Here is a 66,147-nt window from a genome sequence, read left to right on the forward strand (position 1 = left end):
AGAAGATATGCAACAATTCTCAGCTACTTCATATTAGTGTAATGCACTGGGGACCTCAAATAAGGTTGCATTGCCCACCAAATTTCCACGGATGCCATTAGTATTCAACTGACAGGTATTTTGGATACAGTTTGCATAGCATAAACAATCTGAATATCAACCCTGTGTCAGATACTGTGCTTAGCACAGTTCTGCAACTGAAAATAAACAGCTACCTGCCCTTCAGGTGGTAAGCCCAGTGAAGGGGGAAGAAGCATCAATTTCAGCAGGCTGTCATAAGTACTAATGTATGTGCTCATAGAAAGAATGCTTAACTCAGTCTCTAAAATCGTGAAAGCCTTCCTGGATGAGGCAGCACCTAAGCTGGGATTGGAAGGTAACTTGAATTAAAGAAGTTGAAGGTGGTAAGTGATAGATGTTGGCAAAGAAGCAGCAGGAATGGAAACCCGGAAGCAGAAAGGAGCAGGATACCCTGAAGGAATCAGGTGTGGAGGTGAGGAGGAAGTCGGACTGGGAGGAAGAGAGTGGTAAGCACTAAATGGGCAAGGACCTCTTGAGTCACTCCAAGGAGCTGCCATTTTATCTTGAGAGCACAGAAAACAATTAAGAGTTTTTTACACTGGAGGAGTGACATGAAAGCCCATTCTCGTTGCTGTTTAGAGGGCACAATAGTCTGAAGATGGCTGGCATGGATATATCACATCCGGTTACACCAGTGAGGGCGAGGGAAGGATGGAAGCTAATACCCAACACTTCTGGCTCATGCATATAGAAAGATCTGGCACAAATCGCAGACATGTGAGCAGTTGGTTAGGCTGCGGGCAGTAGGCAGCCGCTGGTCCTGGCTCGGGCATGTTGAGTTGGAGGCATCAGTAAGATATGCAGGTGAGCACAGTCAGTGGACAGACGTGAAGTCAGATCAGGCAAGGGCTCTGGAATGCAAACATGGGGATGTTTACATCCTTCAAGTAGCTGAAGCCCTGGGGACGAAGGCGGGGAGAAGGGGATAGGTAATAACCATGGTAGAAATTCAGGCACAAGATTACGCCAATGTCGCAGTCTGAAAGATCATAGCTGTGGGGGTGAGACGGTGTGGGCGCACTTTAGGAAATGTTATAGAGGTGATTCCGGATTTTCCATTGGTGAAGCTTCAGGGTGTCTGTAATTATTAGACATGCTTGCTTGACCCACGTGCTTTAGAATGCAATCTTCTTGAGGCACCTGGGTGGCTCAGTTGGTTGAGCCACTGACTCTTGGTTGCAGCTCAGGTCATGATCTCATGGTTTGTGGATTCGAGACCCATGTTAGGCTCTGCGCTGATGGCACAGATCCCACTTGGGATTCACTGTCTCCCTCTCTCTCTCTCTGCCCCTTGCATGCTCTCCTCTCTCTCTCAAAAATAAATAAATAAGCGCACACACACACACACACACACACACACACACAAGAAAAAGTCATTGTTGTGTTGTATCCTTAGGGTATGATGAAGCCAGTTTGGAGATCCCAAAACAGAAGACCCCCCGCCCCAACCAGTGACTAGCAGAATTCACAGCCACCATGATACAAGGGAATTTTCTGCCACATTCAGTCATCTAGAATCTGAGGCTAAAATCATATAATACAAGCAAGTCTTGAAGGTATGAGCTGCCAACAGATGGACCATTTTATAGCAAAAACGAATATTCACTGACCTCCAGTGAATCTTAGTAATTAAGTAATTAGCTCTTCTTCATTGTCCTCCAGTTGGCCCAAAGTCTGGTTCTTTCAGTCAGTTTCTCAGGGAAAGCCTCTGCCTTTTTTTTTTTAATTTTTTTTTATGGTTTTTATTTATTTTTGAGAGACAGAGACAGTGTGAGCAGGGGAGGGTCAGAGATAGAGGGAGACACAGAATCTGAAGCAGGCTCCAGGCTCTGAGCTGTCAGCACAAAGCCTGATGCAGGGCTCGAACCCACAAACCGTGAGATCATGATCTGAGCCAGAGCCGGCTGCCTAACCGACTGAGCCACCCAGGCACCCCCCCTCTGCCTTTTGGAAAACCAAAATATACTCTCCATTTTTTAGGAAAGACACCATCCACATAGCTTACTAAAATCCAGCGTACCGAATGTCTGTCCTCCACGGAGTGCACCCAGTACCTCTTTAGCAATTATCCCTTTTCTTGATTCTTGTCTCAGTCTGGAGGAAAGGCAGTTTCCCACTCTCCAGTCTGAACTGGCCTGTCTCTGGTCAGTAATGTGTCTCTAGAACCTCCTGTCTCTGCTTGAACTCATTCGCCTTGGTCTTCTGCCCACAGGCCTTCTTCAACCAGCTCCCTGTACTCTCCAGCCCTGCCTCCACTCTTAACTACTAACTCACTCACAGCCCTGGAGCACCTGGGTGGCTCAGTCAATTGAGCCTTTCACTTGGATCAGGTCATGATCTCAAGGTTCATAAGTTCGAGCCCCACGTTGGGCTCTGTGATGACAGTTCAGAGCCTGGAACCTGCTTCAGATTCTGTGTCTCCTTCTCTCTCTGCACCTCCCCACTCATGTGCTCACTCTCTCTCTCAAATATAAATAAAAAAATCTAACTTGCTCACAACTCCAAAAAAGGCTATAAATTCAAGTATCAGCATTTTAAAACTTTGTCTCCTCTTTTGATAGTTGCTTGGGTTAGGAGAGTTCTTAGTTTTCACATCCATCAAAAGGGGATAATACATGTCCCGACAGAGCCTGACACGTGCCAACAGCTCAGTAAACCTTAGCTCTTGTTCTCTTCCTTGCTGGAGTGAAAGTCCCAGCTCCACGTTCTGTAGCTGTGAAATAGAAGGCAGGGCACTAACTCTCTGAGCCTCAGTGTTCCCATTTGGAAATGGGGATTATAATGCCTGCCTGTCTCCTAGCAGTAAGAGATTCTAGCTGGAGACCATAAACGAAGTACCTTGCATCTTACAGAGATTTATGGAAATGTTACTTTGTCACCGTTTTCTTTGAATATGCTTCCTTACCTAGGTATTATCACCAAAAGACCAATAATCAGTGCATGGAATGTTTGCTGAGGCTATAGAAGATGTGAGAAGTGGGAAACTTGACTTTAATTTTGTCACCCACCTGCCTTGGATACCTGATCTTTGAAGGGTACTCAAAGATCATCTAACTTTTATTTCAGGCTAAACTCTCGAAAAGCTACATACTTGAACCATGATTACTTAGCTCTCACTAACATGCCTTCTCTGAAGTATTTAGTAACACGAGCCTATTGCAGTTAAGGGGAAATCTCAGAAATGACCACGGGAAGCATGTTCTGTCTCATTTATAGAGGTCCCACGGAAAAAAAAAAAAACCATGGCCATTCTTCTGCTGGGCATTTTAAGGAGTCACACATCCACACAGCAAATGCCAGCGAAAAAAAAGAAAGAAAGAAAAAGAAAAACACAAAAGACACAAAAAACAAAAGCATCTCTAGGACTACATTCATTTCCTCTTTACGTACAGTTAGGTTTCTACCTATGATGCAATGGACGCTGTGTAACACATTCTCCCTCTCTCCCTTACCTTTTACTTTGGCTTGTTAAAAAGATGACACAAGGGGCGCCTAGGTGGCCTAATCAGTTGAGCATCCAGCTTTGGCTCAGGTCATGATCTTGCATTTGTGGGTTCGAGCCCCACATCAGGCTCTGTGCTGACAGCTCAGAGCCTGGAGCCTGCCTCGGATTCTGTGTCTCCCTCTCTCTCTGACCCTCTCCTTCTCACGGTCTCTCACGGTCTCTCACGGTCTCTCACGGTCTCTCTCTCTCTCTCTCTCTCTCTCTCTCTCTCTTTCAAAAAATAAATCAATACACTAAAAAAATAAAAAAAGAAAAGAAAAGATTACACATGGTCTGGAACGGGCCAGCTGACAGGAACTTACATCGAGTAGACATGAGCTTCTCATTTTTCCCTCTTGTAGAATGTCTCCTTCTCTGCCTGGCATATCACTCCCTCCCCGCTTGTGCTCCCTCCTTGTAACTGTACCTCATGACCTTGTTTCAGATTCAACTCCCATCACTGACCAGACAAATTCTTTCCTTTCCTTCAGTTCAGTTTCCAGAGGGAAGGGATGTGACGACCTCACCAAGCATTTTGCACATCTGTTGGGCACAGCCTCTGGCCAGGCCACCGGGTCTGCTGGCGGACTGGAGAGGGGCCCGCTGGAGTGGGGGACCGTGCCCAGCTAGGCCAGGCCAGGCCTGCAGAGGCAGAACGTGGTGTCCAGGCAACTCCCCTTCCTGGCATGTGCTCTTTTGCCTTGTACTACTGTTGGTCTGTCTTTCTATTGTACATAGAAGGCTTATGCTATCAACCTCTAAGCCTTTTCCAGCACAGCCATTTAAAAAAATTTTTTTTATGTTTTTTATTTATTTTTGAGAGACAGAAAGAGACAGCATGAGCAGGGGAGGGTCAGAGAGAGAGGGTGACACAGAATCTGAAGACAGGCTCCAGGCTCTGAGCTAGCTGTCAGCACTGAGCCCGATGCGGGGCCTGAATGCATGAACCGCAAGATCATGACCTGAACCGAAGCCAGACACTCAACCGACTGAGCCAGCCAGGTGCCCTAAGAGCAGCCATTTTTTTAAACAATGAATTAATACATTGATTTAGGAACCGTTTTGAGTAAACACTAAATCAGACTTATAAACTGTTCTTCTTTATAAAAAAATTAAAATAAAATCTAGTCAACTGAAAAGTTTTCTTAAGAAGCCTGATGAATGGCAGTTTTATTATGATAAAAGGTCTCTCCAGCATCATCCACAAGTGATGTTCGTGGTACAAAGTGTTCATGGGACTGTGTGGCTTCCAGTTTCCCAAGCGAGATGTTATAAGTCCTGAGTGACAAGGCGGAAGTGCGTAGACAGGAGTCAGCTTGGGTTGGTTCTCATGAGCTGATTGTTAAACTTTCATGCATTTTGTTAATTTGGCTTCTTCTATGTGGATGTTATTTAGGTCAACTCATAACTACATAACTTATATTAAAACAAAGGTGGGGTGCCTGGATTGGTCAGTCATTTAAGCATCTAACTCTTGATTTCTGCTCAGGTCATGATCTCATGGTTTATGGGTTTGAGCCCCTCATTGGGCTCTGTGCGGACAGCAGGGAGCCTGCTTCAGATTCTCTCTCTGCCCTTCCTCTGCTTATGCTCAGTCTCTCTCTCAAAATAAATACATAAACTTAAAAAAAAAGATAATAAATATTCAAAATCACTGTTTTTAGTTTATGACATTTTACCCCATCTCTGCTTCTGAGGTTGCTGATATGCATTGTGTCCGTGTGGTTTAAATCCTCCTGCACATTGCTTCCCACGTCCATGTTCAGTGACATCCTGAAATCCCAGACAGCAGAAGTATTTACGTCTTGGAAATAGATACATGCCACAAGTCAGCCCTTCTCCCACTGATGCCCCCTTCCTGGAGAGCAATTGTTAAACATTTAGCAACACCTCACTGGGCATCTGCTTTATGAATTAAAAGTAAACCTTTCTATTTTGCAATTATTTTGGAGTTATATAAAAAATACTTCAGGGGCACCTGGGTGGTTCAGTTGCTTACGCACCTGACTCTTGATTTTGGCTCAGGTCATGACCTCATGGTTTATGAGATTTAGTCCCACTAGTACAGAGCCTGCTTGGGATTCTATTTCCTTCTCTCTCTCTCTGTCCTCCCCACTGTCAAATAAGTAAACTTTAAAAATATGACAAAAATACATTAAAAAGAGAACATTGTTCTAACCATGGGTTTCTTATCAATCCTTTAAATTTATTCACCAGTAAACACCAACATCTTTGTAGATCACCTCCTCCATTGAAAAGTCCTACCATCAAACCATCTCAGAATGCATTATCTTAGGGAAGAGGAGGTTGCTAAAGGTCTCTGAAGCTTATTCACATAAACCCATATGCAGACACCTGTACAAAGTGTCCAACCAAGTATAGCGGAACACTCGCCCAATGATGGAATTTAAACTTCTTGAAACAATTATAACTTATGTTCAAATCCAGGTGTTTTACTGTCTCCACTTCTACACATACTCATGAATACCAATGAAAAGGTATACTATTTACTCCACAGTTTTGATTCATGATGACCTCCTTAGCTACCAAACAAATTAATCCAAATTATAACCTTTTGAAGCGTTACTACATTAATGGGATGTGGAAAATGATTACTCATTGAATCTCTTGTTCATGTATCTCGTCACTAAAGAGATTGTCAGAGTGGTTGGATGTTTCAAATGTTCTTATAAAACATATGGACAGAGTGACAGCAGATAGAAAATACATGTAACCTAATCGCACTTGGAAAATATATGTAGTGGGGGGGGACGAGCAAGGAACTTTGTGAACCTGGCAAACAGGCAAGGTGGGTCTGCCGTAAGTCGATTTGTATGATGAGCTCAGGAGCTTCCCAGGAAGGTCTCATCTGAATGGAAAAGAGAACCAAGCCCAAACTCAGTCGCGAAAGGAGCCAGGGAGAGGTGATTATGAATACATCAGAGCATCTGTCACTTGGACAAGCTCCTGGCCTCGTCCTCCACCGCTATGTCTGAGTCCTGAGGTGAGCTGGGATCCTGTAAGTAAAACTGGTAGAGCCACTCAGGAGATCCATTCTGAGACTTTAGAGCACATCCGTTCTTGCTTTGGGAGCCCTCTAGTGCAACAGAAGGCTAAAGAGAAGAAAAGCGTGCCTCACCCCCCCCCCTTTCACAACAGGATTCTGAACAGCTGTGGTATCTCCTGGGTCCTTGGCCACTGGTGGTTCAGGAGCAGTGGGCGCAGGACTTTGCCAGAGAAGCAGCCGGGCCCAGCAGAGGCTGCCATCCCTCTAGAAAGACGACTGGGCTGGGCAGACGCATCGATATCTAGTGGAAGAGGTAGAGGTAGACACAGGACGCGGTCCACACACCACAGGACACAGGGCGCGGTATCAGAAAGGCAGAAACGAAGATGATGCCTGGTAACTAACTTGACTTTTTCTTTGGATTTGCCGGCTGTGCTAGGGAAGGGTTTCTGAGAAATCTGGGGGAAGGGGAAGAGCTGGCAGAGGCCTACAGTCTTGCATTGGTGGGTGGTGATGAGAACTTAGAAAAAAGAGTTGCATCTTTTCCTGTCGAAAGATTCCCGGTGTTGATGTGACTCATAAAGAGCCAAGGGCACGCTCTCACCTCGGCTGCCAACGCCGGCCGGCCTCTGCCATGGAGGTGGGCACTGCAAGCCCCAGGCTGTGCGGGTTATTGGGTTACTGCCCCAAACAAGAGGAAAGCCACTTGCTAACTCCAGGGGAGGCATGTGAAAATGCTCCCCATTCGACTTGCGGTGCCCTGAGAATGCCCACGCTCGGCCTAGAGGTAACAGCAAGAGGGTCATTTCCCCGGAGCATTTGGAAGCCACCTTGAGTACTGAAGCGTGAGCCGCCTGGGCGCCTTTTGTGATAAGCTCTATGAAGAGAGACACAGGGCTGGTCTGTGCTCTCTCTGTGAAGCACAGAGACTGTTGGAAGGGCCGAGACGATGAAAAATCGAGGCTGGCTCCCAGAGGACGTAATTAGGATGGAGAAATGAGCCCCTCCCACCAACACCTGTCAGGGCCGCACAAACAGCGTCTTTGTGCAAGTTAGAAAAAAAGCAGCCTCTCTGGGTGGCCGAGTGGCGAGGACACACGCCTTTCTCCTGCGGACAAGCCCTCGTGGGGGCGCCGCCTGGCAAACAGGGAACAGGCCCCCAGTCCCGCAGGCGCCATGTGCAAAGGCGCTACCATCTGGGGCAGCCCACCGAACGTAACGTGCCAGGAGAGGGGGGTTTGCAGAAGGCACCCCATGTTAAGAACCAGGAGTAAACCTGGAGGATGTGCACTTGGAGCTATGAGCTGGAGGCTTTGGTTGACCCGAAACATGAAGACTGCGTGGCTGGCGGAGCAGCCCGGGGAACTGGCCGCTCCCTCTGGCCAGGCGGTAAGTGCAGAGCGCTGCTCCTCAGCCCCACACAGCTGCCTGTCACAAAGGACAGAAAAGGCCAGGAAAATTACATCTTAAAAACCAGAAAGTGCCAAAGCTGTACCTGGAAAAAATCACTGAGGGCCCGAATGGATCCTGGAACTGATGGAGGTTCATCTTCTCACAAGAGAGGCCAAGAAGTCCACCAGCGTCCTGGCTGCTCCCTGTGCCCGGGGACCCTGGGGAGGGCGGCCTCGTGCATCGCTGAGCCCTCCTGCAACAGGGACCCTGGATGGTGAGGTCCAAAGGAGAAGGAGACTTTGACGGAGAGGACATGGACACGTAGGGAGGTGGCAAATTGAGAGAGCATTACGTCCACCAATCGGGGGCTCCGCCACGTCTGGGCAGATGGAGAAATGAGAAAGAAGAGCCTACCATGCTCCTATTTGCATGACTCCGAAGACCAAGATGTACTTAGGGGAACAGAGAGCTCGACCCCAAGCACGCTGCTCGTTAAAGGGGAGGAATCCTTTTGAGAACAGCATAGTGATTCCCACTGCATTTTGTCTCCTGGTTAGAACCCCATGGGCTTGTGCCTGAGTCCAAAGGTGGGGAAGGGTAGGGAGTGGGGGGAAGGGAAGTTGGAGGCACTATTGAATAGAACCAGGACTGCCACTGAGCTGTGAGACAGTGGTCACAAGTAGCCACATGTTTCAGACCCTATACATAGGACGGTGGCACAAAAAAGGGGGCAAGCTTCCCTACTCTAGAAATCCCTTGTGGTTTGGGCAGGGTTTCAGTGTCTCCTGAAGGCGCTGGTGCTCTCCCAAAGCAGTGAAGGAAGCCACACCCTGCAGAGGGGACCCCAGGCCTGGAGACTTGCGGGGTCAGCAGATGGACAGCGCCCTTGGAACCAACATGACTAAAATAGAAGGATGTTCGTGGAGCCACATGTATGAGCATATGCAACCCGCCCCTTGGGACCTAAAGGTGACTGGAGGGAAACGTGGGGACCTCATAGAGGCCTGGGGTCCAGCATTCACAGACCACCAAAGGGCTGGTAGCACATGACTGCTTGGAGAGTCTCTCTTCTGAGGACGCACGGCTATTCTGACAGTTGGGAGAAGAGGTAAGAGCCGAGATTAGATCCATAATCAAAGATGATTTCAGTATCCTAAAAGTGCTTTCTGCCTTCCTGAACCCAAACTGTGAAATGTAAAAATATTCAGACGGCTCACCCGCAAGTGCATTGCCGGTCGCCTGTGACTCCCGGGCCTCAGTCCTCACCAGCCTTGTCTGTCCCCGGAACACGCCAAGCCTGGCCTCACCCAAGGGCCCTTGCATTTGCTTTTCCCTCTCTCTGGAATATTCTCCCTCCAAGCTGTGCGGAGTGGGCTCCTTCTTGTCATTCACATCTCAGCCTAAATGCCATTTCCTCGGAGAGGCTTTTCTCTGACTGTACGATTTTTTAGCCCATCTTTCCACCCACAGCTACTCCCGCACATTATGGAGTTTTATGGTTTTAATGACACTTATCATTAACTGAAATTATCTTGTTTGATTTTTTTTTTTAAGTTTCTTATCTATCGCCTGTCTGTCTCCAACAAAATGTTAAGTACCAAAAAAGCCAGGGCATTTGTCTGTCATTCCCAGCTGTATTCCCTGGCACATTCCTGCCTGGCACGTACAATGTGCTCTTTAAGAATTAGTTGAATCAATTAATTTTAAACATCCAGTTTCAATTTCCCTGCAGTTGGAGGAAATGCTCCGCATGGGTCCACATTTTAAAAAAAAGGTGTCTCTAGACCCTCCTCATCCATTTTCCAGGTAAAGAGAACAAGAACCTCTCCCTTAAATTTAGCCTGGGCTTGTGATTTGTTTATGTGTGTGGACAGATCGCTTTCAAATTCACATCTCTGACATCTTTGCATACTCACCCTCTGTACACATCAATACGTTAACATTCATTTTGCTAGAACATCAGGTGTCTCCACTGTTCTGACCGTGCCTTCTCTAACCCAGTGCCGCTAAAACAACACGTCGCTAATGAGAATTTGTAACCTATCAGCAACGTGTAGGACAACCTTTTACCCCATTAGCAATGCTAACATGGTGTGCACACTTTGTGGCAATTCTGATCCTCAGAATTGTGCCTGCTTTAAAAATATCTGTAGCTGGAGATTGCCTTTGAAAGAGAATTCAGGGGCACCTGGGTGGCTCATTTGGTTAAGCATCCAACTTCGGCTCAGGTCATGATCTCACAGTTTGTGGGTTCGAGCCCCACATCGGGCTCTGTGCTGACAGCTAGCTCAGAGCCTGGAGCCTGCTTCGGATTCTGTGTCTCCCTTTCTCTCTGACCCTCCCTTGCTCACACTGTCTCTCTCTGTCTCTCAAAAATTTAAAAAAATCAAAGAAAAGAAAAAGATTTCGGGTCCCTCCCTGTGTTCTAGTAACTTTGCATACCCACTGGGATTAGTTCTAATGTTCTCCAAGGCCTTTCAGGTGACTGGTTTGGCACCAAGGGAGCTTCTGAGACGCACTGCTGAATCATCTTCATTGGGAAGTTTTAAGAATAGAATAGGTAACTGCCTATGCTAGATGAGATGTCACAGCACTCAGACGCCAGGGATAGAAACCAATTCACCCCTTGAGATTTGCTGTAGGAAGGTGATTTTGCTACCTTTGGATCATAATTAGTCCTCTAAAACTGTCGAGCTTTTTTAAAGTTTATTTATTATTTTTTTTAATGCTTATTTATTTTTGAGGGGGGGGGAGAGAACAAGTAGGGGAGGGACAGAGAAAGGGAGACACAGCAGCTGAAACAGGCTCCAGGCTCTGAGCTGTCAGCACAGTGCCCAATGAGAGGCTCAAACTTAGGAGCCATGAGATCATGTCCTGAGCCGAAATCAAGAGTTGGACACTTAACTGACTGAGCCACCCAGGTGCCCCTAAAATTGTCAAGTTTTACTCTTAACAAACAAAATTATCTTCCAAAAAACTTAGGAGTGGATATATATTATGTATGTATATATTATATGTTATATGTGTATTTTATATGTGTATATATTATATACATGATATATATTATATGTAATATACATTTACATTTCTATATAATGTGCATTATATACATTTTCATTTATATATGTTTTCTACCAGTTAGGAACACCAGCAGAATTTTGAAAGGATGGTGTTTTTTTTAATGGATGTTTAAGACCAAAAAAGACCAGTGACTTTTGGGGATATTTCCTGATGTGTTTGGCATTTTTATTGTTTTTCTTTTTTCATGTAAATCATCCCCTAGTAACTAGTGTGCAGAATTTCTGAAATTCATTTACTGCCATTGTGCTGTATTGTCCCACAGATTGTTTCTAGAACCTTTTGACGTGTGGCAGCTGTGTTTCAACAAGTCCAAGTGTCCCATATGAAAGTGACCAAAGACCCTGACACGCTTGTGTCTGCAGGTCCTTCCTGGGCGTGGTGTGCGGCTCTGGCAAAGTCTTTCGTAAAGTAATTTTCCTTTCTCCTTCGCATGCTGATGTCTTCTCGAAGTAGATGTAGAACCGTCACGTTTGTGTTTGTGGATCCCTGTCTTCACGGACGCAGCCCTCCACAGAGGGCAAGCGTACCAAAATCTGCACTCCAGTGCCATTTTTACAGAGCATAGAACACCTAACACACTAATCCATGCAAAGTGATCTCTCAGATTCCCAAAGGAGGAAGTAGTTAAAGTTTAGCATTTTCTCTGATAGCGTGGACTCTGGGTAGTGTAGTAATAGCTAATGGCCTAATGTCCCAATGCACGTGGTTACTGGGAATGGCTCACAAACAGTATTTTATTATAGTAAGATTGCACTGTGCTTACAGCAAATACCCCTGGGTCCCCTCCAAAGCCAAAAGAATGTAGTTAGGTAACCAAATCTCCTTCAGCAATTGTGTCGTGAAAAATGAGGAATTTGGGGGGGGAAGTTCTTTGTTTATCATAAAAGGTGTAGAGAGGGAGAGTAACCTGAAAAAACTACACTTTCAGAGTCCCATTTGTCAGTAAAATGATGTGTTGTACAATCTCGAAAGAAGGTATAAAAACTCACACATTGTATTACCTCCCTGCCTGTCAAGTCACGTACGTCTTGCAAGCTGGGTGTCCAAGGATGCAGCTTAAAAAGGAAGACACATGGTGTCCTTGGTCATATTTCAAGATTTAAGTCCAAGCTTTCCACACATCCAAGTTTACAACACTTTTGAGAGAGACCTTTATCAAAAAATGTAAATTTTTTCGTGTCCTGGCTATGGATTCCGTATTTCGGCGGACATACGTGTTATAGATGAAGTATAGATCTGGAGAGAGATTTAGAGAGAATGCCTAGGACCACATTTCACTGTCCCAACTTTGCTTTCCTTACTAGAGGAAGTATGCTTTCCAAAGACACTTTACATAAGAGTTCTAGGACTCTGGTAGAAGCCAAGGGCCTGCATTTGTCTGACATTCCATTTCTCCCCAAAGCCCACTACTGACAAAGCCTGGGCCTTGAGGAACTTTCACTCTTAATTAAAATAGTGACACCAAAAGCTTTTAATGATTCCCCAGATGCTATTATAAAGTACAGGGTGAATGTTAGAGCTGGGGCCCATCTTTGGGGAACGACTACAATTTGGAAGTAATATTTTCCACACTGTTTTGTCCATTGCCTTCCTTTGGCCTTCCCACAGGAGTTCACCAGGCACCGAGCCACATCGAACCTCAGCTCCTTGCTGAAGGAACCTCTTTGTAGCATCAAACACCGGAACGGGACATTTTCCCAAACAGAAAGAAAAAAGTGTTAAAATGTTCAACACTGTCTTTCCAATTTCTGGCTTTCTTCTGAACTCCATTGTCTTACTTTAGATAAGGAAATTGTCCCCTGCCCCAGAGCACCTTGAAAAACTTACACATTATCAGTCCTCAGTGAAGTCTGGATTTATGGAGTACTTACTGCTGGAAAATGATGATACTGAAACCTTCTTTTTAATCTGGGCTTGGTCCTTGTCATTCTAGTTGTGCATGAATGTGGTTAGTAGATCGACATGGATCATGTCTGTTGAATTTTTTTAATGTTTTATTTATTTTTGAGACAGAGAGATTCAGAGCATGAGCAGGGAGGGACAGAGAGAGAGGGAGACACAGAATCTGAAGCAGGCTCCAGGCTCTGAGCTGTCAGCACAGAGCCCGATGCGGGGCTCAAACCCACGAACATGAGATCATGACCTGGGCCAAAGTCAGAGGCTTAACCAACTGAGCCACCCAGGCGCTCCATGGATCATGTCTATTGAGAGACAAACAGATGTTGCTTTGAGAAGGAAGAGTTAAGGATTATCCTGCAATACAGAACCCTTGCTATCTACCTCTTATTTCTGAACCTAAACCTTGCCTGTTTTTCTCAGGCAAAGAAAATTAGAAACAGTTTCTGAAAAATTGCCATTTGGATCAGCTACTTTCATTTACCCCACAAATTCTTTTGATGATACTTAGAATGTGCAAGGTGCTGTGCTGTACAAGAGAGATGCACAGAACACAGAATCAAGCACGCTTTCCTCCCAGAGCTCACTACCCTGTGGGAGGCTGGGTGTGCTAGGGAAGGGCCTCCAGCTGGCAGAGCAGCCGAGTGTGGGCCCTGAGGGGGCACCTCTAAGGGGGAACTTGTATAGCGTGCTTGGAAATGAAGATGTTGACTGATTTGGCTGAAGATTAATCTGCAGGGAGGAATAAAGAGAGAGAGGAGCAGGGCTAGGAATAGAGGTGAGGCTCTAGGGCTTGGAACATCAGGCTTAAGGTCTGGGTATTGCATCCTAAGCAATGGGGGGGTTACTGGGGGCTTTGCGAGGACAGTGACCATTGTGATAAAATATCTCTCTTTTATGTCTACTGCTGAAGAGGTCTTCAGTTTAGAAACTCAGGAAGTATTCGGGAGACTTTTAACAGCATCCCCAGTATCACCTAAATCTTGTGAGGACACGGAGCTTTTAAAACTAACAAAATCACAGCAGAGGGGGCAGAAATTACACTGAAAACCTGCATTTTCCACAACAAGGGGCCATGCGCTGGGGCACCTGGGTGGCTCCGCCAGTTAAACACCCAACTCTCAATCTCAGCTCAGGTCTTGATCTCACGGCCAAGGGTTCAAGCCCTGCATTGGGCTCTGTGCTGGGTGAGAAGCCTACTTAAAAAAGAAGGAGAAGAAAGAGAAGGAGAAGAAGGAAGAGGAAGAGGAGGGAGAGGGGGAAGCGAAAGGCGAGGGGGAGGAGGAAAGGAGGAGAAAAGGAAGGAGAAGGAGGAGGAGAAAGAAGTTACGTGCGTAGTCATGGTTCTGTTTAGCACAATCACAGTGTAGAAGAGGTTTGTGTTAGTGTGTCCCCCCCACCCGCAATTCCACAGCCCCCCTCACCCCTGCATCTCTTCATCTCCCAGCCCAGCCTCCCCTGGGAAAAGACGAGCTCTCCACCCTCACCTAGCCAATAGCTAGCATACGTAAGGCTGTAACGGAGGTGAAGTGGCACAGTATTCTATAAAATTAATGTCGGAATAAGTGGAAGGCTTCTTCAGGTGTGATTCATGAAGGACGGATTATAATCTTCTTGCCCTTTCCTCGCCCCCCACCCCCCGCAAACTCCACCTGATTGTTTATCCATGAAATTCCTGGGAACCAAAAATCTTTTAGTGGCCACAGTTGGGCTTAAGATCATGAATAGCCAAGGAAGGAAGAAAACCTTGAACTACACTTATAGTAAGATGTAATGACCCATATGTAGAATAGTGTATCCATCAGGTTCAGGAAGGAAATGGATGGCATGCTCAAATTAGGATCCTTCCATGAGAACTTAATAAATTTAGGAAAGAGACTGTTTACAGAATTGTAGGCAAGCCAGAGGGTTAGCACCGCACCCTGACCCTGACATCCTAAAAGCACAGCTGTTCCCATTTCTAGGCCCAAGTGAGGGGGGGTGGGAGCAGGTACTGAAACCTAAATGAGAGAGTCCTGCAGAGAGGGGTGTCAAGAGAGAGGCTCAGACCTTCAGACAAGGGACACCGCTGGTTCAAGGCAACTGCAGAGACGAAGTCAAGGAAATAAACATGGTGATGTCACTTCTGTCACTCCCTTCACTCTTTCTCCAGGGCTCCCCGTTGGCTGAACTCAACGAGAAATGCAAGAGCAAGGGCGTCTATTGATGAAGTTGTTGTAAGTCAGCTTTTCTGTGCAGAGGCACGGAGAAAGGAGTGCCGAGCAGATTTGGAGGGGTGAATGGCAGACCCAGCACTAGAGGGAGGAAGAAAGCGAAAACAGAGCCAGCAAGCTCGGCGAAGGGGTGGGAGATGTTGGAGAAGGACTAAAATGTACCATTCCAGAGAGTCGACCTTGTTGTTGACTACACACACACACACACACACACACACACACACACCTTTTGAAAAGAAACACAGTGTTGGGACTTCCTTGTTCTAAAGTTGAAGGGAAACCTTTTTAGATGTCCCTGACTCCACACGATGGCCACCCTCTTTCCGTGAGGAAAACAAGCTCATGGAAATCCAGACTCTACTGGGATCTTAGAGCATGCAAGCGGTTCACTGGGAGGTATGGTGACAGTTTTATTTTATTAGCCATCTGAGTGTCCTTGAGGAGCAGCCAATAGAGCAAAGCATTTCTTCTCTCTTCCCGTAGGATTACCTTTCAGGATACAGAGTCAGCCTCAGATGGAAACCCAGGTGTTTCTGGAGTGTCTCCAACATTTCCTTTTCCCTTTTCTACTCCTTTGTCCTTCCTCCAGCCAAGGCTCCTCCTCTCTAGGGCAAAACTTTAGAAATCCTCATTCCTGGGTTTATCCTGGGAAGATACTATAAAACTCCTCTTCTGTGCCTCTTTGATTTTCACCAGGAGTAAGATCCATATGCCTGAAGCATCCACAGGAGAAACTTCGTCTTGCTAACAAATAGGCAACATGGAGGCATGAATGTGCGGTAAGAGCCTCTTCCCACCTGCACACATCTGCCCCTACTTCTTCCCCCGAAATATGAAACTTGGTTTTGTAACACTGACTTTAGGGAATTATTTTTTTCTGATTTTTATTGGACAATGGGCTTGTTTGATTAGGTTGGCTTCCCAAAATATGTTCATATCTCTTGTTTTTAACTAAATTGTATTTTGTTTTTTAAGCTTTTATTTGGTTATCTATAGCTGCATAAAACTATGCCGACATGTGGTGGCTTGAAAAAAAAAACACCGTATTAACTTTCACAAGTGTGTGGGTTGTCTGGGTGCTTCTCGTTTAGGCTCCATTGGGCTGGTCATTCAAGATAACACTCACATGGCTCTTGGCTGAAAGGAGCTGAGTCCCACGTGTCTGTGGCATCTCTGTGTGGCTTCCATTTCTCACGACACAGCAGCAAGGTTCTGAGAGGGAGTTTTTCAGAATGAGCCTTCCAAGAGAGCCAGGGTAGAGGTGCCAACTTCTTATAACCTAATGTGAGAAGTCCCACCTTAAACTTGCCCCCAAGATCACCCAGATCCAAGAGGAAAGGAATTAGACTCTACCACCCACATGAGATGAGGAGCAATCTGCACCAACAAAGAGGCGAGGAACTGATGATGGCCACATCTGGAATCCAGCACAAAATTTCATCTCTTCCTTTGTGTTTTCCTAATGAAATCATGATCACTCATTTGTGCTATCATTATTCAACAGTCCGCTCAATATAGTGGAAAGAGCACTGAATTCAGAGTAAGAAGGCCACGCCAACAGCCGCAACCAGAGTCAAAACGTATCCAAGGCAGCAGCTGGACTCTGAGGTGCCTGTGCTTCCTGGGTGGCTCTTGGACTTGGGGGTATTTCTGTGTCTTCTAATCCTACTCCAGTGAGTGCAGAGTTATGAAGAACGAATCTGCAGTTGTCTTGTCTTCTCCCATCCCCTGACAGGTTTGGGGAGGGAACTGAGCAGGCAGATTCACCTCAAGCATTCAGAGTAAATGGAATAGGACCAAACAAAAATGGCCCCAAGCAAAGATGACCTCTCTTCAAGCATGGAAGAGGGAGGATAAGTTGGTCTCTGGATGGCAGATTGCTTCCCCTCTCCTTTCTGAAGGTCGTCGTCTGTAGTGTGCCGACAGATCCGTTTATGCTCATCCCGAGTGGTCAGGTACCGCCTCTGTGATCTTGGGTTAGTCACCTTCTAATTTTCTTTTCTCATTTCCTTTTTTTAGTTAACAGGAAATTCCTATTGGACTTTAATTAAGAGATTAGGGGAGAAGCTGCCTATCGGTATGCTTCCATTATTTCCATCTTGACTCCATTCCATCTTTAACTCTGTCCCTGTACACTTTGGATTTTATTTTCCTTGATTTTGCTTTATTTTATTTTTTAATTGAGGTATAGTTGACATGCAATGTTCTATTAAATTCAGGCGTACAGCATAGTGTGTCATTCTGTACAATTTACATACTATATGTCACTGTATATTAGTACACTATGATTGACTCTATCCTCTATGCTGTGTTTTTCATCCCTGTGACTTATTTATTTTATAACGGGAAGTTTGTACCTCTTAATATACTTCATTCATTTTGCCCAATCCCTCCCAAGCCCCTCCTAACCCTAACCCCTCTGGCAACCACCAATTTGTTCTCTGTATTTATGATTCTGTTTCTGCTTGTTTGTTCATTGGTTTTATTTTTTACATTCTGATTATTAGTGAAATCATACGGTATATGTCTTTCTCTAATTTTCTCATCTGTAAAATGAGAGAATAGGCATTTCCAAGGTGCTAGAGGACCAAGATAAAAAAGATACATAAAAGTGTTGTGAACAGTAAAGCCCTAGGTACAGTGTGAAGTATTTTCAAGAATGTTGCCTAAATCAGACAAAGTTTCTCAATAAGAGGCCAGTTTGTTAATCTTTTCAGCTCAGTGGACCACACAGTCTCTGTCGCAACTACTCAGCTCCACTCTTGGGGAGCATGAGTGTGAAACCAGCCTGAGACAAAAAATAGTGACAAACAGGTGTGGCCGGATCTGGCCATCTCACCTTAGTTTGCTGACCTCTGGGAAAAGAATGGGGAGAAACGTCAGAACAAGTAACCTTTTAATAATATCTTTCATTTATACTTACTATGGTTCAGACACTGGGCAAAGTGAGTTAGAAATGCTAACTTCTAATACTGTTTGATACTACCAGTAGATGCCAGATTTCCCTCCTGGAAAGAGAAGAGTAAGAGAAAATGTCCTGACAATGGAGAACATGGGACTTTGGGGTGGGGAGTTCTGGTATAGCTGAGAGAGGAGGAATAATTTTCTATTCATTCCAGATAGGAACTAAAATGAGGGGGAAAGCCTAAAAGATTCTCAGTGGATCCCTATCCCCCATGAGCCTCCATTCTCCTCCAAGGGCTATTTAACTCATAAAATGTTTAGAGTGAGTGGTTGGTTGGTTGGTTGGTTGGTCTGTTCTAAAAACCAGTGAAGAGACTGAGACCTCCTACTTACTTCATTCAGAGCAGATCCTTAGTCTCATTCTAGGATCTTGGCATGCTGGTGCAAAGAAAAGCATAAAAGAGTAAGTCCTAGATTCATCTGGAAATCACAGGGAGACCTCTGGGCTGCCATAAGCCATAGAAATGGGGGTGCAGAGGCATTTAACCAGATGTCCAGAGGGCCCCAGCTGGAGTCTCTGACAGAAGTGTTGAGTATATCATGATGAAAATAACAATGATTATAGCACCCTTATAAAATATATGAAAAACTTCCTATTAAAATGGTAATTCAAGTTTTTTAAAGGTCACCAACTATCCCATTCCATTGATCAGGACAGTAATCCATGTAAGTGACTGGTAATTTTACATGGTTTTTAATGGAGATTTATCCAAATTCTACCTTTCTGGGATGAAACTTTTTTTAAGTGAACATTTCTTTTTGTAAAGAGGTTTCTTGTACTTCATATTCTCTGCAATCACATTTCCAAATGGCCCATTGCCAATTTTGGTTTGAAAAAGAAAATTAGGAGTTAGCAATTAACACTGGGCACTTGAAGAAAGAACGTTCATAATAATAAGAGACTCCAGATAACCCTTCCATAGAAAAGTAACACGTAAATGTGTGCATTCTCTTCTCGGGGAAGGAATGGTGCTAAAAATGTCATGGTCGGCTATACGCTCACATATTCTGCCATGTTCTTGGCACACTGCGTTTGATTCTTGACTGTAAGACTGGAGTGAGCCTCTGCTAATGATGGCTGCGGAAAACATTTCAGAATGTCTTTATTTTATAGGCAAGCCACTGTGACTGAGAAGAAAAATTCTAACCAAGAAATGGGTGAATCGAATTTGAGCTTGAAATCTGCTACTTCTCAACTCTATATGAAGTTACTTCTAGAGATCTAAGAGCATCCGTATCATCTGCAAACGGTAATCGTACTAACCCTTCATACACTGCCTGACTGTTGTGAGAATCAAGGAAGAGAAGTAGGCAGGAAACCCTTTGCAAATTGACATAGAAATAGAAGTTCTTTTATGCTGATGTTTGAGATGATATTGCAACTAACTGTTAGGTATTTAAAATATATTTTTGGGTTTCACTTAGTAAGATTCAAGCATGAATTTACTTAGAATATGTATGTTAGCAATATATCCCCAGTAGAGTTAACTCTTGAACAATTTGAGTTTGAACTCTGGGGGCCCACTTATACACAGATATTTTTTTTGATAAATACAATACCATAAATGTATTCTCTCTTCCTTATGAGTTTCTTAATAACATTCTATTTTCTCTCCCTTGCTTTATTGTAAGAATACAGTATATAATACATATAACACAAAATATATGTATTAATTTGTGACTGATGTTATCATTAAGGCTTCCAGACAATAGCAGGCTATTAGTAATAAACTTTTTTGGGAAGTCAAAAAGTTACATAGGAATTTTTTTAAGTGTTTGTTTATTTTGAGAAAGAGGGAAAGAGTGTGAAAGGTAGCGAGAGATGGAGAGAGAGAAATCTTAAGCAGGGTCCTTGCTGTTAGCACAGAGGCCAGTGTGGGGCTCAGTCTCTCTAACTGTGAAATCATGACCTGAACCAAAATCATAGTCAGTTTCTTAACCGACTGAGCCATCCAGGTGCCCTTCCCCGTGGGTTTTTGACCTGGGGTGGGGGGGCCACGTCAGTGCCCCTGACCTGTATCTTGTCCTAATGCAACTGTATATGTTAAGTAAAATATTGTCTTTGCCTCCACTTTCTTCTCCCAATGTCACCACTGTTGGCAAATTGATAGTGAATAGGATGAAGGTCATTGGCCACGTTGTGCATCATATGGTCAACACTATTGGTGACCTCCCTAAGAGCCATCTACTCCTTTTCCTTTCACTGTTAACAGAGTCCAGGTTTTATTCATATATCTGGATAGAGATCCACATTTTTAGCCCCCATTTCGAGAATAAATACTAAGTTTCAAAGCCCATCATAGTAACCCCTTTCCCTTTGCCAGTAGCTGATTAAGGGATGGACATGTAGCCCAATTAGGTTTCTTGAATGCATGGTAACAGACACTTACTGAATGCTTACTATATGCTAGGCACTTTTCCCAGTGCCTTATGTATATTAATACTAATCCTTATACCAACCCTATGAGGTAGGTTGTATGACTAAGTTTTGCAGCTGAGGAAAGTCGAGCAAAAGAGACTAAAAATACTTGTCCTAGGAAGTGTGTGACTAGAACCAGATTACAGACCCGGGCTGTGTAGCTGATTGTCTACACTCATTGCCACTATGCAGCTGTAAGGTGGAAGTCTCCTGAGGGCTTTTGGAAAAGGTTTCCTCGCTAACAAAAAAGAGTCCAACAGGATATGGTCTATTTCTTCTGATGATTGTGTGTGATGCCTGGAATAATGGCAGCCATCTTGTGACAAGGAGGGGTGCTAAAGCTAATACACCGAGGACAGTGTAGTGAAAAGCTTGAGAATCCTGGGTCTTTGACATTGTGTTGAAACACTATGTTCACAATTTATGAAACTTACCCACTTCAGCACTTCACTATATTTTCGTCTTTCTTTAAACAATTTTGGAGTCATCTAATATTTGCAGCTAAACATACCCCAGCTGGACTAACACAGACATGCTGTTAAGGATGGTATGTCCAACCAAAGTAATTGGTTTCCTTCTGAAGGAGCAATTTACTATCCCTGGAAATAGGTTAAGGATGCTAAAAGGGCATTACAATTTCGGGAGAGTATGTTAGACCAAATGATCCAAAATGCCTTCTAATTCTAGGTTACTGATTTCAGTGAAATGATGGTTTTCTCTATCAAATAGGATCACTAAGATGGAAGGTGTTAAAATACAATCGAATGGTCTTCTGGAGAAAAAACAAATATTGGGAAGATAAAGGAAGAAAAGACAAATGAGCAGAAACATAGGCAGGTCCTGTGGTTCAGTCAAGCAACTGAAACCAAAAATAACTTGAAAACCCAGGATAAATGAAACTTAATGTGGGGACTTAATTCCTCAGTCCTGTCCTTAAACATTAACCCAGCAAAACTCTTAGCCTCGACACACTACCTACATCTCTTTTTCCTTTATTTCCAGTTTCTAGGTGATTATAAGGCTTTCTTCTAATGTCTCTCAAAATTGGTTACTTGGCTTCTATTCCACAACTGATCAGGGACTCCTCAAGCAGTGGCTACTCGCTTCTCCTCTTGCAAGTCCTACAGCATGTTCAGTGCTTGACCTGCCCAATCTCCTCATGGTGTTTAGCCTCAACTTTCAGCTCTTGCTTTCCCTTTCATTATCCATCTCTGAATAACCACACTGTCTCCCACTTAGGCATGTCCAGTTCTATTTCACCAGCCCAGAGCGATCTCCCAACTTCTAGACCCCTGTTGACAGCTCTATCCTGGATGGCTTCTCTATACTCTAGGGAAACAGAAGTCATCTTTGCTCCCCTGTCTCTCTCTGCCTCTACCTCCCTTGCATCTCTTGTCAGTTCAAACCCCAAAACATGTTTTTCATCAGTCCCTGATCCATTTCCATTGTCCAGCTCCCGATCTTCATCTCTCCCCTCGGCTCCCAAGTGACCCACCCTCAAATTCCATGCTGACCACCAGCGTGCAAGTCAGATGATGCTTTTTCACTTTTTTACCTTGGATGATTCCTCGTTGGTTTCAATTGTGATTGCCTTCAGAATAACACCCAATTTTCTTCAGCCATTTCTCCACTGGCCCCATCCTACCTGCCAGCCTCAGCTCCCACCACTTCCTCCACGCACCCTATGGTTTTCCTATGTGAAGATGCCTCCTTTCCTATCTCTGGGCTGTGAATGCGGGCTGGTTCTTTGATTGAATTGTTCCCATCTACCATTGCACGGCCTGGCAAACTCATCATCTATCAAGGCACAGCTCACATTGTGCCTTTTCCCTTTATCTTGCCCACCACCAGGCAGACTTTTAGCTCCCCATCTGTTTCTATAAGCATGCCTCCATTCAAGCATGCATTGGGAAAGCAGGAACTGTCTGAATAAGGCTATGTATCACTACCCCCAGCTCCACAGAAATGCCCCAAGTCCTGAGGATCTGACCACAGCTGAGCTAATGTGTCCCTTTCAGGACATCTTTTGGTTTGAGACCAGAGAGAACTGGCACTGAATCTCTCTGACATCCAGCCAGGGAGGAAAACTGTTTTCTTGCCTAAGAACAAACTCAGTCCTAACCTCAGACTTCTGTAAAGGGGAGAATCAATGGAGCAACTGTTTAAAGGTTTTTGTAAGAAGAAGTTGTAACCCAATAGTTTTAACCCAAGCAGTTTTTGTGTATGTATTAAAATCTCAGAAATCTAAGGACCAAAAATTAAAATGTTTGTCTCAAATAATCCAAGAGAGGAAGCAAAACTAGAAGAAATCAAGACTTGAAAGGTTGAGTCATGAAGGACTAATGTTAATCTGGGATTATTACTTTTAATTAAAATTAAACACAAATATAAAATTTGTTTTGATCAAGAAGATAAATAAAATAATGACTCCATAATATTGATCTGGGTATAAAATCACAGAAGACTAAACAAAATGGAAAACAAAAGTATTCACATTAAACATTATAATTAAACCTGTTTTGAAGTTCTGGCCAATGCAGTAAGGTAGGAAAAGGAATGAGAAGATTGTTATCATGATCTTGAGATGATATTATTTACGTAAAAAACTCATTTGATAATAAATAATAAGTTTCAATGATCTTATATGTGAAAAGAACGTTCATGTGATGTATACAAATGAGTTTTTCCTATGTATCAGCAATAACTGATTAGCAAATATAATGGGGAAATAAACTATAATAGTTATGATGCTTTGGGGTACTGGCTGATGAAGAGATAGATGTTTTTCTTAGTATATGTATTTTTTGGTTACTCTTATTAATGATAATTTAATAACTCTTACTTGGGGAAGAATGCTATTTGGGGGAATAACTTCCACAGAAAAGAAAATATTCCCAGAAGACTATAAAAATTTTTCAGGAGCATAATGATTATAACAAATGGAGAAACAGCAACATGAGGACAACCTTAAAGAAATGTCATCTATTCCTCAAAAAATCCTTAAACTTAATGAAATCCATCAATCCCAATATATTTTTTCTTAAAACTCAACAATCTAAGGATCACATGAAATCAAAACAAAACAAGTAAAAAAAATCGGAGAGATTATGATAATGAGAGGGACAGTAATAAGATGTCAAAGAGTGTTACAGATCTACAATAATCAAAATAATATGGCAGTGATGTTATTTTCTAAGCCTGATTTTTGTTTTCTCTCCTTCTCTGCCTACTGTAATCTCTACCTACTCAAAATCCTCCATTTTTATGAAACTTCTTTGTACTACCCAATCTGGAAGTCTTTTCCCATAGAATGCCCTTCTTTTTTGGTCACTGATCCATACTCTTGCCTACATAACATAACAAAATTTGCACATGCTTTCTCTTCCCCACAGTTTATGTTCCTCTTTTTATCATCTTTGTCTTAATACGGTTATACCTACAAGGTAAAAACGGTTGATTTCAGTCTCATCATTGACAGACGTCATTGTGAGATATAATAACATCACGATGCCAAGTCTTCAAAGTTAGCTCTGAGGACCAGTAGCAGCAGTAATGGGACGCATAGAAATGCAGAATTGCAGGCTTCATCCCGGATATACAAAATCAGAAGCTGCATTTTAACATGATCCTCAGGTGATTTGTGTGCACATTAAATTTTGAGAAGCACTGCCCTAAAGAACTTCATGGAATGAAAATATTTCATAGCACTCCTGAAGCAATCAGACATAGTCAGATATCTTCCTGCACTGCAAACGAATAGAGTTATTCAAATCTTGTTTCCTTGATAGGCAAAAATTTAGTGACGCCAGAAGAACACTAAAGAAACGTAGGTTCAGGGCATGGGATACATGGAATGATAAAAGCAGACCATGGGGGGAGGGGTGTGCATGGGGAATGTAAAGGCAGTAGTTTGTAATTTGGAAATGATTTGGTACCTGATTACTTCCATTGGGCTTTCTAATTCCTTCCTTCTAACCCTAGTCTCCCGACTATGACATTATTCTTTACCACTGCTCTACACTTTGACAGGGGCTGCCCTAATTTCACCTCCAGCTCACTATCTGCTAATAAAAGCAATCCTCGCTCGTAAGTCCCCCTCCCCCACAAGCCATAGCCCCCATAGCATCCACTGGAATGTAAGCTCCCTAGCAGCACAGAATGGGGCTGGCCAGCTCACTTGCTATATATCTGCAGAGGACAGAGTAGCACAAAGTAACTAGTAGGCATTCAAGAATTGAAGCAATCTAAGCAAAACATTCAACAGATGATTCTAAGCACAACAATCTGGACAACCTTTATTATACCAGGTCCCTCCAGGAAATCATATCTGGATTGATTTGCAGTCATCCCTACATCTCCTCGGAACAGTACTTATTTTACCCTGTAAATTCAAGTCTGTTTTCTTTGTATCACTATGATTCCACCTCGAACCTGCTCTGTCCCAGTAAAATCTGAGATACTCTCCTTTCTCTGGTTCCCTAACTGAGCTCCAACTAACTTTTTATAGTCCACTCTTATCCAAAGTATTACATCCAAACCCTTTACCGTGACTCTGAATTTGTTAGAGTGCAAACCTAAGCTTCCTTTCTAGGCTTATATCATTGCTTCCCAAAGGGAATCTTCCTTTCGAGCCAAGGTGATCTACTCATGTCTCTTTACTATGCTTTCTCTGCTGGAATCAATTCTCCCAAAGTAAAAATGTTTTTACCTATCATATTTGCCTGTCAAAACCTGCCCATTCCTCAAGACTTGGCTTATCCACCTTATCTAGGAAACATGGTAGCCAAGCACTCTAATCTGGCAGGATTCGTCACTGATTCATTCCAGGAGTACCCAGTAATTTCTCCTCTGAATTCTCCTTTCTGTTATAATCTATAATGCACGTCACTTACTATGCATGCTCCCTTGAACATATATCCTTCTACATATGTGTTGTACATACATGCAAACAAAGGTCAAGACAGGTGGCCTGAGATTGAAACATCTACCACCTAGTAATGGTGTAACATTAGGCAATTTTCTTTTCCTCTCTGGGTCCCAGTGTCTTTATCTGTAAAAAAAAAAAAAAAAAAAGTACCTACCTTACAGGATTATTACAATTAAAATAAATCACATACTTTGAAAAGCTCTTAGCAGGGTGTCTGGATCATAAAGAGTACTCAACAATATTGGTATTCCTTCCCCAGAGCATCTCACTTACAGTTGGTGCTACTTTATATTTTTATGCGTTTCAGTATCTATCAAAATATCTATTTATTCATGGGTGAATTGATAATATTAGTGCTTGCTATCAATACAGACTTTCCACTGAAGGATTTGAGGAGCAAAATTTCCTACTCCTGTTGAATCAGAGTAGACATTTTGCTCTAAAAACGTGGCATTTGGGGGGATATATGAAAGAGAAAGAGACAAACAGACAGATAATGTTATTAGAATCCTATCTTAGATTATTTACTCTATCTTTGATAACATATCTTGTGAGGGAGTCTGGTTTTGTCATGAAAACTATGCAGAGAAATGGAATATGTCCTAAAGAAACTTCACTGTGGTAGCCTTGAACAAGCAGCTTTACCCCTCTAAGCCTGTCTCCCCGTTTAACAGTGAGATTAGACCAGACGACCCCCATCATCCCTTGGATTGCTATTAGAATGTAGTTACTTTGCTGTGACCAACCAAGATTGTATTATCTCCTCCATATTTCATGTATGTAGCAGCCCTTAAGAAAAATCCTTCATCTATGTTAACGAATCATTATAAGATTTATTTCAGATAAACAATTATTAACCAATTGTTAAGATACTATACTAGGTTGTAACTCAGTTATTATTAAACCCTGAAATTTTCACACTCACTCTGAAGAAGTATGATGGTCTTATATTTAACAGTAAATGATAACAATGCTTAGTCTTACTTTACATTGGAAAAGATTATTATATACAGGTTGGGCTTACTCAAAATTAACTACCAGCTCATTGGCCAAAATAAAGATGGTCCAAGGCTTGCCTGTTTTCTACTTAATTTTACTAAATACTGCACATGCTCTTCTGAATTGAATTATGTTTAAGTATGGCAAAGTTCAAATACGATACTATCACTGTTTATTCAGTAATACAAAAAGTATTATTTGCTATTGGGTCTCATGCATGCCCTGACTTGACAGGTGATGTTGTGTTTAAAGCACACAGACACACACACACACACACACACACACACACACACACACACATTTCTTGCAAATCGACATCCATGCTCTAGGTGACATGGGATGGAAGGGCATGTCTATGCTTGTCTCTGACATAGATTTGTTGATGTGTTAGGGAGGTGAATAATACATTGACATTTATTTCCTATCAGCCTTGTTTTTGGGTACTCTTTGGGAGTCATCCTAAGGCCATACTGTGGCTTTAATGAATGTGACTACCCATTCAGTAGCCTATGGGGCAGGGTGACAGTCTCCAGCCTGAGTCTACAAGCTTCAATAAGGAACTGCTGAATAAGTGGCATGTGTTACATGGGCCTTCAGAGAGTCTGTGGCCCCGCGTTCAGTAGCACTGGATTCAGGAGCTGGGCATCCCCTTCACCCAGAAATGTTGGTCACTGTCTTTCCAACAAAGGCTGGATCTTCCTTTCCATCCATCTGTCTCTTTGTAGAAGAGCTTTGGAATGACTTTCCATGGTCCAGATATGCTGTGCTTACTCAGGACTCCCTGAGCCAGCATTCCCCCACATCAGACCCACCGTGGCTCCCTTATTGTTGCACAAGGTGACAGTGCTCCTATGTCACAGAAACAGTGGGGCACCTGTGCCACAGAGCCATGAGAGGGGCTGGTGGTCTGCTCTGAGACTGCTGTCCCCAAAACGAAGGCTCCCAGCACACTGCTTGGAGCCTGCAGACAGGTCTCCAGGTGTTCCTTGTTCCGCGTCGGGCAGATCTCCTGTGGCAACAGCAGATTTCAGAACAGCACATTGGCTGGTGTTCCTGGGAGACACGATGTGACATCAGCTGAGTTTTCAATGGTAACAAGGGCCCCAACCGCCATCAGAAGGATCTCCCAAGTATCTCACATCCCTGCAGAGGTACGCGGTTACCTTTTGTACCCTGCTCCAGCTGAAAGTCAAGTCTGGTACAAACCAATGGGGTTCTGCTGCAAGGAACTTGAGGGTATTCTCGTCCTCGATGTGTAGGATGAACAGGCTCTGGCCAATCTGGAGGTTTTCCTTTAAGTTGATTCAGGAATAAAGGACCAGACCATATGAAGGCTTCTGGGTAGCATGGAAAGGCTTCAATTTGTTCTTAGTGACTTGTCCTGTACTACACTCCCAGCTGGTTTGAAGGAAACCGCAGCCGTTACTAAGGTAAGGGACCAGCCAAATCAATGTGACTTGGACCATGTCCCTCAGCCTCAGGGAGAGAAACTGTGCGATTATGGAGACGGGAAGCATGCCCACATTCACGGGACCCTTGCCCACTAGGGTGTCTTAGAACCCACTGGGGTCACTTCTGGATAGATTAAAATACTGTCACTGCCCCTAGAAAGTCCTGGATCAGAACGCAGGAAGTGGGAAGTGCTGTTCTCCTTTCATTCAATAGTTAGATCATCATTGTACCTGGGGAAACAGCGACTTGGCAAACCTCCCCTTCCTTTCCTACTGTGTGCTGGGCCCTGGGGCCAGTGATGAGCAGTGAATGGGCTGTGGTGGGGGGAGGGGGTGCTTCAGTGACATCACAGATGTTGGTCTATCCCAGGTCAGCCTTCCCTTTCCTTCTGCCAAAGTTTGTGTGCTGGACCAGTAGGACACAAAGTCATGTGTGACCCCTCCTTGGGCTGGACGCTGTCATCTGGCCAGATATGCTAACAGGCTAGGAGATCCAGCTGGGCCTGGCTGTACTTTGCCCACGTCTGTTACAGCATATGGTTCACTCTCTTGAAGTGACTGACAGAGCTATTTAATTTTACAGTTTGTCTGATGCCCCCACCCAAATACCACGCATACCCATACCGTCATGTGCTCATGCAAAGCAGCATTTGTGAGCAGTCTCGACTCGGTTTCAGTCATGGATTTCACAAAAGGAACACTGTAAAATTGAATTTGAACTCCACAGCTCCCAGGATAGGGCAGAGCTGGATGGAAACATCTGGAGACATATTCGGGAGTAGGGCTCACCGTGTTCCTTGAGAGGAAATTGAGGCCGAAAAATTGAGTGACACCCAGGCACTCATCCAGCCAGTTGATACAAGTCTAGAACCTTCTGCCTGCCTTCCGACTTCCAACCACTGCTCTTTCCAGCCCAGGCTGTCATCACACGGTACATTTTGCTTCCTCTTCAGAATATGGCCCCTCACAACCTTTCCAGGAACTGGACCTTCGGACCTAAAAATGATTTAATGCACACTTTTCGGAAGGGAGAGCCACAAGGCCTCTAAGTGGTTTTGATCAAGTTTGCCAACATGTACACCGTTGGATAATCTGCATAAACGTCATAAATAATGTAAATTCCTACCAAATGAGTTAACCGTGAGCTACAGGGCTCTTTCGAAAAATCCATGTTATGCCATCCTCCTGACCAAGTTAACAACTCGATGGAGCAGCGAAGGTCACCGCTGGTTGCAGTCCTGCTATTGACCATGCTAAGTGTGACTATTTTTAAAATACTGTATGCCTCATTAAGCCGTGCTCCGAAAATGAGAAATTTGCTTTAACTGCATTGTTTTGAATTGCTGAGAGAAGAATCTATCAGCCACAAGGTGCCCTGCTGCTGAACTCAGCCAAAAAGCTGTTAATAACCCCAGCAGATGTTTCAGCTTTTTAGGCCAATAGACTCCCTCTCTCCCTGCCCTCCCCTTTCTAGAATCTGATGCCAATAGGACTGAACTCCAGTTTCTGTGGCTGCTGCCGCTGTGGCCGCCACCACCAGAGTCCACTTGATACTAGAGCTGCCGCCGAGGAATTGATTCTTTAAACAACCAGCCGTTGGCTCCAGGCCTCTGAGGTCAGAGCATTATTGCTTTTACCCACAGAAGTTTAAATCTTCAGGGGGGGAATGAAGGTAAGGGCACAGAATCCGTATTCCTGTTTTATTGTCTGCCTTCATCGCCAGTCATCTCATTCCACTTATTGTGGTTTCTCCCCACGCTCAGAGTCCGCTTCTCAGACTGATCAGGGCGTTGGGCTCGCTGGGTAGAGGTCATTAATACGTCGCGTCCCCACTGGTCGCTGAGGGGTGTTGGGCTAGCGGCTTTACAAAGGGGGCCTCTGTGTGATGTGCAGTTTGGGGTGGTTGTTTGCCTAATACCACAAGGCTCAGAATGCCCTGACCTTAGCAGTTCTGCAATATTAGAAGTGTGTGTTAGAAATATAGCCACATCCCTGTGAGATGGGCACAGTATGAGGGCATATGGGGCCACCGCAATCCCAGATGGGGGGTTGTCGACCTCTCTGGACTGGGATAAATCTTACATCTTAACCTGATATTAAATCTGCATTCATTCCAAGGCTTTCCAAATGAGAAGACATTTTTTTTAGAAAGGGGAAGGGAAGATCCTCCCCCTTCTCCCACACTCCTGCTCCCTTCCCCAGTCTCACTTATTTTGGAGGGAGTACTTTAAGGCACCCCAGTGGCAGCAGGGTGACCAAGAAAACACAGGTGCACCGCGTTTATGGAACATCACATTGGCTAGGAACACATCCGAAGTGCGCATCTATAAGTATTATTATGCAGAGAATTGCCATTTCAAAGGGGGAAAAATTGAAAAGCAGAATTAAGTTCATAAATACTTCGTTCCTTTACTTTGATGCAACACAAAGGCAGAATATCCAAGACTCTGTGGACCTCTATTGTCAGCTTCAGCGTTCGCCAACCTTAGTATTTCAACCCCAAAGTCTCCGCTCTATGCCATGCAGGCTATAAAAAGTAAGTACCTCTTCCCTGATGCCACCGCCATCATACTGTTTACATACTCTCAACGCTGTGTATTTCTCTTTATCAGGAAAAAATAAAAGCTCAGGAATGTGGTACAAGTCCTTTCTTTTTATAACTGGATAAAGTAATAGATTCCATCGTAACTTGGTTCACATCCTTTTCAGCACACATGCAGAGGCACTCATTAATGCTAATGGAATTTGCATGTATGTATTGAAGGGAAAATACAGTTGCCTGCACCTGTGTGGTCTTTATTTTCTCATCAGACCAAGCACGACACTGAGAATTCAACTCAAGGGTTCAATGGCATCGCTGTCTACTAATTCTGAAAGGTAAGGAACTCGGATTAAAAATCGTCCCAATTATTCTGAAATTGGGTGTCTCCACTAGCAAATGGGGATGAACATTTCTGCTTGGATTACTATGATTCCAAGAAGCCAGCGCAAGATTATGAGTCTTTAGTAAAATAAACAGCCAATGTTGTAACAATAAAATAGGCTAAAAAAAACCCACAGAAACTCCCTACTGAATCAGGAGAGACTCTATCCTCATTATTAAAAAATTCCGTATTAAATTACCCATATGAATCTCCAGAGGAGTGAAAAGCCCAAGATGAGGAGAAGGGAATTGAAAATAATCATTGTTTAGTTGAGATTCCGGACCTGCTGGCAGTGAATGTTGGTAGTAGGCATTAATAAACTATGTGGAGGTGTCTAGGGCCCATGGAAATCCAGACCACACACTTCATTAGGTCCTGAGCTTTCCCTGGAATCTTCTACAGGTGATGATTTCCAAGCTGTTTTGTTCTTGATTATTTCCAGTCCAAGTAAAATGGACAATAAAGAGAAGATCCTTCTATGTATTTCCATGATGGATGTTCACGACCAAAATAACTTCACCATCTGATGTATTTCACAGTCTTAAGTTAAAACAGACTTAGGATAATATGCTTGTACATCTGGTTCAGGTGCCTTCCTTACCATATGTTTGTGAAATCATCCACAGAGATGTTACAATTGTACTGTTCCCCTTGGGACCTGAACAAAATGTGCCCACAAAGAGTTACCTAATTATTCATTCCTGCCAACAACATCCTTGCCTGATAATAAGGGGGTGCTTAAAAATGAGACAATAGTGCTTTCAATCTTGAGAGATGTCAGTGCCACTTATTGTTTCAAAAACAGAAAGTCTTTTGCATTTTTTTAAATAAGAAAAAGATCCTTGGCCTTTAAAGCAAATAAAGCACTCTGCAGGTGGTATATTTGGTATTCCTGGGGGGGGGGGGGGCAAATGTTGCCATACTGATCTAAGCCAGTGCGTCCCTGGAACTTGGTGGATGAAGGCCCACGTAGCCACCGTGGAACTTAGTGACTCCAAAGGGGATAGTATCTACCGAGTGGCTGCTCCGGCAATAGTACACGTTAATGGAGAACTTTATAATTAACAAATTGCTTTCATCTCTGTCACTACATTTAATTCTCATAACAACCTTGTAGATCTGAGGAAAAAGGCACACCTTATATAGCCTTGCCAGTGGGGCTGGGTCTTTATAATGCGAACTAGCCAGAAATGAGAGCATCTTTTTTATTTAAAAAAAATTTTTTTTTAACATTTTATTTATTTTTGAGAGAGAGAGAGAGAAAGAGAAAGAGACAGCATGAGCAGGGGAGGGTCAGAGAGAGAGGGAGACACAGAATCAGAAGCAGGCTCCAGGCTCTGAGCTGTCAGCACAGAGCCTGATGCCGGGCTCCAACCCACAAACTGTGAGATCATAACCTGAGCTGAAGTCGGCCACTTAACCGACTGAGCCACCCAGGCGTTCCCTTGGAGCATCTTTTTAAAATTAAAAACTTAAAAAAGTTTTTAGTCTTGATCCGTAAGCCCATCGCCACAAAGCAGCTCTCCTTTGAGCCGTGGACAATCTGCTTTTTCCCCTGTTCCTGAACTTGCCTCCTTTTGTCTCATGACTGACTCTCTCTCGCAATTCTCTTTTGATTCAAAATAAATAATTTGATTTTGTTTCAAGGGTTAAAAAGGAAACACACAAAAAAGTGGGGAATGTAACTTAATGATTAAAATACAGGCCTACTACAAAAATACAGATCTGAATGAGACTCCAGGCCAGGTCAGAGGTCAAATGGATAAATCGTGCTCTCGGCCTAGCTTTATCCACTACTAACTCAATGTAAAAGAATGTGGCAAAGATGAAGATATCTGCCAATAAATCTGTAGGCAGGTGTTAATTGTGTATTTACGGAGAAACCAAATGCTAGGAGAGTTGTGTCTCCATAAGGATTAGGCTGACTTGACCCTAAAGGGTCAGATTAGTGTAGGGGTCATTTTTTCCCCCGAATCCAAATCTCAGGGTCAAACAGGACATGAAGTATGAGAGAAGGAGGCTAGGAGATTTGCCTCAGTTACCCAGTTCATAAATGGGTGCCAATGTCCATTTGTGTCCAAGATGCTGGTTCAAAATTACTGGGAACTACCAAGCATCCCTTCATTCTACTTTGCTAGTTGACCTCAACAGTTTTGGATCACTCAATAGCCAATGTTTTCTGGATATATATTCCCCACGAGAGGAAGAGTAAGTTATTATGAAGAAGTGATTGAATATTGGTCTCTTGTTAGGATAAGAGATTCCCCAGACGAGATGATTTCCACTCATGGTAATTTTGGACTTTCTGAAAATTCCTTCATTCTCTTAATGTTTGCTGAGTGCCTACTAGTATGTTACATGCCATGGATACAAAGTTGAGAAAGTGAGGTCCTGCTCACTGGGTATTTAAACAAGTGGAGACTCAGACTTGCAAACAAGTAAATCCACTGAGATTTATAAAATCGGATGATCCACAAAGTTGACTGGGACATTAGGATAATACATTTCAACCTGTCCTGGAAAACTTCTCAGAGAAAGGAGAAATATGAATAGGTGTTTTACAGGCAGATAAAAGATTTCAAATTGTATGTTGAGAGTTATGAGATGCTAATGATCAAATTGTAACAAGGCAATAACATAATTAAATTTTTGTATTTGAACTCTGGGGCTACTATGAAAGCACGGCGGGTTGGAAATGGAAGCTCCTGGAAAGAAATGTCAAGGATTGTATTGCAGTAGTTAAGGGAGTCGGTGGACCTGATCAAGTAACCCCCTTAGACATGACAGATAAAGGGAGAAGAATAAATAGGATTTGTTGCCCGGAATGTGAGAAGGGGGTCCAAGGGTCCAAGAATGTTGGCTTGGGAAACTGGGGGAAGGGTCTAACATGCACTCCTATAAAGAATCAAGGATGAGGCACCTTGCGGGGCTCAGTTGGTTAAGTGCCAACTTTGGCTCAGGTCATGATCTCATGGTTCATGAGTTCGAGCCCGACATAGGGATCTATGCTGACCGCTCAGAGCCTGGAGCCTGCTTTGGATTCTATGTCCCCCTCTGTCTCTGCCCCTCCCCTGCTCATGCTCTGTCTCTCTCTCTCTGTCTCTCAAAAACAAATAAACATTTTAAAAAATGTTAAGAATAAAGAATCAAGGAGGGAGAGAGAGTTTTGTGTAGTAAATAGGGATGGGCCCTGAAGCAGAGATACTCATATCTGGACATCCTGAGTTTGCAGTGCCTGTGGGATACCCAGGTGAAACTTATTTAGAAAACAGTTGGAGATATGGGCTTGGGATAGAGATTTAGATGTAAAACCTTGGAAGGGACCCAAGATTTTCCCAAAAGTTAATGGGAAAGAGAACACTGGCATTTAAGGAGAGGGGAGAGAAATAGAACCCAGTCAAGGCACCAGAAAGGAATAACCAGTGCAGAGGTAAACCAGGAGAGAGAGAGACAGAGAGAGACAGAGAGAGAGAAATGTTGTGAAAGGCAAACCAGGACTGCAAGCATGGGAGAACAGTCAGCAGGCAGGACAAGTCATATAAGATGAGAATTTAAAGTGTTTGTTCCATTGCATCAGGAAGTGAGTAGAGGCAGCCTCAGTGTGGTGACATGCCTAGAGCCAGGTTAGAATGGCTCCAACAGTAAATGGGTGATGTGGAGTCAGAGTGAGGAAATCCAGCTTGTGCTTCGTGCAAGAAGAGCTCTCAAAGAAGGAAACACAGGAGTGCTAAAAAAAAAAAAATAGTGATCTGAATAGGTTTTGTTTGTGTTTTAGCGGAAAGGGATGAACATATCTGTACACGGAGAGGAACAGCCAATGGAGATGGGAGGAAAGTAAAGCACATTTTCTCAGGAGGCAAGGTGGAATGATATCCATAGCACCAGCGGACAGAGTTGCCTTTGACAGGAAAAGTGCCTTTTGCCAGCGGTGAGGACCGGGAAAGGGCGGGTGTAGATTCAGATGGGCTTGTGGCTCAACGGGTGGGGAAATGAAGGAAGCCATTTTTGATGGCTGCCAGTCCCTAACTTAGAAACAAGGTCATCCCAAAGAGAAGATTGAACGCTCTGAAGAGTGGTAAAGGTTGGAATAGCAGCTGAGGGAAATGGGAGAAGCACATGTAATAGGACCGCCGAGTAACACTGAAGGCAAAACTGAGATTAGTTTCACTCCAGATTTATGGTCTCCATTCTCTATGGTCGTGATTTTTCTTTTTCCTCCAGCAGAGCAGTACTCAAGGAATGTTTACAGCTAAGGAGGCTCCATGGAGGATTGCTTGAAGGACATGAAGTCCATCTGTCTCCCTAGATGGTTTAGATTATATCTCAAGGTCAAGGTAAGCCATCCAAACTAAATACTTGAGCCATATTGTTTTAACTCCTTTTACTTTTACTCACTTTAAGTGAATTGCATTCTGGCGTTGGGCCTCGGCTCGCATTCTGAGAGCAATAAGCAACAATCATTGGCTGGTCAGCCTGGTTAGCATCATGGGGGACGTTGAGGGCACGCGCCTTAGAAGCATGCACGTTCCACTCAGGAGGGCACAAAGAGCCACTTCCCTTACACCCAATGCCAGAAAACAATAGGTTTTTCATTAGCAACAACAATGTGTGTTTCTGGTGTAGAGCTACGATGGCCAAGAGCAGAGCTTTGAAATCACAATGCTTGGGTTCAAATCCAGCTTCCATCATCTAGTAGCTGGTTGACCTTGACCCTCTTAAGTTCTCTGGGCCTCAGTTTCCTTGTCTGTAAAATAACAAAACTAATCCTACCTACTTCGTAAGGCTGCAGTAAGAATTAAATGACAATCAATGCAAGCGTGTTTAGCACCATTGTCTGGCCAACCATAAGTCCACCGTATGAATTTGCCCTGACCGCTGTTGTGACCATCATTACCTTACAACTGCTCTTTGGTTTTGTGTTTGTGTTTTGCCTTCATCCTCACAGTGGCATGAATTTGTATGTATTAATTCACCTCTGGTCACCAGTTAATACTGGTTTTTTTTTTTTTTGTTCTTTACCTATACCCTACTTACTTGTTATCTGCCATCCACCTCACGTCATTTTGGAATGAGGCAGAATACAAAAAAGTAAACTGAAAAGGCCCTATGCCAATCAATAGCTGTGAAGATGAGTCCCTCTGTTTTTGCTCTTGACTTAAGAAGAGTTTCAAAGAAGGTGAAAAGAACTTGGAACGTTCTTGTCCCACATTTGTATGTAGAAATGCAAGTTTCCTTGAAGTCTATTTTACCGGATATTTACTTTTCTTGCAATCATTCTTGATTGGCCCCTACAGGGACTTCGACCTAACTCAATATTTGCTCAGATACTTCTCCTTTTGAATGAACAGTGTGTTAATTTAATTGGGGAGAGGGATGGATTATTGTGGTTGGAGAGGCAGCTACAGTTTCATGGTGGGCTCAGGGCCAGATTTGCTAGTCAGGGGGCCTGCTTTGGGCTGTGGCTCTGGCACTCGCAACTCTGTGTTGTGGAACTTCCCTTGCTTCAGTTCTGTGGCTGAGTAGTGTTAACAATCATGATCTCACAGGATGGTTGCAAGAAATAAACAAAGCGCTCAACAAAAATTAGTTGAACCTGCATGTAGTGCAAGAGAGAGCATTCAAAAGGCCAAACTTGCACTTGGAAAATTGGACCAAGTAATTCAATCTTTTAAACTTATTTATTTATATCTAATGCTTATTTATTTTCTTTTTTTTAATTTTTTTTTAATTTATTTTTAAGAGACAGAGAGAGACAGCATGAGCAGGGGAGGGTCAGAGAGAGGAGATACAGAATCCGAAGCAGGCTCCAGGCTCTGAGCTAGCTGTCAGCACAGAGCCTGACACGTGGCTCGAACCCACTAACCATGAGATCATGACCTGAGCCGAAGCCAGACGCTTAACTGACTTAGCCACCCAGGTGCCCCTAATGTTTGTTTATTTTCAAAAGAGAGAGACAGAGCACAAAGAGAAAAGGGACAGAGAGGGAGACACAGGATCTGAAGTAGGCTCCAAGGTCTGAGTGGTCAACACAGAGCCCTATATGGGGCTCGAACTCATGGACTCTGAGATCATGACCTAAGCTGAAGTTGAATGCTTACCCAACAGAGCCACCCAGGCACCCCTTCTTCTAAACATAGTTAGAGGCAACCTAAACATACATCTTATCCAACTTAATTATCTGAAATATATATACTAGCCATTTAAGGGTATTTAACCAAGGGGCGCCCGGGGGGCTCAGTCAGGTAAGCGTCCAACTCTTGGTTTCAACTAAGGTCATGATCTCATGGTTTCGTGAGTTTGAGCCCCATGTCAGGCTCCATATGGAGCATGCTTGGAATTCTCTTTCTCTCCCTCTCTCTGTGCCCCTCCCCGACTCGTGCTGTCTCTGTCTCTCTCAAAATAAATAAATAAACTTTTTTAAAAAAGAGTATTTAGTCAAAAGTCAAAACGAAAAGCTTTAATTCCCTTTTAAGAATAGGCAAGAAATTTCATCTGCATGTCAGAATATCAGTGTGCCCTGTAATGTCATCAGAGAAACATGAAAAATATCCCAAATTGTATTCTTTGCTTTTACCTAAAGAAATAATCTGAGAAACCTCTGATCTCCAAGTCACATCTGCTGGATCTCCTGGCAGGTGGCGGCCATTTGGTTTTGGTTTGTTTCTCTTACTGTTACTGTTGGTGTTTTCTTGCTGCACGGACCCATAAGTACATGCGGATGAAAGGCGGCTTTGGTTTGGTTTCAAATCAAGGTGCGTGGGTGTGGGATGGTTTATCCCACATGTTGCTGTCAGCAAAAGGATTGGGGGTGATTCTTTAAGGAAATCAGAGGCCTTCCTTCTCTGTCTTCCCTCCCCCAGGCTGGACCTGGAGAGCCGGAGGGCAGGGCGTGTTGCTGGTGGGCCACTCCCACCCACCCCCCAACACCCCTGAGAAATCAGTGTCGGGTAGCACAAAAAGAGCCCGACTACAATGGTTGGTCTTCAAAGGGGCTCATTTATTATATTGCTCAGTGCCCCACAGAGTTGCTCCAAGCTCATAACTGCCACTGATTTCAAAGAGAGCTCTGAACTTGCATACGCTTCACAAGGCACGGCGCGGGATGAGAAATAGGCTGAGTGGCTTGAAGCCATGTTCAGACATTTTTTAATGTTCGTAAATGTCTTTGGCACCCTCACTTTCACATAGAAACCCACTTACCTCCTGCCGCAAAGTGTGAAATAAAGCCATTTTCAAGCCTGGGTAGGGGATGGTCTGGAAATTGGGCTAAATCTTAAAACTGCATGAAGACTGAAAATAGGATTCACAAGCTGAGGCTCAGCTCTCACTGATCACTTCTAAAGTCAGGTCACCGCAACCCCCTGCTCTGCTAGATAATGTCAGGGCATCTTTAAAGGGTTAAGACCCTTTAAAGGGTTAAGACGGTAAAATGTGGTCACCGTAGTAGCTCCCAAACTGAGGACCCCTAGCTCCAAGGCACCCTGAAATAAGTGGTCCATTGGAAGGAAACACTATTGCAACTTGGGTTTGAGGGCAACTCAAAGTGACACATCTTAGGTTAGAGATCAACATTTCCTACCTCCCTCCTGTCTCAAGAGGTACTGTGAGACCCCACTTGGTCCCAGGAGGTTTGTGGGAGTCAGACTAAGATCCAACAAAGGCATTCTTACTGACCACTCACAAAAGCTCAGACATGTGCCCTGATTCTGTTCCTGTGGCTCTCCAGTCCCCAACACAAGGAGAGAGAGAGTTTCCTTAGGGACTCAGAAGTGACTTCTATACTCCAGGAAGCTCTTCAATAGGTCATCCTGGAGCCCTCAAGATGGCTTTATGAGTGCCTTGCTTTTAGAAGGATGCAGGAAAAAGGTGTCCACTCCACAGGCACTGTGCAATAAACATTTACTAAATCTTGGGCGATGTGTTATATTAGCCACCATCTTTAGTAGGAAGCAAGAAGTTATCTATTGGGAGAAAAGGAATTAAATGATGAGACATTAGTTGTGGTTTTCAGAAATACAGGAACGCCCTCCACTAGTTTGAAGCCATTCGGCCTCTTCAAGAACGTACTGCCAAGCATTTGTCTACGACACATCCTCGCTCTTTCTTCGTTCCCTGAACCCATGCTTGCTGAGCACCGCTGCAAGCCCATGTGAATTCCACTTGCTGGGGTGCAGCAGCCGACCCAAGTCCCCACCCTCAGTGAGCTTGTGCCTTAGAGGTGAAGACGCATGGTAACCAAGTACGTACGCAAGCTCTCGGGCATCTGACATGTTGGGAGAGAAGCAGGAGAGAGCGGGGAACAGCAGGGTGAGAGGACGAACAACTTGGGATGGGATGGTATTGTGAGGTGTCCTTTGAGTAAAGAACTTTTCGGGAGCCTTGCTTTTAAATGCTTGCCTTTTTTATCTTTCTGTTCGATCAAATGTTAGTAGAAAGTAACTCAGAATTACCTACGACATCTTTTTAAAACATACAAAGTAAAGGTATCTTGGGGTGCCTGGGAGGCTCAGTCGGTTAAGCGTCCGGCTTTGGCTCAGGTCATGATCTCACGGTCTGTGGGTTCAAGCCCCGCATCGCGCTCTGTGCTGACAGCTCAGAGCCTGGAGCCTGCTGTGGATTCTGTGTCTGTCTGTCTGTCTGTCTGTCTCTCTCTCTCTCTCTCTACCCCTCCCCTGCTTGCACTCTGTCTCTCTCTCCCAAAAATAAATAAACATTCAAACAACTTTTTTAAGAAGAGAAGTAAAGACATCCTACCCAAAGATGAGATTGTGAATCAGCCCTGCTCTCAGGACCTGGCCACGGTTTGGCGGTGCTGCGATGCAACCAGGAAGCACGTGCCATGGAACCGGTCTCTTGCTCCACACACGGTGAGCGCTCAGGAAATGCCGCTCACCTGCACATGAGATCCACGGTCTTACATCAGCTCCAAAAGTAGTGTTTTTTTGACAAAAGGACTGTCTCCATGTTTGTGCAGGCACATACAGCCGTAGAGACAGATGAGGCATCACAAGTGGCTCCTGGAAATTTATCAAACCGTATTTATTCACAGTAGCGTCCCCAAATTTCTCCATCATCAATATAAATACCTCTGACCAATCTGTCTTCACTTACTGCTTCCCTCAAATATTTGAGGCAACATGCCAGCGGGCCGCCTCCCTTCTTTCTGGCCCATCTCCTTATCTCCAAGATGAGACAGCCACCCCTACTCCTAAAACACGACATATTTCTATACTTTCCCCCTTCCTTTGATCCCTCCTTTTTCTTTCTTCAGTGTCTGGTGTGGCAGGCATGTTGAACTCCTACAGTCTCCGTCCTAACCATGCTAGAAAATATTAACTCTTAATATAAATACTCTTAGAAGCACTGAAAAGAACAGTGTGAAATGGAAAGACATGAAAGTCAGTAATATTTTTTATTGGAGAACATTTCTCAGGAGAATACACGAATACTGCTTTCATTCATGTTACTCACTTGTACCCTCCGTTACACCCAGCAGTTACAACTCCTTTTACATGTGTGTCTCATACATTCCTCTTAATTTCTGCTTCTCAAAGTGTGGTTCATGGCCAGCAGCAGCAGCATCTCTGGGAGGTGGCTAAAAATGGAGACTCCCAGGCTGCCCCCCAAAACCTACTGAAACAAACCACATTTTAACAAGGTCATCTGGCGCTTGGTAGTTTGAGGACCTGTACTCTCCATAGTCTTGTGAGGGAACTGGAAATTCTCTTGCCTGTTTGAAAGATGAGAAAGAAGCAAAACTGGGGGCGGGGGGTGACTCGGTGGCTCAGTCGGTTGAGCATCTGACTCTTGATTTTCACTCAGGTCATGATCCCATAGTCTGTGAGTTTGAGCCCACACTGGGCCCTGCACTGATCATGCAGATCTTGCTTGGGATTCTCCCTCTCTCACTCTTTCTTTCTCTTCCCCTTCCTAATGCATGCATACTCTTTCTCTATCTCAAAAATAAATAAACATTAAAGAGAAGGAAGGAAGGAAAGAAAAAAAGAAACAAAGAGAGAAAGAAAGTAAAAGAAAAGAAAAGAAAAAAGAAAGAAGCAAAACTGGGGACCAAAGATGTTCATTTAGCTAATAGGGAACAAGACATGAAGTCAAAGACCAATCTTTCCGCAAAACGATGTCCCCTCTTTGGACACTCTGGGAAGAAACGGTTGCATACCTCTCTTTGGATCTGATATTGCCCAGCCCAGTATTTCACAAGGAGCATCTGTACAGTAATTATAGCCTGATATTGTCCCCTGGTGGTAAGTCAGCAAATGTTAATCTCCTACACGATCGTATGTTCCTTAATAGTCTGGTCTTGCTGCCTCTGGTCTAAAGAGTCTAAGGTTAATTACATGAAGGAAACTTCAGATTTGGAAATTTCTCCAATTTTTTCCACTTCCTTATCAGAGAAGAACATGTTCTCTGGTTCACAGAATTTTTGAAGTTTCTGTTGCAGTTTGGTTTTCCTAAAGCAGTGGAAAAGGGAGCAGCCACTAACCCAGAGGAAGCCCTCCTTTGTGCACCAAGCTCCAGACTCTATGCGTTAGCTCCTCATTCTCAGGGAGACCTCAGGGATCGGCTCCGTTACCCTGGTTTACAGTTGTGGAGGCGCAGAGTCAAGGAGCAGACGTGGCAGTGCCGGAACCCAGTCACATTCCATCCTACATTGCTGGCCTCTTCATGGGAGTCTTGCCTGAACTGGAAGGTGAGCCAAGGCAGGGGAAGGGACTATCATTCCCTGCTGTCACTGACAATGTGACGCTTACCACCCACCCACCATATTTTCTGAAGGAGAAAGATGGCCGCCAAACTCCTCCTGGCTTTAAGGGTGAAGTAACAGGAGAGACATCAAAACAAAGAGGAACCGACTCACCTAGAGGGATACATGTTACGCAGGCAGAACCTCCCCGTAATGAACCAAAAAATCACCCCGGCGGGGTCGCTGGGCAGCATAGTTGGGAATGCCCATTTCCTCACCATACAAATTGGCTAAAATCCAGACATAGGATGGAAGCCAGGCTCTCTGAACTGGCTCACCTTAAATTCTTCATGCTCACCAGAGAAGCAGAGCATTTCTTACTCTTTAAGAAACAAGAATGAATCGATTTCTCACTGAGAAAGGCATCATCTCCCAGGCTCTCTCGTATCCGCATTCTCAAAACTCGAGCTCTGTCAGCCCAGGCCCATCTGAGACACTGGACCGAAATATCCTCTTGTGTTACTCGCCGGGAGTCTGCTGATAGTTCGTGTGCACGTCGCTCCCCTCGTCTTAAGGATTTAAATAGAGTTATAACTACTCGGATTTTAATATATGCTACAACTGTTTTGCTGGCTTGGCATTTAAGGCTGCAAACTTTCCAATCTCTTCTAGAAGCATGACACCATAAAAGGGACTACCGTAATTAGGAATAAAACTGTGTAGTCCTCATTAACCAGAAAAGCACTTTCTAAACCCAGGGAGGCTCTACTTCTATTCCAAGAAAAGTCAAGAAAATGGTGCCTCAAGAACCCTATAAAGATTTTGGGTCAACCTGTCCTCTCTGGAATTGACTGGGGCTGATGTGAAATGCCTTTAAAAGGCAAAGGAACAAATACTTCTAGCAGAAGAGACCTAAGTGGAGAAAAGGCTGAAGGGTCCTGTTAAGCTCAATCTTATTTCAAGTTGTGCTATTATTTAAGTGTTGATTGCCCAGATTCATTCCGTCTTAGTGCATTGTGATAGATCCGGCCCTGCTTAGCCAAGGACGTTATGGTAACTGGTTGTGGGTCTACTGTTCTCATGGTTACAACATGTGACCAGAAGAATGCTTTCTGAATTGAGGCCGGGAGTGATAAGTCCCTGGTGACTCAAAATAGCTAAGGAGTGTATATAAAACCAGGCACAAGCTAGTCTGAAAGATAATTGCAGGCTTTACTTTAGTTCTTTAATCTCCACATCCATTTCTGTCCTGCCAGAACTGTCTACACAGGGGCCTCGCTATGGCATTAGTCACAGTAAGAACCAAATGTTTTGTAAGCCGGTACCTTCTTATACCTGTCCAGGGGGTTTGGTCACTCAAATCACAAATGAACCATGTTAGAAGGGTTTCGGCTATGAGGCAGCCCCACACACAGGAGGAGGACAAGAACGTTCTGAAGGAATTTGATTTATTTATGTTTTCTGCATAGCGTTTGCGAGGTGTCTGGCTTCCTGGAAAAGCTACATTGATAGATTGCAGAGAGCAGAACATCTAGCCCGTATTCTCGCTTTTTGCTGAAGTTCTTATCACCCATGTTTTAAAACGTAATTAAGCTATGGTTCATTTATAACAAAAGGACACTGAACAAGATCCTGGCTCTAATCTCTAACTTGTCACCAACCAGCTCTGTGGCTCTAGGCAAATTAGCTGTCCACCCAGAACTCGCTGTTTTGTCTTGTAATCATAACAGCTGAATTTATTAAACACTTTCTCCAATGTCGGGGGTAAGCCAGGCCATTTGACTAGAGGATATCACTTAAACCTCGAACACCTCTCATGGGTAGGTTCTGTTATTACGTCCAATTTGGAGATAAGGAAACTGAGGCACAGAAAGGCTGAACGGCTTGTCCCCAATGACACAGCTTGGATGCAGAAGAGCCAGGGTTTCACCAACTTTTCTTGGCCTGAGCTCCTAAACCCCTGGGTGGCATGCATCTCTGACCCGCCCTCCCCGCCCCCCACGCCCAAGGAGGCGGTCTTGCTCCAGAAATCCCTAACTGTACTTAGGGACGATTTGGCTTAACTCTTGTGGCTCATCTAAGCTGTTGTGTGTTGTTTCATTTCTTAATTTTTAAAATCTCTTTAGTTTCTAAAATCTTGTTTTCTCAACTGAGTAAAATGTCTGAATGAGTCCATGGAAAGACCACCTCCTTGAGGACGATTTAGGTTTTATGCCCTTTATAGAATCCTTCCTTTATAAATGGAAATAATAATGCCTGGTTTAAAGGTTATTGGGAGGCTCCAAGCAAAATGGCTATAAGGTGAAAAACACTATATGAATAGTATTTGTTACTCATTTTATTTTTTTAATTTTTTTAATGTTTATTTTTATTGTTGAGAGAGAGAGAAAGAGAGAGACAGTGTGAGTAGGGGAGGGTCAGAGAGAGAGGGAGACACAGAATCCAAAGCAGGGCTCCAGGCTCTGAGCCAGCTGTCATCACAGAGCCCGACACGGGGCTCAAACCCACGAACCGTGAGATCATGACCTGAGCCAAATCCGGATGCTCAACCGACTGGGCCGCCCAGGCGCCCCTACTTGTATTTTAAAATACCCTTTCAGGGAAGACTTTCTTACACAACCTATTCTTCGCGGCATGGAGCTCTGTGCCCTCACCGTTGGGAGATGCTGGAGAGGATGGATGCGTTGACCATTACTTTGTGCTTTGCAATTAAGAAAAGACTTCTTAAATGCATTTTTATTTACCTTCACGCCATTTATTGATGTGGCAGGAAGAACAGTTTCGTGGGGATACTGAAGCAAAGGAGGAGACCTAACATTGACTGTGGACCTGAATTCATCCGAGGCATTACGTCACTAAATGCCCGCCATCTGTCTGTCAGAAAGATGAGCAAAAGCTGAGTACGATGATGTTAGGGGGCTTCCACAGATCGCACAGCTCTTGGCTGAGAGTTCAGATTGAAACAGAGACCGGGGTTTTGCCACACCATAGTGAAGACAAATTTTCTTTAAGATGTTTGAGGCTGAAGCTCTAGGTACATATTGCGCATGTATCATTATATTAAGACGTCCAAATTAACAGTCAGCATTTTCATAAATGTAACGATCAACCATTAGAGCATCAAGGTAAGAATCCTAAAAGCACACATGAGAAATGACTTTGAAATCAGCGAGTTCAACAACCAGTCCGTGGCTTTTGCAGCTTCTACTCGGCCACCTCCTGTGACGTGGGACTCAGCATCCCCCGTGGCACACAGCTTCTTCTTGAACACTTAGCCGGCATTGCCACTAGGGTCTCCCTCAGGCACTTCAAACTTAAGATGCTTAAAACTTAGTTCATAAAGTGGTTTCATAATTTTGTGTAGGGTTAATGGGGGATTTGGGCTTAGCAGAGGAGAGGGAGCGCTACAGAAGGGAACATTATCCCATCAATAATTAACCACAGATTACATTCTAAAAAACCATTCACTTTTTCATTACTGAGGCCAAAGGAAAAAGCCAGTAGAAATTGTTACCCTGTCTCCTTGGGATTTTCCAAGATGGTCTTGTCTCAGCTTCGGTGCTCTGTTTGCCTTAGAAGACGATCATATTCATCAGGGTCCCCAGCAAGAAGCTGACGGTGCAGTCAGGTGGAACCTGAGGCAGGTTAATGAAGGGACATTTACAAAAGTATGGGCAGGGATCAGGGAAGTCAACAGAGTATGGTGAAGTGTCCCCAGGCTGGCAACAGTGGAGAACTTTGAATCTGTGGACAGAGAGCGTGAGGGGAAGGAGCAGATCCCAGGGCCCAAGAAAGTCCCTCTGGAAGATGACCCCCACATACACCAAGAAGAACTGTGGCCTGAGGCGGATGTTTGCTGATAATCGGAAGCTCAACAGAGAGATACCCTGACCTCACTATTCCTCACGATGGCTCACGTTCCGGTCGGTACCAGATGGAAGACCAGACAAGGGAGGTTACTAACATGGTCCAGCAGCATCAGCGGCCCCCAGGACCCAGAGCGAGACCCGGAAGTGCAGATAATTCCACAGCACGACGTTCCCTGCACCCCTGAGTGTTCCCTGAACCTTGTTTTCCCTCTCACTCCTCTTTTGCTTTTATCTACACCGTCTTCCCCCATTTCCATCTACTAAATCAGCAATAGGAAAGACAGCTAATTTGAAAGTAGCCTTGGGTCATGGATGGAAATGATAATCCTATAGCTCTATTAGATTTTGCCATTAAAAGAGTTAGCATTTGTCTCCTAGATCTCCCGAGTTAATTCTAAAAGAAATTGTGTGACCCCGCTTCCACATTTTTGTGTCATAATTAGAAGACTAAAACTGCTAAGAAATATATAGAGATACACACACACACACATTTAGAGCCTGGTTAGTGTTCACACATCACGTAAACTTTTCTGTTTCTCTCATTTCTTCCTGAGACTTTGTCTAATTGTTCTTTGTTAAAGCCTTTATTATGCTTTAAATACTACCAGTGTAAGCTCTAAGTTCTGAATTACTAGTCTCTTTGCTTTCTCCCTATCCCAATATGTTCAAGGCCCTGCCTTTGGGGAATTAGGTTTTAACTAAAGTTTTCCGAGACTAAAGTTTTCTGAGGAAGGGGTCTCAGAACCAGATTGTCCCATGGGGTCTGCTAACGGGCTTGAATATAGAGAGGGCTGACGAGGAGAATTCATTTCAGACAGACCAGGTCCATTGGGAGGGCCATTGGTGGCAGAACCCTTGACATGGATTTGACACAATTTGAACAAGTTGGAGGACATTTTTGCATCCATATTACTTGGCTGTCACTGTGATAGTCAGTTCACTGGTGTTTTGAGCCTGAGATAGTTTCTTTTCAGACTCCTCTGAATCATATACTAGTCTACTCCACCATGCTGTGAGGCACCAGTCAGGATCAATACAGCCCGGTGATACAGAGGGCAGATCCTAATGCAGCATAAGCAGAATAAGGACAACATTTTGTTTTGAAAGGGAGCTGATACATTTGTATCACATTATCTACATTAGGGGAGGCTTCAGAGTTCCGTAATTCTTTCAGGCCCTTAATGTTTTTTCCCCTTAATGTTAGTAGTATGGCAGATAACACTGAGAAATAAGCCTTTTTAAATTCACACACTCAGTCACGTATTTATCAAGCCACTTAGTTGAGGCAAATATGGCAGTAGGGCCAGGACCTGAAATAGGGATATAAGTAAGACGTGACCCCTCCCTTAAAGAACTTGTAATTTAGATGAGTGGCCATATCACATCAAAATGGGGGAAAATTCTGAAAGCAAAACATTGTCAGAGACTCTCTTCCAGTGGGACCTTTTCATCTGTTTCATGCCGCAGCCCTTAAGCTGACAAGGATCATGCGGCCATAGGAGTGAAGTCCTCGGGGTTGTATATGCGCCGTGGGCTCAACAAATCCACTACCGCAGTCATCAGGGGGTTGTTATGGCGAGCCCATCCCCCAGCCTCCTGACACCATAGCCCCAGACTGCAGTCAGTCCTTGGGTTGAGAAGTTGCAACAAACTCCTAATCAATTTCTTTGTTTATACTCAAGAGTATCTTCCCTTTATTCCCCCTAAATCCATTCTCTAGCACCCCTCTAATCTTAGTCAAACATGCCTCTGATAATCCCTATTTCCCTCCTCAAATGCTTCACAATTTCCCATGTCTGCCAACGCAAGGTCCAGACTTGCCGGGGAGGGCCCCCCTGATTTGATTCTTGCAGACTTCTCCCACCCCTCCCCCTTCATTGGCACCTTTCTATGGCTTCTGCCATTAGGGACCTATTCTGGTGAGCCCCACCCAGCTTGTGCTTCCTGCTCTAACGCCTCCATGCCTTTGTGCAAGATGTCTGTCTCCCTGGGCCAGTCTTCCCCTTGCCTGCCTAACTCCACCTCTGCTCTGTAGGTCTAGCTCCACCTCTCTCCATCTCTGCTTCTACCTCGCAAGCACCGTGATCTATTCCTTGGACAACTGCGGTAGCTTCCTAACTGGTCTCCTCTCTGCATCCACTTGGGCCCCCTTCCGGTGCATTCTTGACTGCCAGGATGATGGTAACCGTCACACAAACTGTGTTTCCCCTCTTCCTATCACATTCAGGATAAAGAACACAATCTTTACCAGGTCCAGACAGAAGGGCCTTTCCAGACCCTGCTTCTCCAGCCTCATCCCCCCTCATGAGCTTGCTCCAAACACGACAGACTTCTTTCATGCCTGTGGATGCCTTTGAATGCTGGGTTTCCTCACGCACAGGTTTTGCACATGCTGCTCCCTCTTAGCTTGTTCATCTTTCCTACCCATTCCACAGATCTCAGCTCAAAAATTACTGTCAGAAGGAAGCCCTCCTTGATCTCTCTGGTCCTGGGTAAGTCTCTTTATTCTGCTCTCTATGGAGGAGTATTCCTTTCTTCACAGTGCCTACCTCAGTCTGCAGGTGGTTGTAATTAATGTCTGAGTCTGCCCCAAAAGCGAGCTTCAGGAGATACAGATAGCACCTGATTTTGTTCATCATTAGATTCCTAGCCTAGCACAGTATCAGGTGCTAAAGGGATTCTCAAAAACATTTTAATCAATCAATCAATCAATCAATCAATCAATTTTCCAAGACTCTGTTACTTCATTTGGAAAGCTCTACCATCATTACCACTACCATCACAGGTGGGATTGGCCTCCAGCAGCCTATATATGTGTTTGAGCACATGCCTGTATGCTGTTTTATTTCACCTGCCAGTCCCTTAAGGATCTCCGAGTCCAGAGAGAGAAGCAATATCTTAATCCATGGTACATCCACTATACCTGACACATAGATGGTGAACAATACATATATCATCAGTTAAGTGTTTTTTAATTGAAGTAAAATTCACACAACATTAAATTTTAACTGTTTTAAAGTGTCTAATTCAGTGGAATTTATTGCACTCACAGTGTCGTACAATCATCACTGTCTAGTTCCAGAACATTTTCATACCTGTTGAGTTGTCGTTCCCCACTCCTGCCTTTCCCCAGCTCCTGGGAACCATTAATCTGCTTTCCATCCCTACACCTTTCCATACTGGGACATTTTGTACCAAGGGAATATGTGGCCTTTTGGGTTTGGTATCTTTCACTTAGCCTAATAGTCTCAGGATTCTCCGTGTGATAATACGCATCAGTATTTCATCTTTAGGGCTGAATAATACTCCATTCCATTGGACGGATACATCACATTTTGTGACTTCATCCAACTGACCGGCATCTGGGCTGTTTCCACCTTTTGGCTATTGTGAATGGTGTTGTGAGCTTCCGTATAATAAGTCTTTGAGTACCTGCTTTCAGTTCTTTTGCCGTATACCTAAGCACTGTGTCACATAACTGTATGTATGCCTGAGTGACCAGCCACCAAACTGTTTTCTGCAGAGGTGCATCATTTCCACTCCCACTAGCGACGCAGGAAGGCTCCAGGTTTTCTTGACATCTTCACCAAGCCTTGTTGTTTTCTGTAGTCGCTGTTATTTTTCGAAGCGGTGATGATAGCCAGCCTCACAGTACCTCACTGTGGCAATACCAGCTCCTACCCACTAGGATGACTACTATTAAAAAAATATTTTTTCAGAAAATAACAAGTGCTGGTGAGGATGTGAAGAAATTGGAATCCTTGTACACTGTTGGTGGGAATGTAAATGGTGCACAAAGGAAAACCTACTGTCATGGAAGACAGTGTGGTGGTTCCTCAAAAACTTTAAAATAGAATAACTGTGTGACCCATCGATTCCACTTCTGAGTATATAACCCCAAAAATTGAAAGCAGGGACTGGAACCGATATTTGGACACCTATGTTCATAGCTGAATTATCCGCAATAACCAAAAAGTGGTAGCAACTCAAGTGCCCTTCAGTGGATGAATGGACAAACAAGATGTGGTGGCTACAGACAGCAGAATATCACTGAGCAGCTTTGAAAAGGAAGAAAATCCTGTTAAATGCCACAGTATGGATGATGCTTGAGGACATTATGTGAAGGGAAATAAGCCATTCACAGAAGGACAGATTGTGTCTGATTCCACTTTCGCGAGCAGTCACATTCAGAAAGTAGAGGGGTGGTGGGGTCATGGGCGAGAGAGGTTTTGCAGAAGGTTGAGAGGGGCTTCTGTTTTCTCGAAAGAGGCAGAAAGCAAGCGGGCGCTCCTGTGGGATTGTAGCCTGGACGTTTCGCTGTCCCCTGTGTTCCACCAACAGCAAAAGGAGGCTCTTCCTCATCTGAAGCCTCCTCAATGGTTGAGAGGCCACGAGGCATGGCATTCAGAAAAGAAGTGTCAAGTCAATGCAACGGGAGGAAAAGAACCCTGGAGAAACTGACTGAGACGGCAATAACTTTAGGAAGGTACTGTTGGAAACCACTGCGTGAGTGGAGGAAGCGAAGGAAGTATTGGGAATTGGTCACAAGGTGGCTGGTCCAGAAAGAGGAAGACATTCTAGAGAAAAACGCTAAGGCCCAGGGGTTCCGGCTGAAGAGCAGAATTGTTGGCTGGCCAGGTTCTTATTTAAAGATAGAAAAACACCCTATTTTCTAGAAGTAACTAATATTTATTACCTGAGTGTTAGTCCTGATGAAACACCCAGCAAATTACGGTATTTGTAAGCAGATGTTTTATAAGTGGAAGTCATGGAAATACCCAGAGAAATCAAAAAGCAGAAAGTGCTATGGTTCAGAGTCACATAGTTTGGGATTCTTTTTAATAAAAATTCCTACTTATTTTGTGGCAGGAAGAACACCAGGGAATAAAATTATTTTGAAAAGAGGCTAGATGAACTACAGTTCATAATACTCCCCCAAAATGGGCAATACATAATTGTATCCGAATACACATCCATATCTAGCTGTTTGAGTAACTACTTAGGCTTTCTTTAAATGATTATTCAGGAAAAAAAATTTCAGTTGGGATTATCCTTACTTTTTATAACCCCTTTTCTTTCCTGGTATGTGGCTTTTAGCCAGTCCTCGGATTCTCAGAATGCTTCCGAAAAAGATGAATTAAGGAAAAGGAAAGGAAATTCAAATAAGTCAATGGGACCTGCTTGGCAATTGTGAAATAGAACATGTGATTAGGAAGAGGTTGAAATGAGCTAAAAATCAAGGCAACTGCTTTTTTCAGTAGTACTTGCTATTTCTACCCTCTATTTCCAGAGAGGAAGGGAAACTAAAATGGTGTAATAAAAACAGCTAATATTTATCCAACTAAGCATATGAGTTGCTAGGGCCAGTTCTAAATGCTTCCCACGTATTATTAACTCACTTAATCTTCACATCACCCCTGTAAGGACACTGGCGTGTAAGAGTCCACCCCTGAATTTTCAGGAATTTTGTGAGCCTGTCGGTGGCTTGGAATCAGCCATTGTGGGAGTATTTATTTATACCATGGAAATCGACATATGTTACAAATCGGGGCTTCTGGGGGGAGAGCCATTTGTTAAACATTTTCTAGAATACCACTGCTGTTGGCCTTCTTTCACAGACGGGGAGACTGGGACACCGAAAAGTTAGGTAAATTCTCCGTGATCACGCAACTAGTAGTTAAAATTGTGTGCTAGGCAGCACAACTAGAGAGCCCAGGCTTTTCACCATCATTCCATACTGCTTCTGATGTGACTAACCTGCTCTGGCTGGATTTGGAGAGCCTGGAACTCTAATTTGGACTCTTTTACTATCCACTGTTTAAGCTTCCTAAGTCTCAAGCCATTTTATAATAGCAATGTTACAATCTAAGAATGTTTAACTCTTATCTCTGCTATGTCACAAATGACATGATTATCCCCTTCTTTCTTTCCTTCCTTCCTTCCTAATTTTGATTGAGTCTTTGCTATAAAGTAGAACGTATGTAAACTCTTAGGACTTTTGGCAGCATGTTAGGAGGGCTATAGTGAATTTTCTCCCTAATGCTCCCATACTGCTTTCCTCATTATCGTAGAAAGCAGAACAGGTGTGCTGACAGTGGGCATCATCATCATCATCATTAATAAATATTTATTGAGCATGCCCTTTGTGCTGAGCTCTGAGGACACAGAGAGGTAGGAGAGAGTCCTAGAAGCTTGCCCAACAAGTGGCTCAGGTAACAAGTAGAAGTTGTAAAAAAGAGAGAGGAAAGTAACCACAATATGTGAGGAAGTCTTTCTGGAGGAGGGAAAAGCACCTGAGCTAAAAGAAGCATCAAACAGAACGAAGGCATAGGTAAGCAGAATGGTCTGAAGGAAGGGACAGGGGCAATTATCACTTCTCTGTGTGGAATAGTAAGTGGTGTGATTTGGCCTGAAGAGAAGTTCTGGCACAGGAGATGAGGCTGGAGAGGATGGACTGCTGTGTGAAGAGGGCCTTGGAGCTCAACTGAGGAACCTGGGCTTAATTTTTTGAACAGTAAGGAAATCACCCATGGTTCTGAGCACACCAAAGACGTGAAAAACCGTGCTATGAATAAGATGAAATTTAGCCCGGTGTGTAGAATGAATTGAAGGAGCAAATTGCTGGAAACAGAGATAACAGTAAACTAGTAGTCTATTATGAAAGCTTCTCCAACATGGAAAATCCGCATGGAATAATTAGAATTGTAAGCAAGATACAATTAAAAGTGCAGACTGTGGTTACAACCGTACAAACACATACGCGATAGGAAATGTTGGGAAAAAACTCCAACTACATTGTCACCATGATTGGATTGGGCTGGTGGAATTATGGATGATTTTTTTTCTTTAATCAAATTTTTGGTTATGTGATTGTAGTTTATCATTATAAAAATGTGTGTAGATAATTGAAAAATTATTGAGAGAAAAAGAGACCCTTCAAGGGGACACATGTTTGGGGCAAAATGACAAATGATGCTTTAGACAGAGCAAGATAAAGGGAAACCAAACAGGATGGCTTGGGGGCAGCTGGAGATACAGGGTTGGGTCCCATTATTAGATTGTTCCCATTTTATAGAGCCGAGACAGAAAATTTGGATAGTGATTAATGTTTGCCACCCTGTTTTGTGAGCCATAAATATGAATGCAGAGTTGGAGGGAGCTCAGAGCAGGAAGCGCTGAGCAAGACCTGAACCTTGGGGCTTTTTGCCAAACAAGGGGCAGAAGAGGCAGAAGGGAAGTCCATACATGGGACTGAACATAATTTACCCAAGAAGGAGGAGGAGTGTTCAGACCTGTTAGGACAAAGAGACTAATGCCAGTTAGTTCATAGTCATTTCATTTATTGAGTGTTTTCCTCTGTATTAGCAACATGTGTACACTAGACCACATCTACTGTCTTTTATAATTCTTGTGACAGCTTTGTGTCCGGTGCCATTACTATATTGCCCCCATCTTATAGAGCTGAGACAGAAAAGTTAAGATAGAAGGAAACAGAGATTCTGTGGCACAAATCCTTCCACTTTGTAAGTGAAGTTAAAAGGACTCCTAAGTCAAGGTCACATGACTCCAGGGGCGAACCACATTTGGAGAGAAGAGGTTCTGTGGGAGCCAGGCTGTGCACACAACACCCCCTCCATGATGGCCGGCCATCCTGCAGGGTGGCTGAGTCTTGCCGTAACTTGCGATGGATTTTCAGAATTGGTATCGTAAGGACTTTGGTGGTTATTTCCTCATACTTACTTTCTACATTTTCTCAATACATAAACTGTCTAAATGTACAGATTTCGATGCTTATGCCACTCAGTGTTATTTAGCTGCTCCAAGCAGCTTTCCTAGTTCATTATTAGCCCTGTATCTGATGTCATATGGGACAAAGCTTTTAAACATGGTAGCGAACCCATCACTACAGTGAGAACTCGTTCCTGGAGTGAGGCAGGGTGCGTGCTGTTCAAGAGAGAGGAGTTGTGATCATTTAGCCGAATGCTGATTACAAGTTTAATTAAAATGAGGGGCACCTGGGTGGCTCAGTCGGTTAAGCGTCCCACTTTGGCTCAGGTCATGATCTCAAGGTCTGTGAGTTCAAGCCCCGTGTCAGAGCCTCCTTCGGATTCTGTGTCTCCCTCTCTTTCTACGCCCCCCACCCCCACTCTCACTCTGTCTGTCTTGTCTGTCTGTCTCAAAATAACATTAAAAAATTATATATATTGGTGACTCAAGCCTACAACACAAGGTGTTTAGAAGTTGCGTAAGTGATCTTCTCTTTTCATGTTTATATTGATAGCATCTTTGATGCAGATAGTTACTAGTTTTGCTCTGTTTTCAAAAAGACCCTGAATACACAAATTAGCATAGGTCAAATACTATCTCCTCCATAATGATTAGTGACCAACAAATCCATCATGAATCTGCTAGCACCTTGGGCCCTGGAAGGGTTACTTGAATTTAGAACTATTTAGAGGGGCGCCTGGGTGGCTCAGTCGGTTAAGTGCCAGACTTCAGCTCAGATCATTGATCTCATGGTTCATGGGTTTGAGCCCCGCGTTGGACTCTGTGCTGACAGCTTACAATCTGGAGCCTCCTGCTTTGGTTTTTGTGTCCCCTTCTCTCTCTGCCCCTCCCCTCCCTCTCTCTCTGCTCATGCTCATGCTCTCTCTTTCTCTCAAAAATAAATAAACATTAGAATTATTTGAATTTCACAGTATAAATTCTTACCAAGGTAGGAAATTTTATCAATTTGGTGTTAACATAATACATAACCTGTTAGTCACATGAATTAGGATATTATCTCTATTTTACTAGATTTCCAAAAATTCAAGACTGTTGCATATGCAATTTTAGATGTATTTATGCTATTACTGGATTTAAATATTGGTTAAATTTTATATTTAATATCTACTACAGTTGAGGGGCTTTTGCTCACACATACTAACCTGGGTTTGTAAAATTGACTTACAAAGAAGGATTCTATTATAAAAAATGTAACTATTATTGCTATACCCTGAAATCTCTATAGAAAAAAAAGTTAAAGCAATTCATAAATATTATATCTGGCTACCTGCCAATTATGTAGAAAAATAAGTCCTTTAATGGACTTCCTTCATTGTCATCTAGCGCTTTTACTTGGTATCCACATACTTAAACATATGGTCCAAGTACAGGAGCCTGGTGGAAATTTTTATTTTACTAACATTCATATGATATAATCCATAAAGTCCTGATCATGAAGCCCATGTTTTATTTTTTTAATGTTTGTTTGTTTCTTTGTTTTGAGAGAGAGAGTGTGTGTGTATACATGAGTGAGTAGGGGAGGGGCAGAGAGAAAGGGAGAGAGAGAATCTCAAGCAGGTTGTCAGCACAGAGCCTGACACCGGGCTCAAACCCACAGACCGTAGTAATGAGATCATGACCTGAACCAAAACCAAAAGTCCAGCATGTAACCGACTGAGCCACCCAGCAGCCCCATGAAATCCATGTGTTAATAACCTGACCTAAAGGAGTATTTAGGTGAGGGCGAAAAGTTCCTGAAGTGTGTATCTCTGTTGGTCCAAGGACTATTTTCTTAAAATTTTGTTAATGTTTATTTATTTTTGAGCGAGTGAGCGAGCAAGCAAGAGAGAGAGAGAGAGAGAGAGAGAGAGAGAGAGAAAGAGTGTGTGTGTGTGTGTGTGTGTGTGTGTGTGTGCGCGCCCGCTCACGCGCGTGATTGGGGGAGGGACTGAGAGAGAGGGAGACATAGACTCTGAAGCAGGCTCCAGGCTCTGAGCTGTCAGCACAGAGCCTGACATGGGGCTCGAACTCACAAACCATGAGATTATGGCCCGAGTTGTAGTCGGCTGCTTAACCGACTGAGCCACCCAGATGCGCCCCCACCAAAGGAGTGTTTTTGAACTCACTGTGAATTCTGAGTCGTGGTAGGGTGTGTACAGCAAGGACAAAGAGAAAAAGAATAGAAACCATGAACTTCAGAGGGCATTGCTGTTAGTAAGGGAAAGTGCTGTTCGAGGAGACTTTGTTGTAGTCACGGTGTCTGTCGGCCCAGATCCACTCCGTACTCTGCTGCTGGGCTCCTTGGGGCACGTGGGCTGCACTGCCCACACTCCTGTGTCCACCCACCAGCCCATGGGAGACACTGGCAAGAGACCAGTCAGGTGAAGGACAGGAAGGAAGTAGGCAGACTGTATCTGGCTGCCTCTCAGCCACAGCGGCACCCCCACCGGGGCTCTGAGGACCATCATGGTTTCTGATCTCACTGGGAGACCGTGGTCTGCGGGCTGTGTTAATTCTGCCGCATCCCTTGGATCCCTCAGCTTTGGGGCGACAGTGACTTCTTTCAGTTGCCCCTCTCAGTTCCGTATTTGACTTCTCAGTTCTTCCCTCGCCTGTGGGACCAATTTCCTAAATTAAATTCCTCTGTTTTCCTGGTTAGACCCTGACTGGCACAATTCACTATGTACCCACGTGTGTGTATACTGGGTCATGATATAGAATACATTTCTGTGCTGAGAGCAGTTGTTAAAGCGGTTTGAAAGCCGCAGTCTGTGAAAATAAATTTGACAGCATGCCGTGGATAGTGCTGGGCCCATTTCTTCACTTGGGCATTGATGGCTCTTACTGAGCTGAAAAGCACGAACTTCCCACCCCCCCTCTCTCTTTTAAAAGGAAACAGTGTGGTATGGTAGAAGGTGTATTGACTGAGAGTGAGATGGAGGTTCTAATCTTGGTGGGTGGCCACAGGCAATCCATGTAACCATGCGTTCTAGTATAGTATGCTTCCTCTGAGCCTGGAACCAGAGGGTCTAAGATTGGCGTGTCTTTTTTAAACAGGGACTACTCTAAGAAGGTATGAAGACAAAGACACTGATGCATAGTGTCTTACACTCGTGTCTTATACTCAAGTGTCTTGTACAGCTCAAAGACCAGTGAGACTGCCATTTGTAGGCTGTTTGAAAGAAGTCATTTACCTAGATTATTCCATTATGCTTTCATTATTCAATTACTTTCCCCAATTGATAAGTAGTTATTTATTATGCTAGCATTAGAAATAATACCTCACGGGGCACCTGGTGGCTCAGTTGGTTAAGTATGGACTTCAGCTCAGGTCATGGCCTCAGGGTTGGTGACTTAGAGCCTATCATCAGGCTTCCGCCTATGGGCACAGAGCCCACTTCGGATCCTCTGTCACCCTCTCCTTCTGCCCTCCTCCTCCCCTTTCTCAAAAACGAACATTACAAAAAACAAGAATAAGAAGAAAAAAGAAAAAATAGCTCAGCATCCTGGTCTTAAGTCTTCAGGGAATTAACATTGATACAGGCCATGGAACTTGCAGAACACCAGATAAGGGTGGTTACATTCATTGTCGGTAAATCACACCATAAAATTGAGGTGTCACATACAACACTCCCACATATATTAAGTAGCTCGCTAAAATATAGGTAAAGTATGAGGCGTCAGTCTCTTTTAAGATCAAACGTAACACCCACCCCCTAAGTCTTAAGTGTTAAACAAACAAAAAAAATGTTCCTGTTACGGTGTTCTTCTTTTACCTTATCAGAAAATCCCTTGCTTTCCTCCACATTTAAGAAAAGTCTATTACCCAAAGGCCCCAGAGAGTCTCCAAATTAGTAGAATTCCAACAGATATCACAATGTCTCTGGTTAGATAAGCAATTGAATATGCACAATTGCAGAGCAAATGTGAGCTTTTCCTTTATGCCCAGCACTGGGTGAGTCTAGGGACTATTCAGCGGGGTTTATCCAACGGGGAGATAAAAGATAAAAGCTTCCTGCCTGGCATTAAACCTTGCCCCGCGCCGCATCCAGATGCTCGCAACCCCCCAAACTTCGGACACTTGTGTTGGTTTTTTTTAATATTCCTCATTGTCTGGCTGGTAACACCATTGAAAACTAAAATAAAGCCACATTGTCGTACAATGTATTTTATCCCCACCTGTAGAGAGACTGATTTTTTCCGCCCAAAGCAGATTATTTATCTCAATTTCTTTAAAGAGTCATCTAAGGTAATTTTCATGGTTATTTCTGTTTTTGTATGTTCCCGGTTTATTTTCTACTCTTCTCTTGAATTTACATAGAACAACTTCAAGCGTAGAAAAATGGCTGGAATAAAACAACAGCAGATTGCGTTTTTGTGTGCTGAACTCGAAGCAGGAATCTGGTGGGTGATGTGTTGGAAGTCAAGCTGGAAAAGGGTCGCTTACAAATAAAATGCCGCGAAGGGCTACCGAAAAGGTGAGTCCAGTGATAGCTGACGGTGGTCCGCGTGTGAAATGCTGCCATAAAATCTGGTAAAGCCGCGCGGGAAAGGGATTCGCCATATTCTGCCGCTGTGGCATTTGGCCGAGGGGCTGGGAGATGGGCCACAGTGTCACACAGGCACAGAGCATGTCCTCACTCAGAGAAACGCAGGACAAGTCAGAGGGCAGTGTGTACAATGGCTCGCCACACAAAAGTTAAAATATTTGAGCAATGTATGACAATCAAAAAATTTTAGGCTCTGAATTCATGTTCTGATTCCTAATGTGCAAGTGTCCAAAGATGTGTCGAAGCCTCAAAGATACATTGATGACAACATTCATAAGGTCCTTTCTTGTCCAGCCAACAATATATATAATAGAGTATTATTGAGGAAATCCTGCGGAATGAAATTATCCTCAGAAAGCCCATCTCCAGAGACAAATGAAGCTTTCCTTTGGGCAGTTAGGATGCATTTGAATTATCTAGAGAAATATTGAGTTCTAAATGGATTTTTGAAGGGTAGACATGACTGGACATATAAAATGGGCACACTTCGTTTTATGAAAGTTAAAAGGAAAGATTAATTTCTTATCAGAAAAGTATCCTAGGTTCTTAATACTGCTCTGTATCAGTAATTCTTATCCCCTGTGATGAAGATCCCCTTGGGAATCTGATGAAATGTACAGATTCCCTGCAGAAAACGCACCTTAACATGATCACAGGATTTCAAACAGTTTCCAGGGCTTGTCAGATGCACCGAAGATCATTCATATCCCCCCTTCCCTCTGCCTCATAATAGGTTAAGAACCTTGTACTGATGACAAATGATTGAACAGTTTTTGCATGAGCAACATCGTTCACTCTAGTCTGGAGTTTTACCAAGCTGGACTAAAAATTCTGACTTCAGCGGGGCGCCCAGGAAGCTCAGTTGGTTAACTCTCCGACTTAGGCTCTGGTCACGATCTCACGGTTGGTAAGTCTAGGCCTTGCATCAGGTTCTGTGCTGACAGCTCAGAGCCTGGAGCCTGCTTCAGATTCACCTCCGTCCCCTCTCTCTGTCTCTCTCTCCTTCAAAAATAAATATACATAAAATTTAAAAAAATTCTAACTTCACCGTTTAGTTATTTCCAAGTTGTTTGATCTCATTCCCCTTGGAATTAAAAAGGAAAAAACACATTAAAAAGAGATAGAGTATGATTTATGTATATTTATTCATAATACATGTATTCAGTATTAATACATCAAGCGTATTATAAAACATATACAGAATAGAAGTTATAAAACAATGAGATGAAGATGAGAGGCTAGAATACCTTGCTAATCATGATGATATCATATGATATCAATAGCTAATATCTCAAGGTAAAATACAGGCTTAGATCAGAATTCATCATCAACGGGAGTTCACATAAATCCAAATTGCAAGTCGCCTTGAATAAATGTGAATGTTTTTGACCTATTTCTTGTCAGATCTAATTAGACTGTCATTGTTTTCCCTTCTCAGCATGGCTGGCAAAGAACTCAGAACTCCAAGTGGCAGATTCGATCTTGATTTTCACCTGCGAGTGCATTATTGGATTTATCTCAATCTTTGATTTCTTGGAAGGAATCTTTTTAAGCCACTTGTTTTCCAAATAAGAGAGCTAATTGGGCAAAGCCAGAGAAGACACTTTATGGAAGGTATATCAACACCCTGCTCCTGAAAGAACCGGGAGGGGGGGGTGCCACCTTCACCCCTCTGCCCCTGACTCTCCTGTAAGTGCTCCTCAGATAGAGTACTTGGCATGTGACTGCTTTCCTAGGCACCACGTAAGGTACCAGGGTAGACGAGTATAATAAACATTTAGAACGCCCTTCTCTCTTCAGTCATTACATTTGTTCTAGTCATTAAAGGAAGAAGAAATCGGATTTCTAATATTCTTCCCCAAATCGCAGTGAATTGTCTTGCTCACTGCACTTTGGAGACCCCGCCTTAGGCAAATTATTTGCTGCCTCTCAGTTTCTTCATCAGTAAAATGGGGATAATATCACATAACTTCCCCAGTTCAGTGGATAATGGCATATGGAATGGCCTCTGCACAGACACTGGCGTGTGATTTAAAGGAGAAATGGAAGAAGATGCTCTGATAATGGTTATTACTGTTTCGCTAGCAGTACACTCACGTTACCCTCAGCCTGATGTCAAATCCACACCAAGCCTCTTCTCCGTGCTCTTCACACGAGGGCAAGAGCCGTTCCTTCTCACCTCTCCCCTCATCCCCAAAACAAAACAAAACAGAAACCAAAAGCATATTAGTCTTTGCAGCTTGGAAAACAACAGACTCTGAACACTTGGTAATCTTATTCACTAACCGCATAATTACTGACTGGAGAGACCTGTTCAATCCTATTAGATGATTTTAATATACGATCTCCTTCCATTCAGTAAAGTTTTTTGTTTTTGTTTTTGTTTTTAAAACAACATACAATGTATTAGACCTCGGGCTGATGGCTGAGGTTTCAAAGATGAATTGAACTTGTTCTACACCCTCTAGGCACTAACCATCTAGTGGAGGAGACCAAACAAATAATCGCATCAAAGCAGTAAGTGCTGTAATGGAGGTCCTCCCCGGTTGCTATGGGAGCAGCGGAGGAAAAGCATCTTCCTTTGCCTGAGGAGGGCCAGGAGGGTCACTGCAAGGATGTGGGGCCATAGCTGCATCTTGGAGGACACGGATTGGGAACCTGCATTTTGGTCAGAGGGAAGCAGAGCCAGAGTGGCCCCTTGAGAACCAGTAGGCAGACTGGGTTTCTGGCGCTGAGGCGTTTGAGGTCAACCAGGCTGGCAGAGAGCTGTCCATGCGCCCACCGCCTTGGATGACAATCTAAGTCTGAAATGTATCATAGCATGGATTGGAAATAGACAAAGACTCTTCTGCGAGGAGGGTGACTCCATCACAGTGAGTGGTACTTTGGAAGAATGACTTGATGAAAAAAAAATCTCTTGAGACTGTTGATTGGGGGAAAAGAAGAGTGAGGTGTGCTCACCTCTATAGTAAAGTGACTTGCTAATTCTAAACTTGTCACTAAATTAAATGTCGGCTGATTCACCTTGTCCAAGTTTAGGCTCCATTACTGTATTCATTCCCGAAGTGTCTGACTCGCTCGGCTTTGAAGCCGGACGACATTTCAGCCAGCATTAACCGTGTGCCTGGTGGGATTACAAGCTCACTTTGTGCATGGGATTTTTCTTTCTGAGGGTGTTATAACTACATATCAGTTTTCAAACCCAACGTCCACTCTAAACAGGACATCAACCACAGCCGACTTACATAACAAGCCAATGTGGCCATACAGACATGAAAAAGTGACTTCTATCTCCTGATGCCAAACTAGAAAGAGAAAAGCAAGTTCAGAGAACACATTATGACTCATCAAAGTCAAGAAGGAAAAGCTTCCTGTGAATATAGCGTCCTCTGCAGCCTCTTGGGGTCCCTTTAGTCTCCAACCGTATTCTTTTGTGCGGGTCTTCTGCAAAACAAAAGAACCCCATCATTTCCCTCCTTAACATCGGTTGTTAAACTGTTGCCTTATCTCAGCAATGAAGCTTATGCTACACATTCTACAATCTTTTTTTTTTTTTCTGTAGTGAGTGAATGGTGCTGCCTTTTCATTTCTCCTGAGTATAAGGCTGATTTTCTAACCTCCCTACTTGCTACAGTGCAAGCTACAAACAAGACGAGTCTTCGGAGGAAAGACCTGAAGGGAGAAGGTGGCGATTTCTTGGACCAACAAGAAGGGAAAAGGAGCTGCAATATCTCTATTTACGCTCTGCTCCCAGAGATAGATTTCATTTTTCAGCTCCCCAAGTTGAGCATATAATGCATTGATACCAATCCCTCCAAGTACTGCATCAAAATTTCATATGAGCTGAAGAACAGATACATGTAGCAAAGCGACATTTCTTCCTGACTCTCCCTCTGATAAAACGCCGGAAGGAATGGCCAGTCTCTCTACTCCAGTGAGGTACTAAGATGATTGTTCTCTCCGGCTGGTGAAGGTGGAATCCTAAAGGGATAAACGGCCCTTATGTACAAGGAAGAAAAAGCAGGAGCCTGGCACATCAGAGAAACAACTTAGGCCTGGAAAAAAAAAATTAAAACCCAACATTCTCTAATGTAATAAGCATTGCCATTGGGTGAAAGCCCTTTTACAGACCACTGTGTTATCTGGCTCTGTTATTGGTTGCGATTAGGCAGGTAGAAGTTAATACTTTTACCATATTGCCAATTTTAAGATTTCTCACTGTTTGTTTCCCGGTTAAAGTTTTACTGGCATATCCTCAGGCAGAAAACAAGTTCTTGCAGTGCTTCCTCGGGGCATACTAGATTTTACTTCTCTTAGATGCCTCTTCCTTTGTTGTCTTGAGGTGCACTTTGGGATGGCCAGGAAATTAAAACACTAAAGTTATCAAGCCAGTAAGAAAGCCTTAGAAGACTATAGCGTGGTTGACACTGACACTCCTTAGACACCTGAACTTGGTGCCCTTGCAAACTCCACCTCCCCCACCAGTGGGCCAGCAATGCAGTTTTTTGCCTTTGACCCTATGCAGCACTGGGTGTTCTATCCATTGCCTCTCGCCTTCATCTTCTCCAGTACATAGTTTTAAGCATCCTAGAACTGCATTTCAGAGGCCGGTGCTCCCAATTTTGCAAGAGCAAAATGGTCTTAAAATAGGATTTTACTCTAGGCAGGGAGATCCTCAACCAAATAGTGATGGTGCACTTTGAATGACTAATTGAAGCCATCACATTTACAAAGTAAGGGATACATCCTGCTTTTCACAACACTACCATATAGGAACAGTTTTAATTTTAAGAGTCAAGCACTCCCATTAATCCGAGTCTAAAATAATAGGTCCCTGATTTAAAATCTCCTAACATTCTTTCACACTTCATAAAACTAAAAATAAAATAGTCTCAGCAAACACTGACCTATCCGTCCAGCCAAAGAACTATATTTCAAGGAGAATTGGATCAAGAGGTCTCAAAACTGCCAAGGGCCAGCAGTTTAGGGTTCGCAGCCTTAATTGATGTTAAATGTGGGGTAGGAGACACTATGGACTGTAGAGAATAAGAGATTTATTCCCCTTTCTTAAATCAAAAGCGGATTCCATGCTTCAGATGTCCCTTAACCCGCTGGCCCCGCCCCCAGGGGGTTGTTTTTTCCATATTTTTGTATATATTGTACGGGAAGATGACAGGTGAGGGAAACTTAACGTGCCTTATCTGGTCCACAAGGTAAACAGAGGGGTTGGGGTGGGATTATTTATTTACAAGGCATTCAGTCTCTCAGCTGTTTTCCCCTCGTTGGCATTTGGAAGCTTGGCGTCCTTTAGAAAAGAGACAGATTTGGCAGGAATGTTCTTTGTGCCCGCCTCCCCTTTTACGGGGAGAAAGGGGGCAGATTCATAATTACAACCTTGAGTGGGGGGGGGGGTGTAGAAAAAGTTTCAGCTGGCACGACAATGCCTGTTTTTGCTTTCATGGTCAGCCCCGTGCCACACGCAGCTTTGGTGCCACTCGGAGCCGTCCTCTCGGTCCCCTCCCTCTCCCTCTGCAGGCTCGCTCTGGCAGGCGGAGGCACAGTTAAATTCCAGCACCTTCTCCACATACCCCCAAACTACTACGCGCTGTTACTACGGCTGCCCTCCCTCCCGCTCCGGCGCCTCTGCCTCCCCAGGCTCCCCGGGGCGCCCCGCAGCGCCCCTGCAGGAGAACGGCGGGGAGAGGGACGACGGGCGCCCAACTCCACCCGGGCTTGGGGCGCTCTGCGTCCTGCGCAGTTTCTCTGCTCCAGGCACAAGCACGGCCCGAGAGCCGGCGCCTCGCAGACACACACGGATCCACGCATACAGTAGAGCCGTCTCGATCCACATTCTTGCACACCGCCCCCTCCTTCCCCGGAGCTCCCGGAGTCGCTGAGCGGGGCGAGTGACAGGCGCGTCCCGCCAACCGGCGCCCGGGCGGGCAGGGAGGAGCGGCGCGCGGGGCCAACTGCGGCGCGTCTTCCGGCGCCCGTGGAGGCGGCGAGGGTGGGACGCGGGGCGGAGCCCGAGTTTAGGAAGAGGAGGGGATGGCTGTCATCAATGAAGTCATATTCATAATCTAGTCCTCTCTCCCTCTGTTTCTGTACTCTGGGTGACTCAGAGAGGGAAGAGATTCAGCCAGCACACTCCTCGCGAGCAAGGTAAATATAACTTACAACTCCTTTCTCCTCTTTCCCCTCCCTCCGGCCTCCTGCCTGCAGCCGCCGCACAAACCCCTCCGGCACCGCGCCGCCTTCGCCGGGGATTATTCATTATTATCCTAATTATTATTTATTGTGCATGCACGGAGACCAAAACAAACAGGCGGGCCAACCGCCACAAAAACAAAAAAGCCCGCCTCCTCCCCGCGGGCCTCAGGTGGAATGCTCTAACGACAGCTCCCCGGCGGCGGTGGAAGAAACGGGAAAGTTTCAACCGAACCTTGCCGTTCTAATAATAACAGTAATAATTACTACTTCAAGGAGGCGAGGGAGGGGAGGAAATCCCAACAAACCACAGCCTTGACCCTAGGTAGGCAGTCAGCGATGCGCTGCCAACTCAAGGTTGCAACACACACACACACTATCGACAAGGTTGCAATCCCCCCATCCCCTTAAAGCTGGGGGAGGAGGCACGGAGGAGGGGGAAGGCTGGAGGACCCGGGAGGAGGATGGAAGGGCGACAGTTCACCCCGAGGAGTCCTCCCCGGAAGAGTTGGAAGGGGAGCTGGAGAGGAGGGCGAGGAGCCCGGCTGGCGGCGGGGCGCCAACGAACGCGGCTGCCACCCGCTTCCCGGGGACTTGTTTAAAGGGCTCCGGTTGCCGAGACGCGAGCGGATCTCGGCGGGAGAAGCCGGAGCTGGCGCGCCGAAGAGGCGGCCGCCACGCCGCGGGGCCGGTGCGTGTCGGATCGGAGGTGTCACCTCCACTTTGCGTGTTCCCTCGGGCGGGGATGAAGACGCTGACCGGTAGGCAGGCCTCTAGGGAAAGGGGCTACCGGGGGGGCTGCGCCCGGGGCTCTGCGGAGACGTCCCTGCCCCTGGTACCTGGTGGCCGCGCGGGCTCGGGTGTTGAAGTTCGGGGTGTCCGGCCCGGGCCGCACTGCTGGTACGGAGGGAGGAGGCCCCAAAGAAGGAGGTCGGAGGTGCCCGCCGGGCTCAGTTACCCTGCCCTCCCCCTCCTCGGGTTTGTTTTCTTTTGCTTGACGTCCTCCCCTAGCTTGAACCGCGGTAACCTCGGGCGTGGGTCGCCCGCGATCGTCCGGGTGCTAGGGGCTCGCTGGGGCCCGGCAGAGCCACCGTGGCTGCGGGCCGGGAGGCCATGATCCGGATAATCCTCTCTGCCTGACTGTCACAAACAGGACCCGCGCGCACCAGGGCAGCAGTGGTGGCGTTCGCCTGAGAAGGGGAAGGGCTGCGGGGGGGCGGGGGGAGGAGGGCGGGGGTGGCGAGGGCGGGAGGCGGGGAGACCGGGTGGGAGCCTCCTCCCAGCGATGACACGCACCCCTTCCTTCTCGCTCCCTGCTTTCGAGTTTGCTTTATTCCCATCCCAACCTGGTTTACCCCTTCCTCTGCTCTCCCCCTCCATCTGGCCGTCTTCCCTCCTCCCGTTTGCGTTGCAAAACAGGGCCATGCCATCTGCAAAGGTGTCGCGATGCACTTCCCCAAATAACCGGTCCGGCGTGCCAGCCCCTAGGCGCCCTCCGGCTGCGGGCGCACACCGAGCCCGGTGCTCCGGGTGCCCCGCACCAGGCCTCGCCGCCCGGGTGCAGCTGCACCGCGCGGGGCGGGGCGCAGCAGTGCGGGCTCCGGGGGACACCCGCGCCCGGGTCCCGGCACTCGGCCGGTTTCCGGTACACGCGGGGAAATCGCCTCCTGCCCGTGTCTTCGCGCTCGCCCCTGCCTCCGCCGCCTGGATTGCATTATTATTTTTATCCGGGTTGCAGCTTGCGGCGGATCCTGGTGAGCGCGGGGCAGGCCGGACTGCTGGGGGTGGGGGGTGGGGGTGGAGGGAAGTTGGACGTGGATCAGGCAGGGAAAAAAAAAAGTTTGGCAGGGCGGCTAAGTAGGGAGAGGGGTGGGAGGGGGCGGCGAGCTCCCGCAGCTCGCATCTCCGCGCCCTCGGGGCCGGCGCGAGTGTGTCTGCGCGTGAGTGTGAGTGTGTGTTGTGCGCGCCGGGGCCAGTGCGTCGCGAGCAGAGGCGCCGGCAGCCGCCGGGAGCCCCGGGAGGACCGGGCGAGGTTTGGTGGCGGGGGCTGGTGGGGGCGGCGTGTGCGTGTGGCTGCGAGTGTGAGTGTGAGTGTGCGCGCGCGAGCGGCGGAGAATCAGGAAGTCACAGCGGCGAAGCGCACACAGACATGTTTGATCGCCGTGACATGACGCGCGCGAGGGAGGAAGCGGCGGCGGCGGCGGCGGGGGCCGG

At 44.8% G+C, this 66,147-nt stretch overlaps 1 protein-coding gene and 1 long non-coding RNA gene across 12 annotated transcripts in view; both read left to right on the top strand.

Moving 5' to 3' along the window:
• Positions 1-27,625: 27,625 nt before the first annotated feature.
• On the top strand, positions 27,626-59,513 carry LOC115276592. 7 transcript variants are annotated; one of them, XR_003902016.1, is made up of 9 exons: positions 27,626-27,893; positions 28,498-29,586; positions 30,345-30,450; positions 30,726-30,791; positions 34,614-34,766; positions 35,063-35,172; positions 57,498-57,654; positions 58,460-58,633; positions 59,165-59,513. It is a non-coding gene; the product is annotated as an uncharacterized LOC115276592 (long non-coding RNA). The 7 variants fall into 7 exon arrangements; XR_003902010.1 differs by lacking the exons at positions 57,498-57,654; positions 58,460-58,633; positions 59,165-59,513 and adding an exon at positions 38,850-39,228; XR_003902013.1 differs by lacking the exons at positions 57,498-57,654; positions 58,460-58,633; positions 59,165-59,513 and adding an exon at positions 38,850-39,228 and having other exon boundaries at positions 28,498-29,529.
• Positions 59,514-63,759: 4,246 nt separating this feature from the next.
• Positions 63,760-66,147, top strand: part of LOC115276590 (probable global transcription activator SNF2L2) — a 28,149-nt gene continuing 25,761 nt past the window's right edge. Inside the window, exon 1 of one of the 5 annotated variants that reach the window (XM_029920630.1) lies at positions 63,760-63,888. Coding sequence is in view for 1 of the 5 variants with exons in the window: in XM_029920629.1 (XP_029776489.1) it covers positions 65,219-65,687 (469 nt within the window). In the remaining 4 variants the exon portion in view is untranslated. Of the gene's footprint in view, positions 63,889-64,449; positions 64,695-65,209; positions 65,688-65,923; positions 65,966-66,147 lie in introns of those variants that run through there. The other 4 variants (XM_029920633.1, XM_029920629.1, XM_029920632.1 and 1 more) reach the window with 4 other exon arrangements.

Source organism: Suricata suricatta, chromosome 13 (genome assembly GCF_006229205.1).
Source record: "Suricata suricatta isolate VVHF042 chromosome 13, meerkat_22Aug2017_6uvM2_HiC, whole genome shotgun sequence".
Classification (NCBI taxonomy): Eukaryota; Metazoa; Chordata; class Mammalia; order Carnivora; family Herpestidae; genus Suricata; species Suricata suricatta.